A 60,948-nucleotide genomic window follows, 5' to 3' on the forward strand; every position below is an offset into this window, starting at 1 on the left:
GTTTATAGATGGGGATTATTAGGAGGCCAAGATTGGTAAGGGCCAATGGGAAATTTGGCCAGGACACTGGGGTTACACCCCTACTCTTTTCAAGACACACCCTGGTATTTTTAATGACCACAGAGAGTCAGGACCTCAGTTTTACATCTCATCCGAAGGACAGCGCCTGTTTACAGTATAGTGTCCCCGTCCCTATACTGGGGCATTAGGACCCACATAGACCGCAGGGTGAGCGCTCCCTGCTGGCCCCACTAACACCTCTTCCAGCAGCAACCTTAGTTTTTCCCAGGAGGTTTCCCATCCAGGTACTGACCAGGCTCACACCTGCTTAGCTTCAGTGGGTTGCCAGTTGTGAGTTGCAGGGTGATATGGCTGCTGGCTAATATATTTGATATTCTCTTGGAAGACGTACAGTACTGACAAAGCGTTATATGCATTTTTCCAATATGGAGATATCAATCCAAACTAAAAGCAATTGTTTTGGCATTTTTTGTAAATAAAGATTGTCCGGAACTGAATTCTTCTGGATGCCCGAAGTCCTCTGTGTTTTGCATACTATAGGTAGGACAACATTTAACAGTAACAAACATTAAAAGTTAACTACATTTAACAATCGCATGTACTTTACATTAACGCTATCATAGCATTTAAAAATGACTACTGACTAATTGACTACTGTGGGTAGCATACAGCATATACACTATAAGCAGTATATTTACTTATCATGTAATAATGCTTTCATTACGGTATTTGTAATCAGTGGGTTGCCAACCCTTCAAGATAAATTCAGTTCTAGAGTAGAGTGGCTTTATGTGCAGTTTTCATGTTCAAAGGGGTTTCACCGACGCGATATCTGTTTTGATCGGTTTTACTAAATTGTTTTTGCATATGAGCCCCACATTGACACGGTCTTGTGTCGGTCCTGTGTATAGACCTGCCTTGCTAACAACGCTTTGGAGAGGGACTTTAGATTGCCGCCATTCTTAACAGGAATATGCGAATATAGAACCAGAAAACAACACGACGCGTCTCCTGCCCGCACGCCACCTTCTGGACTGCATCCAGTATTGGCAACATCTGGAGAAAGTGTTTTGAATTTTAAATCTTTCGTTTGTACCCTATTAACAAGCTACCGACTGCTGAACGGTGAAAACCTGTGTGCCTTTTTTTCCCATATAAATTGCTTTTCGCATGCTCAACAAAAATCAAAATAGATCAACGTTCTCTCCTCCTCTTGAAAAACAGAAGGAAACGTGGCATGCTCTTTGCTTCTTTTGCATTCAAAACTAAGTTGGAATGGCCCTTCCGTTTGGAACTGTTCCGTTTGGAACTGTTCTGCTTTTGGGTAAAGTTATTATAATTAAGGATAAAAAGTAAAAAAAAAAGGCACTTAGCTCTGCCGAAGTTAATACAAGTTATATATGTATTTTATTACGCATTGCTAAAACATTGGTGTATATATAGATTATATCATTTACATCCTACATTAGTTTAACAAGTACATGAAATCAGAGCCTGTATAACTGCCACTGCATATACCGTAGCTATTTCAGTAAAAAGGGAATTGCAGTACACATTTTGCAATTTTGCATTAGTATTATTGTGCCACCTACAGGTGAAAATGATTATATCAACATTTGCGGAAATACTGGAATTGACTGCAACCAATGCATCTACTAGTAACCTGCGTTTTTTTAACAGAAAATTCAGCACTCCCAATGGAAACGAACAGAAAAGAACTTCCTCTAAAGTATGATAATAATATTTTAATTGTTTAGCAGGGCAGAATTGTAAAATTAGACCCCAAAGAGCAGATTGAATTATTGTTTCTGCAATAGAAAGGAACACTTCCTGCAACATTGAAATGATTAAATAACTGCTTTAGAATAAAAGAGTCTTGTACATTCAATGTTTGGATGACTAAACCAGACTTCCTTTAATAATATTGATATTTTTAAAAATCTAAATAGTTCATACTTCTTATGCAGACATCTCTGGAGCCCTGGGTTCAATGCCAGAACTGGAGTACTGTCTGCATGGAGTTTGTATGCTCTCCCCATGTTCATGTGGGTTTCCTCCCACAGTCCAAAGACCCACTGGTTGGTTAACTGGCTTCAGGGAACATTAGCCCTGGTGTGATATTGTGGCTGTCTCTGCGTGTATGTGTGCCCTGCGATGGACTAGCATCCAATCCAGGATGTACCCTCCCTTGCGCGCGTTGCTTGTCGGGGTAGACTCTGGCTCCCTCATGACCCTGAAACAGTTAGAAAATGAATAGATATATGCATCTCCTATATTGTACGAACGGCTTTGCTTGTTTTACACATTAAATGCTTAAACATCAGAAATGAACCCCATCCTACAGCTAAGACTACAGAAAATAAATTATATGTAGCCTGATGACAGTGATATCATCTTTTTATTGTTTCAATCTCTATAGTTATATAATACAACATGCCATTGAAACATCAATTACAGCTGAGGTATAAGATGTTCCACAAAAAGTAAATCAAAGATTGATTACGTTTTCCTGAAACAGTGCTTACATCTTAATCACAGTCTTCATATTTGAGACTGTTCTCCTTGTAATGTCAAAAATACATGTACATTTTTATTATGAAAACTGTTTTATCAATTAAACTAAAGCAGCTAGTACTTAAATAAGCTTGTTTTAGTAACTACTAACAGTAACTATGAGATGTGTCAAATGGCTGTCACGGGAGCCGGTTCTGTCTACCGTGAAATAGTTTGTTTAAAGACCTTATGTGTGACGGTATGATCCGGAAGTGTCTGGAGAAGTACATCAGGGAAGGCACTGAGAGGTAAGGTCGGGATGACAGACAGGGGGTGGTGACGGTGGTGATCAGGTGTTCAGGGAAAGGCCGAGGTGACAAATCCAATAAGGTCCAAAGGGATAGTAAGCTCAGTCCAATGTCCATTGCCGGGAGGTCCATCCGAGATGAACACAGGAACAGGGAAGTAGGAACACGGAAGGGTAAAACCATAACAGGGCAGGGTGCTCCGAGACCCAGACTCAGAGGTCAGGACGACTGGGAATAAGGCCTTCTCCTGAGCCAGGTGGATAGGCAGGCCTTCAGACGTCTGTCTTCCAAAGCTGAGCCGGAACTACGGAGACACCGGGCTTAAATATGGGAAAGGATGAGACACAGGTGAAACTACTAAACTAAGATCAATACAGAAAAGCGTAGGAGCACCCTCTAGAGGAGGGATGACGACCGTGCCAATAGCTTGCTCTTGTTTGTAATCTTTCTTATGTTCTTAAGTGTGTTTCTCTGCCGAAGATTTCAGCAGCTATTGGGACATTCCCACTTGAAGTACAACCATGGATTCACTGTGCTCTGTTAGATGACCATGGTCAAATTATTTAGTATATCTCTGTTTACAGGACAGAGACTTTCTTACTGTAAATTTCTGTGAATTTGGCTTACTGTATCTTCCTTACTAGTACTGTTCCAATCAATACATGGGGTCAACTGAACTTTGTGTGAGCAATGTGTTTAGCAGCAGCACATAGAGTATGTGAATCACAGAAATAAACTGGATGATGTGTTGATAAATTTGCAATATTTATCATGCTGTTTCTTTTGTGGTGTAATATAGAAAGAAATTAATACATACTTCATATAATATAATTCATAACGAAGCACAAAACCTTTTATGCTAACCATATGTAAAGAAATGTCCTCTGTGAAACTATTACCTGGGCCAAGAAGTATTCTTGTTTATGTTGTTTGCTTTTTTCAAGAAAGTTCAAGTTGGAAGTAAGTTTGTTACTTTGTTTTAGTTTGTTTTGTTTTTAGCCCATAAACACTGCTGTACATAAACACTCAAATAGCCATCCTACATTAATCTTAAAAATAAATCAAACTTGCAGCTATTGTGTATTTGTGAAATTAATGTTCCAGTCTATTAATAATTATTTTTATTGTATCATGGGAATGTTTCACATCATTCTCTGAATATATTGTTTACATGGCGGGATAAATATATGTACAGTATTCACAATATACAGTATTTCAAATACTAATAGAATATTACTATTTTGACGTGTATCACAGAAAAGATTATTATTTGAACGTTCCGGAATTATCTCCTTCCATTGTTGAATCTGAGTATGGGTTAAGGACATGAGGATGCACAGATAACAAGATTTTCACTGTTCATCAACTGTTCGAAAAAATGTTGGGAACAACACCAGGCTCTGTGTATGGCCTTCTTTGACTTCGCAAAATCCTTCTATTCATTGTGAAGCACTGTGGAGGATCTTTTCAAAGTACTGATGCCTTCTGAAAAGCATCATGATTCTTTGCCAGCTTGAGAATTGATTCCGTCTTCATGTGAGAAATGATCCTAAAACTTGTCTTCAAACAGCTTGTGATGGATAAGTGTGCAAGCAAAGCTGTGGCATTGTCTCTAGACATGTTTTCCATACTGTATACTTTACTGCAATGCTACTGTACATCTAGCCACCACAAAGCTCCCATCAACTTCTTTGGGCTAGCCATGTCATCCAGACATCTGACTCAAGACTTCCAAAGCAACAAACTCAGGATGAGGGCAGAGAAAAGATGTCCTCAAGGTTTACAGGTAGAGGTGCAACTGTGACAAGATTCCCTTCCGGTTACTCATGGACTCTGGGCTTTCACAGCCACAGTACCACTCCCTACACAGTGGATAACTCTGCTTCGGCAAAGGACTGGAACCTCTACACTGTCTGGATTTCAAAGGCCACTGATGTCGCCTCTGTCACCTGCTCAGCGCACCGAGTTCTGTTACAAAACATTGTCATCTTCTCACGGAAGGCTATTTGCCAAAACTCAGCCTTCCCAAGACTCAGGCGGAGAAAGAGTTTGCATTAGGGATCTCAGCATTTCATAACCCCGTGGCAACGACAGTTCAGTAGAGACAACATCATCCAAGGACAGAATGCTTTGTGAATACTTGGAATACTTGGAGAGAAAAGTTTGGCTTAACCCACTTGGATAATGGGTGGCCTTCCAGCCATTGGACGAGGAGGCTTGAACCCCATTCAGACTGAGTGAACCGAGGGGGAGCTGCAAGGTGGAGATGGGGTGAAAGAGACAAATAAAGTTTGGGTGTTTGAGTTCAATTTATGTAGCTAGTTTGGCGAGAATGGTGATTAGGAGCAGCTGTGTACAAATGACTTCTTGTTGTTATGCCTCCTGAACAGCATTTAATAATGTCCATGAAAAGTAACTGGTAGAATCAGGCTATCAGCCACCCAGGGCCAGCCTTTCTAAGATGGAGCCCATGCCTTAACTGCTACAGGGTGTGTCTGTACTGGATTAGCCTCACAAGTCACCTTCAGATCAATCAAAGAGGAGATCATGGAAAACAACCATACTGTTACGAATCCCTGATGGAGAGATATGATGATCCTGTGCAGACGCCGGTGTGGGTAGTTGACAAGGCGGGCGAACAACCCAATACGATAGGCGAGTTCGTGGTCCAAAGGAAAATGGTGTATAAGAATCCAGGAAGTATGATCAAAGCGAACAATCCAAAGCAAGAGGCAAGTTCGTGGTCAAAAGGAGTAAGGTAGGTTGGAATCCGGGGAGAACACAGGAGGCAAACAATCCGAGACGAGAGGCTGTCACGAACAGTTCTTTCAGGGCCCTATGCAGACAACACGATCCGAAGGGAAGTGAGGAATACATGAGGAAAGAGGCATGCTAGGGGCTGGAAGGAAAACGGGGGGGCATGTCCATGGTGCGCTAGTGTTCAGGGGAGGTGTGGCCAAGGCGAACAGTCCAAGGGAGTCCGATGCAAATCCAAGAATGAAGCGAAAGTCCAAAGCCAGGTAATCCATCCTGACAGACACACAGAAGAATTAAAAACCGGAACGGGATCCGGTGGAGTGTCGGGGGAATAAAGGGGGTAACAGGACCAGACGCTCCCTGATCCTGGACCCAGATGGTTGAGCCGCTCCTGGACTCACAGGTAGGCGGGCTTCCATGTTCCAAAGCGGAGCCCCGATAGGCAGGAACGTCTTGTTTATATAACACAGGGGGCTGGAATTGGAGACAGGTGCTGGAGATGAATGAAAACAAGGTATGGCTGGAGCGTCCTTAAGGGGAGGGGTTTACGATCTTGACAGAGGTGAGGTCCAAAGTCGAAAAGGCAAAAGGGGAGTCCAGAGTCCAGAGTCCAGAGTCCAGAGTCCAGAATCCAGAATATACAAGATACGGAAAAACGCCAAGTTGAGCTCTCCACGAGTAGACTCAATACCGAGCAGCAGGAAGCGGGTAAGGATGATATAAATAGTGCAGCGTGCCGCATGGTAGAGCATGTACAGGTGGGTTAACACGAGCAGCGGCGCTTGTTATGATTAATCCGCTGCTGGTGCTGATTAGCTCGCTTATGAGTTGATCTCCGCTGGCTGGCGGTCGTGACACATACTTGACTGCAAGGAATGCTGAGAGAGAATGGGAAGTTAGAGTACATTTTGAAAGGAATTAGTACCAGCAGGGCTGATCCTTTGCTTAGGTTAACTAGGTGACTGCCTAGGGCCCAGCAGCCACTGTGGGACTCTCTCAATGCGCCACACAGCATATTTTTTTAATCAGCACATTCAAATGTCAGCCAAAAATTCCCTCCAGTGGCCTTTTCTGTTGGTGCTGTGCTAATCTAGGCTGTTCAAGTGTGTGAGTTATAAATTTTAATATTATTAGTTGTGAATGGATGTGTAGTAGTTTATTTTCACTGTCAATGTAGTAAATGACTCACATTTTAGTGGAAACAATAAATTATCAGCGTGGTTTCAGTTGCTTCTACACCGAATGCTGTTCATTCAATTTCACAGAGTAGTAAATGTTGGGATGATCAATATTATTAATCTTTCATTACATCTAACATGTAATGAAACAGTACAAGTGACCTTTTCCTTGTTTTGCAAACTACTATATGTTGTAGTGGTTTAACATTAAATTCATGTAGTTGCAACTAGTAAACACACATCATCCTCCAAAAGGACAGATCTATCGGGTGCTGAGAAAAGGAAACACAGAAAAGAAGAGCAGGATAAGGAATCTCAAAACAGAGGTACACCAAATCAAATTATTGTAATAATGAATTTATATTTCACCTGGGTTTGAGTCTGTCAGATCCATGTAACGAGCAAACTGTAGACACACCACATTTTCAAGTTCAAGTTTATTGTCATTATACTCATATACAGGTATATGGTATAACGAAATGCTATTTATCTAGCTCTCAGACGATACATAGTACAAAAAAAACAACAATACAATTGTATAATAAAAGAAAGACAGAGACAACAGGCAGTGTGCAAAAAACAACAACAGGCAATGTGCAAAACAACAAAAAGGTACAGGTAATGTGCAAAAACAATGTCAGATGTGCAAAAACATGCATCAACAGAATTAAATAAAAGGATAGAAATAATGGGGAGTGAGCTTTTTGACATGTAAGGTAGAGGTAGATTTCAATGTGTAAGTTTTTGGTAATAAAGAAAGAAGGCACTGTGAGGTTCAGATCATAGGTGAGAGGTGAGGTGAGAGTGAGAGAGGCTGGGAGTTTAATAGTTTGATAGTGCGGGGGTAAAGACTGTCTCTGAGTCTGGTAGTCCAGGCCCGAATGCTCTGGCACCGTTTTCCAGATTGTAGAGGGTCATACAGTCTGTAGCTGGGATGTGTGGGGTCTTTGATGATGCTTAGAGTTTTCCTCAAGCACCGTCTGTCATAAATGTCCTGTATAGATGGGAGGGCAACCCCAGTGATGGACTGGGCAGTTTTCACCACCCGCTGTAGGGCTTTGCGGTCAGCAATACTGCAGTTGCCATCCCACACTGTGATGCAACCTGTCAGTGTGCTTTCTGTAGCACATCTGTAAAAGTTAGTGAGGATCTGGGGACATATCTTAGCCTTCTTCAACTGTCTTAGGAAGTATAGGCACTGTTGCGCTTTCTTGATCAGACAGGTGGCGTTGAGAGACCATGTGAGGTCCTCGGTGATATGGACGCCAAAGAATTTAAAGTTACTGACCCTTTCCACTTCAGTTCCATTGATGTGGATAGGGGCATGACCGTTTTGCAGTTTCCTGAAATCGACGATCAGTTCCTTGGTTTTGCTGACGTTGAGGGTGAGGTTGTTGTCTTCACACCACGTTGTAAGGAGATTGACCTCCTCTCTGTAGGCCCTCTCATCATTGTCTGTGATCAGACCTACAACTGTGGTGTCATCGGTGTCAACTGTTGTGTCATGGGGTTGGTGTTGTGTTTGGCTTTACAGTCGTGGGTGTACAGGGAGTAGAGTAATGGACTAAGCACACACCCCTGGGGGACCCCAGTTTTTCTAGCTAGGCACGACGACTACTTGAGGTGTTTTATTAAATATTAAAAGATTTGCATTTCATGTTATTACTTTCAATGTTTAAATATGTTATGTTTGTAAAATATGAGCTTCTTATTCTTATTTGTAAGTTATTTATTATGTGTTATTCTAAGCTAATAAAAGTTTTCTTGTCATGTAATCCATTTAATTCTTCTAAATAGCAAAATAAGTTTTGGGGGAAGCTGATAAATAGTAGTGTATGTGCTAATTATGATCTGGAGGGGGCCCCTTTCCAAAATCTTGCCTAGGGACCCTAAAAAGCTAGGGCCAGCCCTGAGTACCATATTCAGAAAAGTCTTGAAACAGGTTGTTTTGGCACTCAAAAGTAATGTTTTGAGTTTGTTATCAAAAGTAATGGTGAATGTAAACTACACCATCAGCTCTAGAGCTACTCATCCACTATGTCTGGTTCTCTAACATCGAACAATTCTGCAAAGGAAACCGCAGTGCAGAACCACAATTATTGTGTGGCATGTGGATTTTACAGCACAACACAACAGGCTTCTCCCTGCCTGATAAGCTTCTGGTTAACATCCGCATTGTATCTCAGCCAGTGAATGCGACTGCATCTGTGCCCTAATGTTTTCAGTACAACTACAGTACTTGAAAAATGTTGCCAATATAATGATCTCAGCATGTTCCTCATAGTTCGAGACGTGTCAATTCAACATTTATTCCAAGGGGAAAAAAATCATTGGCCTTTTTAGAAGCAGAGCAGAGTTATTCTATCCTAGCAGATGGTATTAATTAGAATTTAAGTAAAGTGCTGTGTATTATCATATAGATTAAACTTCGTAGCATCGGCAAAGATTCGCGCAGGTCGACATTATAGCATTGTGTAATATATCTGTAACATTGTTCATAAAACAAAACAAATAAATACGACTTGTTTGTAAATACCGTAATTCAAATAAATATACAAAAGACAACACACGTCACCGTTTGCTATTCCAAGAAACTATCCCTAAAATTACTGTCGCTGTACTGTCTCAGTGCAAACTAAAACAGCACCTCGGCAGTCCTGTTACAGCTGCTATTTGGGGACCTGGGTTTTCAGACGTGCCGCCGTTATTGTTCTTGTCTGTTTTTGTTTCAGATTAAATGCATGAAAACAATTTTAGTGCTCAATACGTGGTTAGATGTTCTGTTTCTTGTGCAGAAAATGTAAACGTGCAAACCTGCATGGCTTGCTCTTCCACGTTACCGTATTTGCTTGCTCTTCGGTACCTTAAATTAACATATCCTTTGTGAATGGACATGTACAGTAGCAGCTTATGTAAATGCATTAATTTCATTAGAACTAGTTCTTCCCTCAATGGACAGAAAAAATCAATTAAAAACAAAAATAATATTTCAATTTTCGGTTAAGAAAACTCACAAAGAACAGCTTACATCCTGAAGTTAGGTTTCCAAGTGTTAAAGTTCAAATTTAAATCTCTTAATATGTGCTATAAGAATTAAAACCTACTTTATTCACAGGCTCACGGGATTTACACATTGCTGTTCTAAATGATTAAATTGAAATTTAATGCAAAAACTTTAACCTTAGTTAAGCAACCATAAGCCAGCAATTTCTAGTCTAAAATTGAAAAACCACAAAACGTGTTGCGCCTTGTATAGAGATTTTATGTCTTCAACACGAGAGAGTTAAATTTAGGGGAGGTGTTTCCATACGTGGCAGCGAAGAAGTCGGTACGAATCAGAAACAGCACTGGGGAAGTCATATTGTGTGAGGTTTGTATGGCACTAACGTCTTGTAAGCTGATTTACAGAGGAAGGGAAGGTAAGCTTAAAATTTTAACCTTATCTCCTCCGATATTCCCGCGAAGCATACTTGAAGATCGTATGCTTAATCAGTCTTACTACAGGCAAAACGCTTGCAAAAAGAGAATGCAAGCGGGTAGTTTTGCAACTTAGTTTGTTAGTTTTTCAACATTTATTGCAATAATTTTGAGATATGTAATGTCTTCTCCAATTATTTGTAATGTCTCAGCGTTATAGTGAACTCGAGCTGTTACATGAACATAAGGTTATGTTCATGTTGTACTGACGCAATATTATTCAGTTAGAACTTGGGGAAAGCCAGGAAAGCTGCTAAAAGACGCCTGTGAACGAACATGCGTTACTTTGGTAGGCTACACGAATAGTTGCAAGTTATAATGTCTGTCTTCAAAACTGAGCTTGTTTTGTTTCGAAACTAACATTAAAATCGCGAGCTCTGTTTCCCTATATTCAAATAGACTCCAATTTTTTTCTAGTCGGAATGTGTCCAGTCTGTGAACATAACAGTGCTGTATTTCTAGAACCATCCCGGCTGGCGTGGACATAGCTCAGACTGAAATCATGTAACACAGTGCGAATGTACAGTACAGTATTCATCCTGGATCCCCATCAGCTGGCGAGAATGATTCAGGTCTAAGGCATGTCTCCTTCCTTCTGTCGGGGGATTTCGTGCACAGATGTTTTTATTATTGGTCAAGATGTTACAGAAGAAGACTGATTAAAGCACATGGAGGAGACAGAACTGTACACCGTCATTTTTGTACATAGTTTTTGTAACTCTATCTTCAAGTGTTACAAAATAAGCATAATTCCAATTTTCAAACATAAAATGAGAAATGCGCAGGTTCTTGCAGTGAATTAATATGTTGAAGGCAACGACTGATGAGCAAGGTGACAGCGTGTCACCAACGGCAACAGGATTGATCTGAACTACATTTACAGTGTATCTCAGCCTGGAGGTACAGTAGAAGCATATCTGAGTGAAACAAGCAACAGGTCCTGTTTTGTTTTACTATGGGCGTTTGAGGTGCAGGAATGTGAAAACTGCGAATTATTCATAAATTACGTTATATCTGGGAGTCGGGGGAGAACGGTGGAAGGGATTTCGCAGCTGTTCTTCACCGGACTTTTAATAACAGCTGCGTTGTGTTTTCTGTGACTGTGGTGGTGGGGATTACAGCGGTTTTCAACTTTTTTGGCAGAAGAAAGCCTTGTTTAGAAGCCCCTCTCGGTAATAATGTCAAATTTAAAACATAAAATCAAACCGTGCATATAATTGAATGAATCATTAATGCTATTACATGATAAAATATCAGCAGAATTGCAGGTTAAAACGTTCATTAAGCATAGTTAGAGGATACCCTATATAACAATAAATCAGACTTTATGCTTGGAGTGATATAATCCATTTGTTTCTAGAAATCCCCTGGACAGTCTCTGAGGCCCCTAGGGGTTCCCAGACGCTAATGGAGAATAGTGTGGTTCAGATTGCTCTTAGTCCTCAAAGAAAGTCACTGTGAGATTGCCGAGTGCATATCGGAAGCCAGCATCCAATGAAATGCAAGGGTGGAGTGTTTAGAACTTTGTGCAGAAACGTGTGATCGCATAAGTAAATGGGGGAAGACGAAAATACATCATCTATAAGTCCGGTCTACACTTGAATTATTGTCATTTTACATGCTGTGTGTTTTCGTCGCCATACACAAGGCAACATGTGAATATATAATTCGAGGGAACCTTCCAATAGCTTGGGATTCAGTGCTCAGTGGTGAATAATGAGTTGTACTGAATTTGCAGTACATCAAAATTGTTTTTCGCCTTCAGTACTTTGTTGTAAAAAGTATTAAAAGTATTGTATTTAAAGAGCAATTAAGTCAGTCTGCTGTTTGCACGGATTGCACGGATGTAACTTGTTTTATATTGTCAGTGATCTGTGAGGACGAGCACTTTATTTTTATTTCTGAACACATTGTTTCTGTGTACCATTGACACAACAAAGGTTTAGAGGTTAAACGCCATCAGATTTGTTTCAAGATAGTTACATGCTGTATGAAAACATCTGCACGGCTTTTAGTTTGTGTATGTATTTATAGGACAACGGTTTGAAGTCCAGAATATTCGAGAAGGAAAAGTAATAATAATAAACTTTATTTTATATAGCGCCTTTAAAGGTGACTTCTCAAAGCCCTTTACAGGATGACAATAACAATAAATAAGAAGACTACAACAATAAATAAGAAGATTTCACAAGATAGGACACAATTATAATTACAGCAATACAACAAACACAATAGAGGAGACCATGGAAGGTGGTATTAAGAAGAGCAGAGGTTGCGAGGTGGGGATTAGGGCAATAAAAGTTCAGACAGGTATTGAGGTGCCAAGCCATGTAAAGCCTTATAGGTGAGCATGAGGATTTTAAAGTCTACGCGGAATTTGACCGGAAGCCAGTGCAAGGACTCCAGGATAGGAGTAATGTGAACATTTGCACATTACTTGATGGGGTTGATGGGGGGGTACCAATAAGCATGACTTCAGTCTTGTCACAGTTAAGATGAAGGAAGTTTTGAGTCATCCAAATTTTTATGTCAGAGATGCAATTAGATAGAATAGAGACAGCCACATCAGTGTCGGGTTTGGTATGGATGTATATTTGAGTATCGTCAGCGTAAAAATGAAAGCTGAGGCCATGTGATCTTAAAAGCTGACCAAGTGGGAACATGTAAATGCTGAAGAGCAATGGGCCCAGTATTGAGCCCTGGGGGACACCAGACTTGACAAGACCAATTTCAGACCTGTACCCATTGAGAGAGACAAAGTGACAGCGATCAGTGAGGTAAGACTTAAACCATTTGAGGGCAGAGTCAGAGACTCCAAACACAGTCTCGAGACGAGAAAGTAAGGTGTTATGGTCAACAGTGTCAAAGGCAGCACTGAGATCAAGAAGGATGAGTATGGAAAGAGAACCAGAATCAGAAGCTATTAGGAGATCTTTGGTGACTTTGACTAGGGTGGTTTCTGTGCTGTGAAGTTGGCGGAAGCCAGATTGGAGGGGTTCGAAAAGGTTGTTTGTCATGAGGTCGTTATGTAACTGAAGTGTGACAGCACGTTCTAGAATTTTAGAGAGAAAGGGTAAGTTGGAGATGGGGCGAAAGTTGTTAAGATTGTCGAGAGCCATGTTAGGCTTCTTTGGCACGGGGGTAATAGCAGCAGTTTTGAGGACCGTTGGTACAATGCCGGTCCTCAAGGATTCATGTATTATATTGAGGACAATGGGACAGAGAGAAGAGAAACAGGACTGGAATAAAGTGGCGGGAATGGGATCTAAAATAGATGTGGTGGTAAAAGTACATTCTTCTGATTCATTGTAAAGAGTTACATTGAATTTACATAGGATTTTTTAAAATGAAATTTTAACTTTATCACTGTAATATTTTAATACAGAATGTGGCATGATGCGTGTCTGATCATTAAAGATTGGCGTTTAAATTGAGTGAGTGCGTTAACTGCATTTTTGGTAGACAGCTTAATTATATTTTAAGTAGGACGTAAATCCCTGCGATTTTATTTGCATCCTCTAGAAAATAAAACAAACTGTCTAGTTCAGTGGTTCTCAAACTTTTTGGACCAAGTACCACCCCTAATCCAACCAAAGCATCCAAGTACCACCTACAAGTCACCATCTCATGACCAACATGAGCGCATGTGCACACACACTCACACATACATATAATAAATATTATAATAAACTTTGTTTGATATATTAAAATGTGGCTTCTCAAAGTGTTTTACAGAAAAAAAAAACACATACAAATAAAAGAGCACCATTTCAGTGAGAGGGTTGAGCCTGTTTAGTCGAGCAAAGCAGATGTGAATTAATTTTTCGAGCCTTGATACAATTCACAACAGTCTAACAGATTTTAAATCGTCAGGCATTTTCTTGACGGCAAAGGTCTCGGGGTGGATGTTGCAATGAAACCATTAATTTCTGGAGCAACCTCTCTAATTCGTGCAACTATACCCCTGTGTCGGCTTGTCATTGCTTTCCCACCGTCTGTACAAACTCCAACACATTTTATCCAGTCGATGCCATTCTCTCCGATAAATTCATTCAGAAGCTGAAATACGTGCTCTCCTGTAGTTCCTGTTGGTAGCGGCTTACAGAACAGAAAAGTCCTCACGGGACGTACCCTCAAAATAGTATCTAACGTAAACGAGCAAATTGGCCAAATCGACTACAGACTCATCTAATTGCAGTGAAAAACATCTGCTCATCTTAACGCACGCTGTCAGCGTACTTTTGATATAATCCTTAATTTCAATAATTCTATGAATGACTGTGTCTTTCGGGGGGGGCAGCAGGTCGAGCTTTTCAGCAGCTTTTTCTCCACACATAATATTGTGGGGCTTACCTGCTTTAGCAATCCGCAAGCTTGCATTTTTCCACGTTTCCGTTTTTATTTCAGTGTTTATTTTAAGTATTTATTTCATGCGCATGGGAGAGAAACACAGAGACGCTCTGTGTATTTTTCTCAAATTAACTTAGAACAGTTCTTAAATATTTTTCTGTTATTTTTCACGCTTTCCTGTGCTCACAAGATTACCAGCGTTCATAGCACGCATTTCTATGCATTCCTGTGTTTGCAACGTTGGCATTGTTCCAAAATCACGCACATTCTCCTTTCTCCCTATTTGCTGGAGATACAGTAGCTTTTTTTAAATACAATTGGTCACTTGCGTCCGTAGCACGCATTCCTATAGAGTGGTATAGAATTACAGAGTATCTCTTGTGTCCACTGAAGTATTAGCGCGCACTGTATTGTAGTACGTAGGCTGCGTATTTGACACGTATAAAAATACAAAATATGAAAACCCATCCCGATTTTTTTCAGCGCACACAACACAGTTCCAGGGTCATTTGGTGTACCACCTGGCGGCACGCCACGTACCACTGCCGGTACACGTACCACAGTTGGAGAACCACTGGTCTAGTTGTGTGGAGAGTGATAACAGCAATTTCGTGTTTTTTACATGATTTCCATGGCATATATTCTGGCTGTTTAATTTATCCGACATTTTGTTTGCACTGGTTAGGAAATAAAAAATAATAAGTAAACTGAGAGTAGGACCAGTGGTCATTGAGGCAAAGTAGCAAATATAAGATGTACTCCTTGTTTTTATAAAACCAAATCTGTTTTACTGTTTAAAATGTATTTTCCCCCCAAAATATGTGAAATTATGAAGGGAAATCTGAATGACTGGATACAATATTAAATTTAATCTTAAAATACATCTTTCAATTTCACAACACTCACTTATAATTACTACTTATAAGTATAAAAGTATTAAGTATATTTCTTGTACACTGGTGAATTGGGTATGGCACTGCAGCTCAGAAAGTTGTTGCTGAAAAATCCATCAGTTTTGTTTCTCTGTTTTGCATTGGTTATCTACACGAAATTTACATTGGAAATGCCTTTACATTCCTGGACTAAAGAAGTTTGCTAGAAGCCATTCTTATCTAAGATATTTAGTTGGATGCCTGTTACCATTTTGTAACCTGGTCTTGTTAGTTCCCTGAAGTTAAGCAAGGCTGGGAGTGGTCAGTCCATGAATGGGGCCCTCTAAAGAAAAAACAGCTTGCTGTTCTTACTGTTGCTGGTGGACCAGTAGGTGACACTGTTCTCTCTTGATTGGAATTTTTGAACTAATTACCCATTAATGTTGACTGGAGACTCTGTACTCTAGAGATACTGATATTGTGATGACACTGTAGTGGCCATGGTCTTCACTACATGGCCATTAAAGATACTTTGGTTCAACCATGTGGGCAAACAACTGTTATCCTTATCTGCAGGGCATATGTTCCTGAAATTTCCGCAGATAAACAAAAATGCCTATACAAGGAAAAGCTCTCTGTCCTATAATATGTACTGTATATACTGTGGGTCTAACTAATACATTGTGGCCATCTAAATTAAGGTTGCCAAATACAAAAAGATTATGACAGAAAATAAATACAATACTGCAAAGTTTTCTTTTTTTTTAAATGGCACTATAAAAAAAAAATCAGAAAGCGCAAACCTTGATATTGTTATTGATATTGAGTGCAGCAGTCTTCAAGAAAATGTGAGGAAGTGGGAGAGATAGGATAAGTGGGAGGAAAATGATTGTGTTAAGATTGATTTGAACCACAATGCAGTCTGAGAGGCATCAAGTCCCTGAGAAGATTTGAGATGTTTTTATAATGCCTCTCAAGCTACACCATGGATGGAGAGACCATAGATAACCATGGGGAGCAAGGCAATTGTACTTTTTAACAGATCAGGATGTTAACCTCAATATGGTAATTGAATTCCACTTCAGGCTTATACAATGTTGCTGAGTATTCTTCCTTAATTCAGCTGGTGAAACTAATTTGCACATCGCCACACGAATGCACTGTTGTGTAGTGGCATAGCTGGAGAATTATTGTTACTGTGCATTACACGGTTTGACACTGCACATGGTGGATGTAGTCAGTGCCTTCCTATATCGTAAAGCAATTTGGCATCCTTTAAGATGAAAAATGCAAGGAATTGTCTGTATACACACTGCTTCTTTCAAAGCCAATTTTTGCCTTTTAATCTGGTGACGCAAAAAAAAACCTGTGGTTGTGGAATGATTGTGCAGAGCTCAGGAAATCATACCTTCATTTGTGAATGGGTTGTTCATTATTCAGTCCCACTCTGAGCAGGAAGAATTTACACATTCCTTAGTAGTGGTGGTTGCTGCCAACGAGAGCATAATAATATCTTTGTTTAAGACCAGAGTTCCACCTTTATTGATGTTTGTTTCTGCCTTTTAATTTTTTAAAATTATATTTCCCTTTGGAAATGTTATCTTTTTTTCAGCCAGTTCTTTTTATTTCTATTAGCAAACACAGAGAACGCTTTCTCTCTGGCATGTTTTGTCTTGCTGGAATCCACGTTGTGTTTCTTAGCCAACGTGCGAACAAGCCAGGGACCTAGGGGTTTGAATGATATTTATGAGCAGTTTGGAGGCCAAACATTTACCTTCTTAAATTATTTCTGTTTATTGCACACACCCTCAACAAATAACAAAATGAAGTAAGTGTAATCATAGCAGGATAGTGTAGCTCCTAGTGTAGAAGTAGTGTGTAGCTCCTATTCTATTTATTGTTTCTCAGCTGTTGATTCAAAATCACAAAATGTCCCAGCTGAATCAATAATGTTTTGCTGGGATCAAATTAAATCAAACTGTAATGTGAACTAAAGAGCTATTTAAATAATTGAGATAGTTCATGATGTTTATGTTTTACCTTTCTCAGTACAATAAACTGAGATTTTAATCGGGTCTTTTCATAATTCAATTTGTCTGTTATGTTTTTGTGTTATTGAATGTACAGTGTGTATATAAGCTTGTTTGAAGTAGTTTGGTGCTGTTCTTTTTTTCCCTGTCCTAAAAAATAAAACACAATGATAACTGCTACTTTTTGAGTGCTATTAATGTTGATGTCATTGAGGTGAAGCCTTCCTTCTCTATTTAAGGAGATTTTTTTTCATTTGCAGCTTTCACATAAACCACTGTCTTGAATTCCTTTGATTATTATTTAGAAACAAGTGGTTAGAGGAAGTCCATACCTACTATGTATGCACTGTAATATTGTTACTGTTGTGTTAGTAAGAGAAAAAAATGCTAATTTAGCTTGTGTTCGGTAATTATGAGCTGAACTAACTTTTAATTTAATGCAAGGAAAACAGTCCTTTTTAAAAATGGAGGGGAGGTTGGCTTAATCTTCCCCAGAGTTACATATAATTAGAACTTTACTGTACACATTATTTGTTCCAACAGGAAATTCTGTTAGTAACGAATTCAAATAAAACTGTAGATTATGAATCTCAAGTAGATCCATATGGTGTATCTCTCCTATCTGATCCTCTGATTAAGCATTTTTGGTTGATGCCATTTCATCCATAATAGACTATAGGATTAGCATATCATTTGCCAGCAACAATATCGCCCTCCAGCTGACAACTCACAATCCACTGAAGTAAGCAGGTGTGAACCTGGTCAGTACCTGGATGGGAAACCTCCTGGGAAAAACTAAGGTTGCTACTAGAAGTGGTGTTAGTAGGGACAGTAGGGAGCGCTCACCCTGTGGTCTGTGTAGGTCCTAATGCCCCAGTAGAGTGACAGGGACACTATTCTGTAAATAGGTGCTGTCCTTAGGATGACATGTAAAACCGAGGTCCTGACTCTGTGGTCATTAAGAATCCCAGGATGTTTCTCTGAAAACAGTAGGGATGTTACCCTGGCATCCTGGCCAAATTGCCCATTGACCTTTACCAATCATGGCCTCCTAATAATCCCTATTTATGAACTGACATCATCTGTGCTCTCCTCCCCCACTGATAACTGATGTGTGTACACTATGGCTGCCGTCACACCATCCAGGTGGGCCTGCACATTGGTGGTGGTGTAGGGGAGTCCCCATTACCTGTAAAGTGCTTTGAGTGGAGTCTAGAAAAGCGCTATATAAGTGTAAGGAATTATTATTGTTATTGAGTTGCTGTTCACAGCTTTCCGTGTTACATTTAATCAAACAATCTGGGAGCAGCTTTCTAGATTTCATCCATTAATGCCAACATTTTTTTTCTAATGTAATATTTTGTCATCTTTTGTAGTCTTTATACCTGCTATTGTAGCTCCTGATCTGTGGCTTATGTTTTCCAGAAAGGAAAGCTGATTTGATTTCTGCTGCAGTTCTTTTCTTTCGGGTTTAACCTAGAACAAGCACTCTGAAGCTGGCTTGGCAGAATATGGCTGATGACATCAGCAACAGTGTTTTTTCATTAGGTATCCAACACGAATTTCCATGGAGACAGAGGTTATAGAGCCAAAACCTAGATGTAGTTCATATGGCAGGCAGATTATGACTTTCCAGGCTGCCATATACGTGAATAGCAGGAAATTATGAGCAGGCAGCAGTTGTTTAAAGGCCAGCTCTTTGAGGAGTTCAGATCTAAGCCATGAAAAATAAGTTTATGATTCACTGTGGCAGATGCTAACTTAAGCAAATCCAGAATATTCACATATATTTACTCTGGGGGAAACGAGCCTTTACTATTCATGCATAAAACCTCCATAATGAGATTTTGGGTATTTGGCATTGGGATTTTGGAAGCCTTTTTTTCCCCTATCCTAGGACCTGTTCACATAGAAGGTCAAGGTAAAAAAAGGTATTTCAAAATGAAAGAGACAATCAGAAAAATGTAATTATGCATTGAATCTAGCTAGCAAAATAAATATTGGGTTGAAGAAAGGAACTGAGTTTGTTTGATTATTGCAGTATGAACGCAAGAGTGTAAACAGTTTGCACATTGAGGAAAAAAAAACAACTTAAAGTTTCACTTGAATACTGTATGATTTTTTTCCTCCTGTTAAGGTATGGTGTATACAAAGCAATGATATGTGATTCCAAGATGCAGTACCCAAAAGAATTTCACTTGAAAATAAGAGGACATTTATTTTGGGAGGAGCTGAGTGCACGTCATGATTTTCCTGCTCCTAACTTTGATATTAGGCAAGAAAAAGGAAATGCTTTTTAAGCCTGTTTATACTTTCCCTCCTTTTGTACCTTATTTATTTAAGCAGAGACCTATGAAAACCATCAATGGAAACCAATTTTCCTTAAATTAAAATACTATTACTTGACTATTGTTTGCAATGGTCTTCATAAATACAATCGATGTATACCACTTATTCATGCAAATGCTCTGATATAATTTTTGCTTGTACGGGGCTTACTTTTTCACACAAGACTCATTGTGGCAAAGTTAAATTTGTTTGTCACGTTACGTTAGATTTATTTACTGTTAGCACTTGGTGAGGACAAGGTGAAGTCCAGATACATCTTAATATGTAAAACCATAGAATCTTAAGACTGTACTTTCTTTTTCACATCACTATTAAGATTAACATTAAGAGTAATTTGAGTTTATTCAAATTCAGCGTTTTTCCCCCCCATTTTTTTTCTTGATACGTTATGTATAGAGCACTCTAAGTGCTCTGCATTTCAGAATGTAAAATAATGTAATTAATGGAGTATTTGGGCTTTCCTTAGGTTCTGCTACCAGAGAGAAAATGAAACGCTGGATGTTGTGTCTCACTGTATTTTGCTGCTACAGCTGGTGGGCTGAGGCCGAGATATTCACTTCAATTGGTAAGTGTTCACTTTATCACAATTTCTTTAAAATGTTACAGGGAGCTAAACATCATATTTAAGAAAATGGGTTCTCCTCTTTCATGTACGATTTCAAATATAAGACAATGAGTTGTTTTTTGGAAGAATGTGTGCTCTAAATATCAATTAATTAAGAATTTATGCTTCTGTAAGCATTTAGACAGTATGTTAAGCAGGCCACTCTGTTTTAATAACTACTGTATTTTACTGAAAATGTTTTTGGCTTAAAATAGGATTTCTGATTCAACTTCAGTTCAAACAAAAACACTTTTTTTCTTTAAAATGTCAGAGGTGAGTAGTACTCTATAAAAAGAAAAGAGACTAGAAAAATGATTTACTGAGAGTCTGGGAATGCTAAGCACTCTGAAATTTTACCATACAACAGATAATATTTATACGTCGGTAAGAAACTTACAAAATGCACACCAATGAAAGATCATTTTGCTCTATAAATAGCATTTGGCCAAGCTGTCACCTTAATTCCTTTATTTCAGTCCTATAACTTTTGTGATGTTGAGGACAAGTAAGCACAAAACAGTCAACCATAATTGCAAGGTTCTCAAATAAAAAACAAATAAAATGCTAAAATTAAGAAGTAGCACCAGCCCTAAAAATCAAAGGAGACATCTTATTTTCACTCTGGTTTCCATTTTGTCTTCCATCTCTATAATTTATTAGTTGAAGGCTGACGTGAAAGCAGATGTTCCTTTTTTGGATAAAAATATTTCTAAACTTTGGAGGATAAAGCATTGGAACAGTATAGTCTTTCTACAAGTTGTTCTTTTTCTTTCTCATATTCATGTTCACAGATGTCATATATTGTCTGAACAAGCTGAATTCTGGCTCCTATCATTTGTTTTCTTTGGATTCATGCAGAGCTGGATTAAAAGTGAACAAAACAGTTTGGTGAGATTAGCATAACATTAAATAGAAGTACCAGTTGGGAGAGATTTCTTAGTTAAAATCTTTTGCCAAATGCACTCATGTTTTGTTAGATGGAGATGATACACAGCCCTTTTATCTCCAAGCCTCATAACTTTTCTAAAAATAATCAAAGTTCATCTGTCCATAATGTTCGTACTTTTAAAAATCACTGAAGAACTCACAGGCCCTAGGTGTGGTATTAAAAATCCTACATCAAAATGCAGGATGTCTCAGTGTTTCAGAGATTTACTTTTGCTGTTGCTCTGAAAGATGCTGAATTTTCCTTTGTGGTTAATTTCAAGGATACCGCATGTTTATGAGCAATAATGTTTTATGTTTTTTTTATCTTACTTTTAGGTCAAATGACAGACTTGATTTTCACAGAACAGCAACTTGTCCAGTCTCTCAAAGAGTATATTCAAGCAGAGGAGTCCAAGTTAGCTGCAATTAAAAGGTATTGTCAGTAATTTGCAGAAACGCCAAGTGTATCAAGATTTTGGGAACGTGATTTGAGTTCCATCTCAACCTTCTTAAATATAGTCCACTGTCTTTCTCAGAAATCTTAGCATTTTCTTAAAATGTAATGCTTTCTTTCATTACTCTATCACCAACAACACATTTTCAGTGTTGTTTATTTTAACAGAGTATGAGTGACCAAGCAATTTTTCATGGAAGAATAAAGACTGAAGGAACTGAACTTTTTTTAATCAAACTTTTAAATGAAGAAGGCTGCACGGGGACCTTATATAAGTATTCAAAATCCTCAAATGTACTGGCAAATCCAACCCAGCTGATTTCTTTAGAATGGATAGTGAAACAAGAACTATATGGATGGAATGAGGCACTGCTTTACCCAAAGGGTTGTGGGAGTGTGGTGCAAGTAATTTTGATGAAGGTGATAGCCTGCCTTCTTTCAGGAAACAGCTGGATGAGACTCTTGGATCAATTAACGGCTGTGAAAGGGCTAGGTTATCCAAATGGCCTCCTCATTTGTACATATTTTGATATAAACTTTTTAGAATTTTATTTTTTGCTAGTGCTAAACTAAAACCCTTCGGGGTATTGTGTGAGTGATTAAGGGTGGTGTGATTTGTAAGTGTGAAGCTGGTTGGTGAATACTATCAAATGGAAGGAAGGTGCTGATTACCAAAAAGCTCTTTGGCATCACAGTTTTCTTTTTTTGTTGTAGCTGGGCCAACAGATTAGACGCACTGACCCGTACCTCCACTGCAGACCCAGAGGGGTACCTGGCCCACCCGGTCAATGCTTACAAGTTAATGAAGAGGCTGAACACTGAGTGGTCAGAACTGGAGAACATGGTGTTACAGGATCCAGCCGATGGTAGGGGGAGGAAAATGCAGGCTCAGCTGCAGTGGTCAAGAAGTTTGTTTGGATGTGTTTGAGATTGCTAGCACTGTTGTCATAAGATCACAGAAGGATTTGGTGGTCATAGCCCAGGCCGACATCTTTGACTAAAACCAAAGATTTTTCATTGGTGCCCGGAGCTTTGTATGCAATCCGCCTGACCTGAATTTGCTGATTTGCTGTGGGAACTTAAGGATTTCCTTTGCTCTCCCCTCTGGCCCTCAAAATGTCTGGTAGTCTGTGCCCTGAAGAGTTTTCATATGCTGCACCCTTGGGGTATCCTGGGGTATACTCACAAATTAATTCAATTAATTTCTCTTTCATACCTGTACATGGCTATGTGTTCGATGCGTGTCCTGGCAAGCAAATCTCTAAAAAAATTAAAATTCCTCAGCAAATGCATGGAGGGAGATGTCCTCTTGCTGAAAGAATAATAGTAGTCATAATAATTCCTTACATTTATATAGTGTAATAAGAAGATCTAGAATTTAATGTTTCTTGGCAAAGAAAATGTTATTTTTCTCTCCTCACGTACCCAGCTTATTGTGATTGGGTTTAAAAAAATCAAAATTCAGCTTTAATTTGATGTATGTTTAACCTCAGTTCTCGCATTATGACGTGGAAGCAAGCTGTGAATTTGTGATATTGCTGAGAATGGGAGATGAAAGGCACCCCATCTGGTTGTGGGCTGTTTTCTAGGGCCAGTTGCCTAAATCCAATCCAAAGTCTTTTCATCTGCCACAGCTGTTCTCCTCACACTGCAAATGTCGCACTTCTCTTGGTCTATTGTGTAGCACAGCCTCTTGGCTGTGAGGTGTTACAAACCTCACCTTCATCCTTATCGGGGAGAAATGTCTGAATGCCGCCCATCTAATAAGACGGTTTCATTTGTCATTAAGAGCCAAACTGGATAGCTAGAGCGAGAAATATTATTTTTGGATGCAAAAAGCTTTTGCGAGTTTGCCCTTAAAGCGAATCTGTGTTCGTTTTTTGTTTTTCATAAAAATGATGTACAGCTGATTAGAAGAAATAAATAAGTGTGTGTTCAGGAAAGAAGGATGTACAAGTATAAACGTATGCCTGGATTAAAGGCGAGGCTTAAAGCATGCTGATCAGCTTTTCTCTTTTAGTTTTACTTCAGGAAAGGAACATAGCTGGCAGGTGAAGTCATGTGGCATGCTGGGTCATATGGATATTTTGTTAGGGCAGGTTTCATTTTTTTTAATCTAACTTCATTTGAGAGCTAATGTGTTTAAAAAGTATGTCAATGTGATTTAGCAAGTGAGTAGTTTATCAAAGAAATCATGTTGTAAAGATTAAAGGAAGTATTAAGGCAGAAGGGGCTGGAAAATTTAAACCTGATTATATACATACATGAGTAACTTATTATTTTTTTTGCAATGTAAAAGAGCTGTTTCAGAGCTTATTTTCTTGTATTTCCTGATTTATGAAGGTTTCATATCCAATATCTCGGTTCATCGGCAGTACTTCCCAGATGAGGAGGATGAGAAAGGAGCAGCCAAAGCACTGATGCGGCTGCAGGACACTTATAAACTGGACCCGGAGAGTATCTCCAAAGGAAGACTTCCAGGTACCCAGCAGGGAATGCTGCGAGCTGAACCAGCCCACTTTGATCATGTGACTGTGAAGTAGGAGAGACTCAGGGGTTTCTTGGACATTTAGGATTTAAGCAAGTTTGAGGTTAATAATAATAATTACTTTATATTACGCTTTTCTGGACACTCAACTCAAAGCACTTTACAGGTAATGGGGACTCCCCTCCACCACCACCAATGTGCAGCATCCACCTGGATGATGCGACGGCAGCCATAGTGCGCCAGAACGCTCACCACACATCAGCTATCAGTGGGGAGGAGAGCAGAGTAATGAAGCCAATTCATAGATGGGGATTATTAGGAGGCCATGATTGGTAAGGGCCAATGGGAAATTTGGCCAGGATGCCGGGGTTAAACCCCTACTCTTTAAGAGAAACGCCCTGGGATTTTTAATGACCACAGAGAGTCAGGACCTTGGTTTTACGTCCCATCCGAAGGACGGCGCCTGTTTACAGTATAGTACATTATACTGGGGAATTAGGACCCACGTGGACCGCAGGGTGAGCGCCCCCTGCTGGTCCCACTAACACCTCTTCCAGCAGCAACCTTAGATTTTCCCAGGAGGTCTCCCATCCAGGTACTGACCAGGCTCACACCTGCTTATCTTCAGTGGGTTGCCAGTTGTGAGTTGCAGGGTGATATGGCTGCTAAGGTTAAGGATTAAGATCATCTTTTGTCCATCAACTAAGTTTTTGCCATACGTTTCAATTTTAATCTTGTAAGCCTTGTAATCTGTGTTTAAGGAAAGTGGTTTATATGCTGGAAAATAACACGTCTGTCTCATTTATTTCCAGTCACTTTGTTTTGCAACCATGGTGATGCAGCGAACAAGTCCAAACAAATTAGTGAATTGGCAAATGCATAGCTTTCTTAGTATAGCTGGGTTTTATCTTCTGAACTGGTCTTATTTATAAAGTGTTGATCCACTGCAGTCTTCCCGACAGGTTATTTATGTGCCCCCTTCTTAAACTGGGTTGATGGGTGCCTTCAGCATTTCTGTCCTGAGAGATTTGTCTCTCAGGCTGCCAAGTTGTCTCTCTAAGAAGAAGTTGAATTAGAATCATCATACTGTATTTGGTTAGGTGAAATCTGAAAGCCTATGACTTAACAAACAAAATATGTTTGGACACAGTTGATAACTTTGTGCAACTTTTTGCTAAAATAATTATGGTTGCTATTCTGCAAGCCATAGAGATTCAGAAAGTCAGATGTAGAAAGGAAACGGAAATATACAAACCTATTTAGTAGAAGCTTTGTGTTTTGTATTTAAAAAAAAAACCTATTAGTGTTGGTATGACCCTTAGAAAAGACATGCATGAAGCTAATGAGTGTGTGCATCGCTAGGTGTGAAGTTCAATGCAGTCCTGACTGTGGATGACTGTTATGACATGGGGAAGACAGCCTACAATGAAGGAGATTACTACCACACAGTGCTGTGGATGCAGCAGGCTCTTAAGCAGCTGGACGAGGGGGAAGAGGCTGTCGTTACAAAGTCGGATGTTCTTGACTACCTCAGCTATTCCGTATATCAGATGGGAGACATTCCTCGGGCCATAGAGCTGACCAGACGTCTGGTTGTTGCAGGTGAGTCGCTGTCCACTGTCATTCTCCCAGCTCACTCTGTGTCTGGACTGATGTCTTTCAGCGTTCTTAAGTGGTAAACTGAATTTGAATGCTGGTCATAAATCATAAGTTCAGAATTTCCCACCTGCAATAAAATCGGCTGTACAAAGAATCTTTTCTCTAAAGATTAAATCGTTGGCATCCTCTTTAATAGTTACGTATGATATGGCGTATAATGACCTTATCAGAACTAATAATTTTAAAAATAACTCCACTTAGTATCGCCCAAAATAATAAAAACAGATAAAGATGCAACAAAACAAAATGTATTATTTCATTATATTGTATTTATTAGTATTTTAGTAGTAATGCCTTTGTAATAATGTCTTATTTTAGTTATAATTTCTAAATTCAGGACAAGGTGAGATTTTCTTTGCTGACAATATACATTTTACAGTGACAGTTAATTTTCACATCATATGATGTTACGTCTTCTTTGTATTCATCCTATTGATTATCTGCTGCCCCACCCATCCCTGAAATATTGAAATCCTGAAATATTGTCTGCAGAGCATTAACACTTAACATGTTACCTAATGTAGATGTAATGAACTTACTTATTTTAGCATTGAAATAATCCTACCCAAATATAAATATTATATGGTCGGCTGAATACAAAAAAGCTTTTTGGATAACGGCAAGAAGACATTTCCAGTCTAGTTATTTAATGTTTTTTAAGGTTCAAGGCACAAGGCTGTAAAATACTGCACAACAAAGACATGTAGTAAACACAAGAGGGCAGTATAGCATAAAATAAACAATTCTCTGCTGTGCACAGTGGAGATTCTTGAAAGCTTCTCAGCTATATTATAGAGCCTGTTCTCTTTCTAAATTAGTCTGTTTTGATATGCCATAGTTCTTAAGTATAAACATTTAAAAACAGATTTTTTGAAGTGGTATTTAGCTTATTTTGTGATTAGGTCCATGCCAAAATATTTAGAATATGTCGGCTCGTAAACCTCTTTTGGAAAGCCAACGAAGCTTTTGTTTTCTGGAATTAGCAGGGTTTTCATTTTCAGTAATTTCAAGAAATTCTGCTTGCTCCGTGTGTCATGGCAACAGATCCAAACCATCAGCGAGCAGGAGGGAATCTGCGGTACTTTGAGAAGCTGTATGCCAAAGAAATGCGAGAGCGCGAGAAGACCGAGCAGCCTCCAGCCACAGAAACACCCATTGAACTGGGGACCTATGACAGGCCCCCCGACTACCTGCCGGAGAGAGAAACATATGAGGCCTTGTGCCGAGGAGAGGGAGTGAAAATGGTAAGAGCTAAGGAGATTTAGTCTCGAGGGCCACTCCTGGAAATGACCGTAGTTACCTTATTTATAAATCAATTAACAACAAGGGGATTTGTTCTCAAAGCTCTCTGTTTTACAAAGTAAAAGTGTGATTCATTCAGGCAACAAACAGTGCAAACACAATAGTCTACAGATACATGTAGCATTCTGGATCCATTAGGATCAAGATAAAAAAGTTTTTTTTTTTCAATTGGGAAATAGATTTCCAACATTCTTTCTGGGCTTCTTTTATCAATGTTTTTAGTGGTTCTTTTTTTCTGTGTTGTTCTGAGCAGAACCTATCCAAAGCATTTTGCTAAATACCTAAGCAGCTGATGAGATTATCAAATACAATACAATGAAAACATCGCTGACCTACTCTAATTCTGTTGAAAATATTAGTGCTTGGGGCTACAGGACCTTTTGTTTTTAAGATATTTTTCATATCTCCATCTAAATGCTTAATTGGAAATTTTTTGCATTTTGGTTTTAAAAAGATAGTTTATAAAATACATTAGATTCCAGGAAGACTCTGGAGCTTGATAATAATATACTATATTTGGTTAGACTACGTTCAGCTATGGTAGGGGGACTAAAGAAACTGGCAGGCAGAAACACCTCACTCCTCCTAGGATTTGATTTCATGAGTGATTGTAGATGATTTTGAAGTGGTGGTACAGGTCAGTGGAAGTATGTACTAGCCAGTGCGACCCCATGGAAGCATGGGGTGTCTTAACCCTGCTTACAATGTAATTGAGCTTTTGTCAGACCAATAGAGCAATTTTGACCGTGTAGTTTCATTATTTGTCCGAAGAAGACAAACGTGCCCATCCAATATATTATTACAGACAATTCAGAGACAGAGCAGGCTCTTCTGTCGCTACCAAGATGGCAACAGAAGCCCCAGGCTGCTGCTTGCCCCGGTGAAGGAGGAAGATGAGTGGGACAGTCCTCACATTGTCCGCTACCTTGATGTCCTGTCAGATGTAGAGATTGAGAAAATAAAAGAGCTTGCCAAGCCAAGGGTAAGTCTTGTTACGATCTTTTAAATTTAATGTACTAGTCCAAGTATGATTTTCCTTCTTTCTACCTACTGTACCTACTTTCATTATAAAATACATAATACAGAAAATGTGAATGGTTGACTCCACATCAGCATTTCATTTTGTTTTATAAAGCTGGCAAGAGCCACTGTCAGGGACCCAAAGTCTGGAGTTTTGACTGTGGCCAATTACCGAGTATCAAAAAGGTGAGTATATCAGATACTGAACAGGTCTAGCTTTCTGAGTTTCAGTTTTCAGCTTGGTATTTGTGCTTTGTTTGCTTATATCCAAGTTAATGTACTTTAAAGCTGTCTGCAAGAAATAATTTTCCAAAAGTACTTCAGTACTGTTCTTTGTGTGCCGAGAATGAGCTTGCTCCATGTGGTTTTTTTAGAATTACCAGCAGTTAAAGAAATATCCTTGATTTCTGCTGCAGAGTGCCTAAAACTTTCTTTGGTTGCCCATCTGTTTTGGGGAACCAGAATATTTATTTGCTTACATAGGGATTAACCATAAGCATAGTACATATACTTTAAAACATAAAAAGAAGGAAAAAACAAAGCTTCAGTATTTCAAAATATGATTTTAACATGTATAATATCAAAGCATATTCCACACTTTTTTTAGTGTCAAACAGTGAGGTGGAGAATGTCAGCCACAGTAGAGGTTTCTGGGTAGTTCATATTGCCTCTTGTCTTTTCAGTGCCTGGCTAGAGGGGGAGGATGACCCTGTTATTGCCCGTGTCAACCAGAGGATAGAGGACATTACTGGACTGACTGTAGAGACAGCAGAACTACTGCAGGTGCTTTCTTTTTGTCTCCATATAAAGTCCTTCAAATATGCACACACCCACAGGCACTTCATTTTTGTGGCATTGCGAGATGTGATGTATTTCGGAAGAATTAGTAAAGCCACCTGGTGTAGTGGTACTCTGATTTCTAAAAGAGCTGCCTTGTGTGGTTTATTTCTAAAGCTGCTCTATGTATTTGGTGTCACACAAAGGCATTATTCTCCTCACAGTCACATTTAGAATAAAGCAAGAGAAGAGAGGATATTCATGGTGTAGGGGTTTTGTGCATTTACTGGGACAGTTATTAATTGTAGCAGTAAGTCACAAAATGACTCTTTGATGGCTATTAGAAAACCGACCTTGCGGGATAACTTGGCACGCACACACACGGATACTAATACGTGAAAATACATTTATTAATACATAAAATGTGCATAAACATAACAGATCTTAAGAGTGAGGGTTAGCAGAATACAAAAGGTATATATTCAATAAAGAAGAGTTAAAAATACCAAGAGGGACATGCATTCAGTATACCATTCATTTTTACTGTTTGGTAAATGAACTTTGATTACAACTTCTACACTAGATACTCGAAGCGAGTACGTCCCTCATAGGAATTAAATTTACATCAACTGGGGTTGAGGTAACAATTGCATTCTCGAGCTATAATGCAGAATGTTGAATACTCAACCAATCTGTGTGGATTCAGATCTCCCACAGACACAAGGGAACAGCGACAGGCTGTTGCTGCGTCCAATCGGCGTCCTCTGGCCTGTTGCCAGGCAGTCCTGGTTCGGCGTGAGGTGTGGGAGAAGGAGGGAGAGATTCCTGCTGCGATGCACTGGCAGTGGGCTCTCTGAAGACCGGCTAGTTAGTCCTGGCTGAACTAGCGAGAGTTTGTGCACATGGAAAGTGACTGCGGGTCCAAGCAAGTCACACTCTTTAGATGGGAAGAAGACCAGTTCGTTCCCAATGTAGCGCTAATCCTGAATACTGATATTCAGCTGTTGACAGTTCCGACCGTAGTTCACTTGTTGATCAGGCAAGCGTTCGCGGTGGGTACTGGTGGTTCACGAGGCTTGCTGCTGGGCTAACCTCAGGTGGATCCTTTGGTTACGCGCGGGTGACCTCCGTTCTCGACTCTTAGAACATAGTAAAGTCCTGGCACTCGAACACACTGGCCGTTACGTGATTGTCCGAGATGAGTCTGAATGTTATGTTTCTGTAGATACATAGTAGTTTCCTAACCTAGCATTTTCAGTAGTAATTATCTGTGGACACTTAATTACCATTGATTAGAACTTTGATTGGTAGTTAACTGACAGTTCTATGTAAAGTCTGATGCAGTTTATTTTTATACTGTTATTTTTTATGTTTTGAAACAGGTTGCGAACTATGGGGTTGGAGGGCAGTATGAGCCTCATTATGACTTCTCAAGGGTAAGATTAATCAATTGGCTTATATTTTCTAACAAGCTGCCAGTCAAGAAAGCTTTTTTTTTTACAAACGTGCTAAACAGCACATCCACAATACAATTGGATTTTTTGCACTTTGTCTGACCAAGAATCTAAGACTGATATTGCTGTAACACACACAGGCATCTTTGGTCTAAATTGTGTATTTAAATGGAAATGTATGCCTATAACTGTTATATGAGAACTACAATTTATTGATTCAAAATACATTAAATACATTTTAAATTCCAAATGATAGTTGAGATGGTCTTTCTGTGACCAGAATACCTTCTTTTTTTAGTATCTTATTTGAAACTTCTTTATGTTTTCTAAAAAACTCATACAGTACAGTACCTTCCAAAAGTATTGGGACAAAAACCCTTTCATTTCCCTGTTGTATACACAAGAAAATTATATTCACATAAATCAAATTATTCTGAGTCAGAGTTCAGAAGGTCACCTTTTATTTTGACGATATATTTTGCAAACACAACTAATCATTTTCAGCAAGCATATGTTCTGTTAAGTCCCCCCAAATCTAGGTGACCAGAAGTATTGGAACACTTAAAGCAAATTAAAGAAGTGGAAAAAGTCATTATTTCATTGCAAAACCCTTGCTTGCAATAACTGCATCAAGCCTCTGTCCCATTGACATCACCAGACTTTGTTTCTTCACTTGAGATGCTTTGCCAGGCTTTAACTGCAGTCTGTTTACAGTAAGTTGTTGCTTGTTGGTTGGGGTTCTGCCTTCAGTCTCCTTTTGAACGAATGAAATGCATGCTCAATTGGATTCAGATCTGGTGATTGACTTGGCCAATTCTGTTCTACTTCAGTTAAGTCATCAGTAAAGACCATTGATCCTGTTCTGGAAGCAGCCATACATGCCCAAGCGATGATATCCCATCATGCTTTATTTGGTATGCTCATGATCATTGGCGTTTCCTGTTTTTCTCCACGCTTTAGCCTTTCCATCACTGTCCATAAAACTCCCGTGGCTCATCTCGATATTTTTTTGCAAATTCTAATTGAGTCCTTCTGATCTTGCTGCTGATGAGGGGCTTACCCCTTGCACTAAAGCCTCTGAATTTTTCTTGGTGAAGTCTTCTGCAGACTGTGATACTCGAGATTTCCACTCCCACACTCTGGAGATTACTTTTGATTTCACTGACAGTAATTTGGGGGGTTTTCTTTACACTTTGAAATATTTTTCTGTCAACCACTGCATTTTTCTTTTTGGAATGCCCTGTTTTTGACTCCTCCAGTTGTTCCAAAGAAAAAGTAAACATTGATTTTGCAATGCCAAGAGTCTTACCAATTTCTCTAATGGTCATTTTCTTTCCTCTCATTTTGAAAATGGCCTTCTTTTCTGTTATAGTGAGTTCTTTGGTCTTCGTGTGTGTTTTTGCTGACTGATTCAAATGAAAGACTTTAGAAGCAATTTCAAAAGACCTCAACCATGCCTAGACCTTCACAGCTCTTTTATGTGTGTGAAACGTATGTAACGTGTAACATCTGTGCAATTAGAAACACCTGTAAACCCATTTGTTCCAATACTTATGCTCATCTAAAATGTGGGGGTTGATAAAAAAAAAGTAGTTGTTTTATAACGGTAAAACATTTATGCATAAATATTTCCGTGCTTAAAAGGGGATATTCTCTGCTTTTGTCTTGTATTAATCTGGTGATTTGAAATCCAAATTTCCTGAGCATTTAACTATAATAGGCTGATTTTAACTCTTGTTCCAGTTCTTTTGGAGGGCACTGTAACTAGTTGACTGTAATACCAAGTATTTAAGTGGGGGAGTCAAGTTTTCTGTGTGAACACCATAGTAGGGTACAAAATGAATTATCAAGTAAATTGTCTACAAATATGTTTCAGTCTGTAGAGTCACACATCTCTGAACTGTCTAAAACAGCTTTTCTGTTTTGCTTTCCCTGCTCGGTTTCAGTAGTCGGTTGTTTTAATGAAACTTCACTTGACTTGGATGTTTAAATCTTTATAGTTAATACTTTTATTTAATTTTTTGTCCTCACTTCACAACATAATTAATTAAAACTATATTATTGTCCACTGGAGTATACAGTAACTGTTTAGTACTTTGTAAATACTGGACACAAAATCTGGCACTCCAGAGTTAGGAAAAAGAAGTTTTCAAATGAGAGGAAGCTCATCCAGTTTGTTTGGTTTTTAGTTTCTCATCAGATCTTATCCAGGTATATCTTGTCATTGAATCCCATCCCATTTGCTTGGTAATTTATTCCAAGATTCCAACAACCCTTTGTGTAAAGGGTTAGGCATCAGTGTTATATTTATTAATCTTGTTGGCCACTTCTAAAGGAAAGCTAATAGACTTTGCATCTGCTACACTAATTAGATGATTGATAGTCAGACAACATAGTAGTTAATTGGCCCATCTGTCACAAAATGTTAGTTCCCAGAAAGTCTTTAACATGCATTAAAATTGAGATAAAGTGTTGGTATTTTGATACAAATTTCATTAGCAAGATCACCATCTTGGTTTTTTTTTTAAATAACTAGTCAAGATGTTTTATTAGTATATGCAGAATTAGAATGTTATATATACAGTATGACACAGGAAGGTCCCCTGGTTTTAATGCTGCTGTCGTCATTTTCTGTTGAATCATGAAATTTTCAAATCTGATTAATCTTAAACTGAACAGACTTTATTTTCCTGTTTTTCAAGAAATGTGTACTGTAATCTTATCAATTAGAGGAAACCTTTTAACTTTTTACCGCATCCCTTTTACATTAGTAATTAAAGTAAACCCCTTTGCATGCAGATCACAATTGCAAATTTAATAAAATCTGAGTAATGAAAATTATAACTGACAGCCATACAGTTACATTTTCTTGTTAAAACATTTTGATCGTTTTTTGTTCAGGCAATTAGGCACTGGAAGAGATTTTTATATGTATATATTACACCAAGCATGCATAGATACTGGATAGATGGATTGCTGTTATCCCTTTCCATCTCTGTATCTTCAAAATTAAGTTTGTATTTTTTATGTTTATACACTTGCATTCAAATATTTCATCTTGCATGAGTATCACCCTCTTCGTTATTTGATTTTGATTTTAACGATACAAGCTTGACATTTACCTTTATTTAGCTTTTAATGAAGGTTGCAATTAACTGAAAATGATAAATTGCAGACTCAGCAGCTGAAGGCGTTTGTCCTTGAAGAAGAAAAGATCTGAACTTTTGGTTTTTTCCCCAGGCCACAGTGTAGTCAGACAGGGTTGAAAGAAGCTGGCGGAGATTGATACTGCTGACACTTTTGCACAGGGATGTCTATCCCCTTTATTCATTTTCTAACCAAACTTTCCGAGCCGTGTCTTGCTGTGCAAACTATTTAGATCTGGCTTAATGTTGTGAACATCTGTTGCAGCGACCTTTTGACAGCAATCTCAAGAAAGATGGCAATAGACTTGCAACCTATCTGAATTATGTAAGTACCTGTGTGTGCTCCCTGGCACTTCCCTAGCTTTCTGTGAATTTACTCTGAAATTTTATCTTTGTAGAAAGATGAACCTGATGCTTTCAAATCATTAGGCACTGGAAATCGTGTGGCTACTTTTTTAAATTATGTAAGTATGGTATATCTGGTGTGAATTTAGTTTACGGAAGTTTACCCTTAGTTTTAGATGGTGTAGTTGCTCAGCCCTGCAATCTAGACGTCTCCATTCAATATTGCACCTGAACTGACTGAACATTGCCACCGTTTGAGAAAATACAATACTATTTCCCATCATGCCACAAAAATGGTAGCATTGGCTTGTGCAGTTGAACAAATCTAATTTAAAACTGCTTGGTGAAAGACCTATTCGGAGTATTTGTGTCAGTCAATTTTGGTACACTTTTGAAGAGATTCCATTGTAGTCTAATATCCTGCTTGTAATATAACCAACTGCAAAACTATGATAGTTTTAAAAACAGGAAACAAATTCCAGTTCTCCATGAACAGTTTTGAATTGAGACAAGATCAACTTCTAATCTGTATTCGCATAAGCAAATGTGACTTCAAAAATTTCACACCAGATTCTTAAGATGCTGAAAAATTTAAAGCTGACTTTTTAGTATATCGCAGTGTTCGGTACACAAACATTAGTGAATATCTTTATTCTTAAAGAGAACTGAAATTAATTTTATGGCTTTCGTCCACTGAATTTACTGTTTTTAAACTGCTGCTGATTACTCATGCAAGCTTATTGCAGTCATGTTATGCTTTTACGTTTTTTGCTTTGCTTCATGCTCTGTGTGTTGACTGTGCTTTATGAAAAGCAGATATTTTGCTTTCTGTCTCAATTTTTATGTATAATTTTAAAGAGTCCACAATGAACAGTCCACAGAAAAGTCTTATTTAAAAGCACTGTGTGTAAAGTTCTAATGACAAAAATGATGAACAGGGATTTTGTGCCTTTAAACATAAGTGGGAAAGGGGAAGGACTTAACTCATCTTATATTTGCCTTTTTATTCTTTTTGTAAAGAATGGCAAATGTTGTTACATGCAAAATTAATTTTTGCATTAGCATTCAAGATGAACCTTATCTCCTTAACTCAGTGGAACAACTCTCCCCTGCTACCTCTGAACTGTTTGTACAATGTGATTTAAAATAAATGTTTTACACTTTTATAAACTTTACAGTTTTCACTTGTCTGTTTGTGTGATTGCGAGCAGAGAAGTGTTCATGTTATGGCTCTTTACCTGTAACAGATGAGTGATGTAGAAGCTGGGGGAGCTACAGTATTTCCAGATTTTGGTGCAGCAATCTGGCCCAGAAAGGTGAGTGTCAGTGCTGATACACTGTCCTTTTAAAAATAACATTAACTTAACCATTCCAGGATACAAATCATATTTTCTGTCTTCTATATTCATAACTGGAATTTACTGTAGATTTCAGTGATTCATGCACAGCTTCAGAGGAAGGTTTACAAAATTCACTCATCTAAAACTGTGCCACATTGATAATTTCTAAACTTTGCAAGAGTAATTTTCAACAAGCCATGACTATTATGCAAGGTTTTCCTGAAGCGTTCCATTAACCTATGAAATCTAGACCACAAATTCTGTTGGTAAACATAAGATTTTATGATGTGATTAAGAAATATTTCAAGAGGGATGGGATCTGGGGGTAAATGAAGGTGTGCACAGCCTTGTCATATTTTCATGTTCTCCTCAGGGCACTGCGGTGTTCTGGTATAACCTTTTCAGAAGTGGAGAGGGAGACTACAGGACAAGACATGCAGCCTGTCCGGTATTAGTAGGAAGTAAATGGGGTATGTGGCAAGAAGAATTTGCTTTTTTTTGGTACAGTGCAACTTTTTTCTATATGATTTTGTACTCTAGGTCAATGGCTTCCTTCATTGGTCAATTGTGGATCCTTTTTTTCTAGTTGAGTTCTTAATAACTCAATAATTAATAATAATAGCTCTTAATAACTTAATAATTAGTCTGTTTGACTTTAATTACCTGCTCTGACATGTTGTTTCTGAGTTAACTTCTTATGGACAATTTTGGGGGATAGCAAGCTTATTTTTGGAGGACAGTAAGCTGACTTTTTTTGGTTGAGTGTAAAGTAGGAGCATGAAGGGTTTAATTTAAAAAAAATGCAAAGTGTGTCATTGGTGACAAGGTTAAGTTTCTGTAAACTCCTGTTGTTTTATGTTTACAGTATCAAACAAATGGATCCATGAGAGAGGCCAAGAGTTCCGAAGACCTTGTGGGCTAACAGAAGTCGACTAAATTCTCCAGATTTTCTTTTTGAACTCTTAGGTACTTATTCAACTTTGGTTGTGGTCACAGCACCAAGGATCCCATCTGTACACATCGAAAAGGACAGCAGTGTTAAATTGCCAAAACCTGATGGAATTAAGAGATCTCATGTGTGATGTGTCTGGTATCGCATTCTTTCACTAAAGAAACCAAAAACGCCCATTTTGTAAATGTACAGTACTCTTCTTCACAGGTGCCTTTATCTGTTTTTTTAGACTGTTATTTAAAAGAAAAATACCTTTTTATGTTTTTAACATTAAATGATTGATTGCAACTCATGACTGATGTCCTTTGGTTCCACAATAAAGTGGATTTTTTGGTCTTTTGTGTTTTTAATGATGTAATTGGATATTGGAGGTTTCTGTGTCAATGAAGACTGTGCTAGACTGAACCTCTTTACAAATATATTTTTATTTGATTGGGATACTTTTCTCACAGTAAATACCTACTTTATTTTCTTTATAACTACAAAGTCCTGCCATTGTCAGCTTCTGTTCAGAGCTTTTACGCTGGGATTGTCACTGGAAGAGAAACAAACCTGCCTACTGTATATATAAACAAGTGGAATCTTTTTAGATGTGTGAATTATTTTACAATGTTAAGGAATGGTGGAATGGCATAGACATAGGTGTAAACTCTGGGCTCTGTTAGCTGATGGGTTTTGGGTTCAGGTCTTGTGATGGACCAGAATACTATTCAGGGAGAGAGTCAAGTGCCCTCATTCTTTGTAACACTGTGGTAACGAGTGAGAGCTCTGGCTAGGCTCTGGTCTGGACTTTCACTTTCCCTTTAGTAAAGGAGCTTTGCTTTTCAAGAGCAATTAATGAGCAGTGTGTAAAGGCCTGTGGAGGCTCATTTTGCTATAGGTTGTTGAGCTGTTTAAAAACTGAAAACAATGTAATTTACGTTGAAATGAGCAATCCTCTTTTTCTTCTAGGCTGAAAAGAGAAGAAAATAAACAACGTTTCAGCTGTGGAGCCTTCTTTAGGTGTCTTTCACTCAAACAAGACTCCACAGCCAAAACGTTTCTTCTCTTTTCAGCATGGAATAAACCTTTACTTATTCCTTTGCAGCCTATGCATGCCGACGCAGCTACAGTACCTACTTGAACTCTTTTTCTTCTGTTTCATTTGCGGTTTCTTTATAAATAATGCTGCAAACCAGGAAGTGAAGATTCATGTTTTAAGGAACAACATTTACGTCAGTATTTAGGATCACTTTCAGCAGGGTCTTTTCCCAAGATTGGTCAACATGTGGTACAGTATAAAGATTCTGATAACATCATACCTTTTGAGGCAGGGGTGTTTAAATATATACCACAAGGGGAAGCATAGTGCCTTATCACTGTAAACTCGGACCCTTCTAAACTCAGTTAATAAGAGTTTTGTCAGGAACACCTTCTGCAATTGCTTTTTTTATATCTGTTATTCAGGTTGCAAATCCTGTTGAGCTAGACGAAGATAAGTATTAAGAAACTTACACAAGTTGAATGGAGGTTAACCTTACAAAGAAGTAACCTTTGTGATAACTTTTTTTATCTGATAAGTCTTTATATAGTCTGCTTAATATATACTGATGGAAAAAAGAAACGCAGCACCTCCTCCTACACACTCTCACCCTCCCGTCTGCATTAAACAGGCTGAAGAGTGACTCATCTGTGAAGCGGACCTCGTGCCGCTGCTGATGTCTGGCCCAAGTCAGTCGGGTGTGACGTCTAGGAGGTGTGAGCAGAGGGCCTCTGACAGGTCGCCTTGCTCTAAGGCCAGCAGCATAGAGTCTCACTGTCCTGTCACTGATGCGAGCATTTTGCCCACCGGTAGTTTCAGCAGCAGTACAGGTGGCAGATCTGAAATGATCTCTCAGATGGACCAGTCTGTGTTGGTCCTGCTCTGGTGTGGTCACTTGAGGGCGAACAGATCTTGGACAGTCATTTGTCCTGCTGGTCTGCTGCTCTGCTGAAACCTATGCAGTTGGGACACAGTAGAGCGGCCTACTCTGTAGTGTCTGGAAACGCAGGCACATGACATGCCTGCCTGCAGCATGCCAATGGTCCTCTCCCTTGCTTCTGGTGACATTTGAAGCATTATGGAATGCACAGAAAACTGATTAAGTGTGGACTTTTTCTTCCAGTGACCTAAGCTTTGAATTAAGGCCTTTTTAAAGGTGACCTGATCAGGCATTGTTCCACCTGGACCTCGTTGGGTAAAAATGCACCTAACAAGCTTTTGTGTGATTGGCAAGTTGCAATGCCTGGCTGCACAAGTTGTATTGCTGGTCAGAGGGCTTAAAACAAATTGACAACTTTTTGTGAAAATACATAAGGTATAACAATAGTATTCTCATTCCAGAAAATGTTGCGTTTCTTTTTTCCATCAGTATATTTTCAGAGGCTACAAAACCTTTCATAACTCTTTATGAGAATTCTTCCAGAAAACCGAATAGTTTTATTTGTGTAATAATCCTAAACTGAAACATAGTTCTAGCCCTAATGTGCAGTTTGCTAGCTGTTACAAACACTCATGTAATTGTTGCATCTAGGAGCAATATTCATAAATTATGAGTGTTAGAATACTTTCTTGTGTAGCTTCTAAGAAGGTATCATACAGGGTACATAAACCTTAAGCCAGAGGAAGTGTTAACATTTTATTTTTTTCTTTAAGATATGTTTCAGAGAAACAGTGTTGTCCTCCCTAATGATGTGTTTTTGCGAACTATAGATTTGATTTCTACTGACTACTGTCATCTGGATATTACTGTATATGTTCTGTAATACCTGTTAGTGAACTAAAATCAATTTTAATATGGATGATTAAGCAAATACTGTAAACCTTTGTTAACATTTCGGTTTGGGTAGTCCTATAAAAAAAATCTGTGCATGGCATTCATGTGGTAAATATTGATTACCAATAAAGACAGTAAAAAAAAGGTTGGAAAGGAAAGCAAATACTTTTCCATTTTTAAGAAAGCACAAACAATTTTTTTTAAATTCAAAATCATAATAGTAAATAAGCTTCATAAATATTTGCTGCTACTTTTCTATTATGTGGTTTTGGAAATTGCAGCACATGCAAAACATTACTGAAAAGGACCTGTCTAATGACTAGATTCTAGCCTCAAATGACTGACCCTAAAGACAATATTGTATTCACAGACTCATTGAAAATAAACACATAAATCTGGATTTGGAAACTTGCCCAAACTTACCACTTTTGCTTAACAAACGAAACCTCAAAATTAAAGAATATACAGTAACACCTATGTGAAAATGAATGTTGTCTCCACAGTGATTGTAAATGTATGTGGTTTAAATGACCATTTACTCTTACCTAATCATTTAAGTAGTGTACAATACTATGACTGGGTACTCTAATTCTGGGTTGTGCACAAATGAAACACCTTGCTCTTGATTGCCCAAGACACAATGTTGTGCAAAGTGTTGTGTTAGCCAGAGATGTGCCAGCATTTTTTTCTTTTACTGTTTTGATCACAGCATTTGGTCCTTTACAAACCCAACAGTCGCAGACAATGATTTTTGGTGTCACCCGTGGTCTGAAATAAATTCCATTACACATTGTTAATCAGAAGAGAGAGAGAGAGAAAAACATTTTTAAAAAGTATGTTAAAGCTACACTTTAAGTTCTGTGTGCAGTCACTGATATTTATCCAAATTGCAAGAGATCAATATTGGTATTTATCTTTTCAATATTGAGGAAATTAGAAAGAATATTCTGATTGTGTGGTATAGATGAACCTTCAGTGTTTCAGCTCATGTGCCACCTTCCTGCACAAACAGATATTGAACAGCAAATTCTTTTGATGCTCTAACTGCAATTCAATTAAGCCTATTGACACAGCAGCCAACGGCGACAAACTGCACTCTTTTCTGCTTTTTTTCTGTAGTGCTATGCTTGAAGATTTATCAGATCAATTAAATGGATTTAAAACCCCTTGTTTTTTCCTCTGTATCTTAGAATTCCAGTTATTCTAAGGTTTTATGCAAGGTCAGGTGTATATATTTACTTAGTATCTTGCAAATTGACAGAAAATTCCAGGGAGGCTAAGAATTACCATATCAAAGCCCTGTGAGTAATTGTTTTCAAAGTAATCTCAAACCTATGTATTACTGTACATCACCAAAATCCAGTCAACTAATGAAGACACTCCTACATGTTGTCTACTGGAGAGCTTAAACCTCATAACCTGTTGCTGCATATGCCTTGCTTTTAAAAGTGATTCTCCAGAAGGCTTAGGCTGACTATTGTACTGTGAAGGCTGCTTAATGTTTGTAACTGTTTCATGCCACTCATGTATAAAATGTTTCCATTCAAAACATTTGTACAGGCTAATTATGCATCCATTTTCTAACTGCTTCATCCAATGCAGGGTCACTGGCTAACAACAGGCACAAGGCAGGACACAATGTGGACAGGACACCAATAAATTGCAGGGCACACACACACAAACACACACACCAGGACCAGTTATCCCAGAAGCTGATTAACCTACTGTACATCAGTATCAGTATTGCTTTTGGATTGTGGGAGAAAACCCACAGACAGACGAAGAGAACATTCAAACCTCACCCAGGTAGCACTCCAAGAGTTAAACCAGGGTCCCAGCACTGCGAGGCATATAAAACTGAAATTAATAGATTGAGATTTATTTTTTTGGTTTTAATCCCCGATTGCTGCAGGATCACACACCTTCTCCTTGTTTGCAGGTAAAAGCCACAGAATTTTGGAGTCCAGCTGGATGACGTAAACATGCAAACAATTTTCACATCACCTCAGATGGTAAACTGGATTGGAAATAAATCTATCAAATATTTTATAAGGTTTTTGAGGTTCACAATCCTGATTAACTTTAATGATTACAATATTAAGTTATGTATCCAGTCACCTGCAGAGAAAGTAATGAGAAGTGATGGTAGTTTGTGCAGTACATGCAGCTGGATGAATCATATTCATTTTCTAAGAATCAAATGATCTGGTTTAAGATGAGTCATATCAGTTTCTCTAGTTCATCTGTACTAGTACTTTGCATATTAAAGTTTGCTTGTCATTGCTATTGTTCATACATCATCTTCGATTTCCGGTGAAATTTTTATTTTACTGGAGCTCTTGCTGTTCAACAAACAGCCTTGTCAATATCACTCAAAATTTGTCTCACTTTAACTAATGAAACATGGTTCTAAACAGAGTAGAACCTGTATTTGACTAACACATTGTATTAAAATTAGAATTGCAACATTTAATTCTGTAGGTTGCTTAGTATCAGTAGGTTTCCGTACCCTTTTCCAATTGTATGTTACATTATTTGAATTTACATTTATATCCTCCAGCCTCATATTCCTCCTACTCTAGTTCACTGTCATAAGCAGCTAGATTCATCAGATTATGTGGTTTCACTACACCTAGTCTGAAATGTCAACTGTAAAACCAGTGATGTGTTCTGGTTTATGATTCAGGTCATTGTACAAGTTGCTGCATGAGAATGAACATTCCTGTCTAATCAAATCCTTGAACGAGTAGTCAAGGTTGGATTAAAACATACTGTACTTGCCCAACAGTGCCAGCTTCATTCGAGCTGTTAACAGCAGGTATGTTTTCATTGAGAGAGATCTGTGCTTCGACAGGAGTTTTTTTAATCATTAACACAATGTTCAGAATGTTCTCTGGAATCTATTTTGTATTTTTAAAATTGCATACAGGCACCTTTTTGACAGCCATTACTGCTGGATTTTTTCCCAGGATCAAGACATCGACTTTGAAAGATGAAGTTCCAGTGGTTGCTTTCTTCACTCTTTACTGGTATAATCCTCTGCCATGTGCAGGATGAGTTTTATTCCTCCATAGGTAATATTCTGAGGTGATTTCCACCATTTCTGTTACCATATTCATAGGTTTTACCTATTTTTTTTTGCACGTATTACCCAATTTTTATAACTGTTTCAATTAGTCAGCTGTTTTTTGTTTCACCTCGAAAAAAAAGATAATTTGATAAAGCTTTAAAACTATGAGCAAGAGATTAATGTTAAGAACAACAGAGGCCAAATCAGTATTGTATGACTAAACTAATTTCTACCTCATACTTTAGTAAACATACTCTTTTATTTCAAAATTAAGATAATAAGATACATAAAATGCAAAATATGATATTTTGAAACAGTTTTTTAAATGTGTTTGTTAGATTACCTAAATAAATACTAAGGTGTATATCCACCTTACACTATACACCAACAACAGGCCTGAATAAGAAGTCAACTACTTATTTCAGATTATTGTTGTTGTTGTTTTCTTATAGAAAATTATGCTAAAATTGCAAAGAACATAAAAGCCAAAGCTTCCAAATGTTAGAATATTATTTTATGGTGATGTTTTATGAGTTTGTTAGATTTGAAATAATCCTTGTACTTTCTATATTGGCATGTACGATAAGAAAAAAGCACCTTAATAAACCTTAAAAAGGAGGTGTCTGAGTTAAACATCTTGTAGATGCTCTTCACAATAAACTCCAAGTACATTGCTACTTACACAAATCTACTATACTAGATATACTTGTTTATACAGAATTCTTCACAGATGTTGAAGCTTTAAGCTGTTTGGTAATTGTGCTAATTCACTGACACCTGATGTTGAAAGATGGTGCTATGATTGATATTTATATTGTGTCTTGTGAATATAACTTTCTTAACTGTGAACCTGAAAATCTAAATAATATACAAAAGTTCATTTTTTATTGTTTTGTTTTTGAATAAGTTGTATGTTGTGTTATTTTCTGTAATTTCTCTAGACCAAGTGGCAGAGCTGATTTCCATGGAAAGAGACTTCATTCAGTCTTTAAAGGAATATATAAAAGAAGAAGAGACCCACTTAGAACAACTGAAAAGGTAAAATTAGCTTTGATGATTAAAAGGAGTGTCTATCTGAAATTTGAGAGAAAAGAGTTCCTGTGGGTTGGCAGTACAGAGGAGTGGTGGTTAGCTTTGCTGCTTCTGGGGTACTGGGTTTAATTCTGGACCTGATGTACTATCTGTGTGGAGTTTATATGTTCTCCTCATGTTTGTGTGGGCTTCTTCCAAGTGCTCCTGTTTCCTCCCATAGTCCAAAATTTACTTGTAGGTTAATTGGGTTCTGGGAAAATTACCTTGGGGTGAGTGTATGTGTGTCTGTGTTCGTGTCTGTCTGGACTAGTCTTCCGTCCAGAATACATCCTATCTTGTGCCTGTTGCTGGTCAGGATGGGCATGTATGTATTTACAGTAAATAACAGAATATTTTAAATCATCAGCCTTTTCATTTAAATCCTTGTTGATAATTAGGATCTATTTTTGTCCATGTTACTCGCTGCAGATTCATCGTGCAGTTCACTGACGTTTTGCTCCTTAGATGGTTACATACAGTAGATGAATAACTACTGAAAATCAATGACATTGCAGTGGCTCAGACCATGTTTGATTGCAAACTAGGCTGCTAATGAGACACAGCAACTATGATCACAACAGAAAATACAGTTTGTGAAACACTGTAGCCATAAAGGAACTACAGTTAAATATGTGAAGGTATACTGGAACTACCCCTTGAAGCATTGTAATTAGAAAGTCTTGTGATTTGTTTTTCTTCTTACCCCACTGTTGTTGAACCATATGCTTACAAGCTGTCATGTTCATATTTTCTTGTTTAAGTAGCCTTTAAAACAGTTGTGTGTTTTAATTTTAAAGGACGGTTGATGTAATGGATGAAATCTCAGGCACGTTTTCAGAAATGCCTGAAACACGTGTAAGCAATCCCTTAAATGCTTACAAGCTAATGAAGAGAATGTACACTGACTGGAGAGCTGTGGAAAAACTGATAAAGATGGATCCGTCACATGGTAGGATTTGAAAGAGGAGGTGTCAAAAATTATTTTGTTTTTCAACTGTCTTTTTAATTTCCAGTAAACACTGAAGCCGCAGCACTAACTATCCACATTTTTGTGTTATGAAACAACTCATGTGGTAATCATCAAGATAATTCATCATACTAAATAAACACATAGATAAAATTTTATGTTTCCCACAGGTATATGCATGCCACTTGAATTTGGCACTGAGATTTTAAGATAAAGAAATGCTACATACCACTTTTACTCTAGCTGCTAGAGAGACACTTCATCATGGTGAAAGTGCTTCCATTCATTATTCATTTTTTGTTTAGATTTTTTGGCTTCACTTTCTTTGAAGTGCCAGCATTTTCCCAGCAAGGATGATGTAGACGGTGCAGCACTGGGTCTAGTTAGACTACAAGAAACATACAGACTGGATCCACAGAGCATCATGGATGGAAAAATCTCAGGTAACAATTACAGACTATTAGAACCATCTGAATATGGTTGGAAAAACTCTTAGTCTACAAGGCAACTCCAGAGGCTATTGCTGCAGCAGTAATACAGTACATTGGTAAATTTGATGAGATTTTAGATAAGGGGCTGAAAATTCTATTTAGAAATTCTATGTAACCTGTAACATACTGTATAATCAAATTATTAACAGAGCATCAATATCAATCAGTAACATCAATAACATGATCAATATACTGTTTAAATCGGAGTGTTAATAGATTTTTTGTAATGCTTTACAAAGTGTTTTTCGCAACCCTTAAAAAAAAAGTATTGGTTTACATTTTTGGGGGGCTAGGGTTTCCAACTCATGATTAGACTGATATTCTGATTTTTTTTATCCATTGTGGTGTAGGTTTAAAAACCCAACCGGAACAATTACATAACCAGTATGAGAAATCCATCTGCAGACATTTAGTGTAGACTAAAATTAATTTTTAGTTTGAGGACTTGTAACTACAACATATTTTAATTAAAAATAATTTGATCAAATTTAATTCCAATTTTTTTATATAATAGTTTTTCCAGAAAAAATAATTTGATTTAAAGAGAGAACAGTCTTAGACAAACCTTTATTCATCCTAATTGTGGCAATTCCAATGCTTAAACAGTAATAAAATGGAAATGCAAACAAATCATATGTATATCCTGCATTACTTTGCATAATTTACTTTGCAAATGACATACTTTGCATATGACATGGTTTGCAAATTTGTTTTGTTTTTTTTACAGGAATGGGACACACTGAATTACTGACACCAGATGAAAGCTATTATCTGGCTACTATTGCCCATGAAAAACAAAAATATTTGTACTCTTTTCTATGGATGCAACATGCTTTGAAAGAACTTGATGAGGGCAAGCCAGCAGTAATTACAAAAAAAGAGATTCTCTACTTTCTCATTCCCTTTGTGTTTCAAGTAGGAGATTTGCCTTTGGCGGTTGAAATGACCAGACAATTGATTGCTCTGGGTAGGTATCAAATGAAGTCTTTTTAAAAAGAAATATGTGATTACCATGTCCTTCCTACACCCAGTGGGTTGTATGTTCTGATATTTGTCTTCTTCTTTTCAGATCCCAGTGATCAAAATGCTTTAAATTATTTTAAATATTATGAAACTGTGAAGGAAAGTTTACGACGATGGAATGAGACTCAAAGTGCCACTGCTAACTTAGACTTTTTTGAAGGGCCAAACTTCTTGCAAGGCAAAGAATACTATGAAGCACTCTGCCGGGGAGAAGGCATAAAAATGGCGAGTTGGTGTTCCTGTGTTTCCATGCTTATTCTATGAATTCACTTTGTTTTGCTAGGGTTTTTCAAACTTTTCTCTATCTTCTTGTATAAATGTACCTACAGTATACTGGCTTTATCATCATTATACTTTGGTTTACTCCTTTCAGTCCAATTTACCACAGTAGAACAGAGGAAACCCCTTCATATGAGGCACAACATTTCATACCCATTGTCTGTTTTAATGGTAGACTCCGAGGAGACAGAGCACACTGTTCTGCAGGTACAACAATGGGAAGAGAAACCCCAGGCTAATATATGCACCTATAAAGGAGGAGGATGAATGGGACCATCCACCAATCGTCAGATATCATAACTTCTTGTCAGAAAAGGAAATGGAAACAATAAAGCGATTATCCCGGCCTAAGGTAACCCAGAAAAAGCAGTTGTCACGAAACGATGAAGAAATGCTAATATTTTTTTTTTTCATTTTCATTCTGCTGCAAAATTAATTGATGCCAGTTGTTGAACACCTTTTAGGTGAACCTATTTAATAAATACATTTAAATATAATATTTAATGAAGTGATTTAATTAAACATTGTAATAGTGACAAAACCAAGATAACATGAGGCACTAATAAGACTCACACTTCATGTTTAATTTTATTTTTATTAAAATCATTTACCCTTCAGCCCTGCCTGTCTTTTACCTCAAACACAGCTTAAAAGAGCTGGAGTTGCAGACAGGAAAACTGGAGGCTGGTTCATAGCTGAATACAGAGTTTCTAAAAGGTGAGTAGATTTGAGAAATAATTCTAAACAGTTTCCTTTTGATCTTTTTCAAGAAAGCTGTTAATAAATAATGCAAATGAAGATGTATCCAGTACAGCTCCAGCTATGTATGTTAAGACTATGATCTTTTGTTTTATGATGTAAAGATCTGCGATAGGCGCAACATATGATGATTTGTACAGTAGGTATACAAATTTCCATGCATCTCTCTCCTTAAAAGAACTGTTAAAAAGTTAAAATATTCATAATGTGACAGTATGGAGTCTAGGGTTATGCTTACATGTTTACTTACATGTACTGTATACACCATCCTGGAATATGTTTTGGCTTTGTGTATGTAATTGGCTATATTCAGAGACTTTTTACCACTCCAAATGTATCATTCATTTTCTGAAAAAGCAAAAAAAAAACTCCCAATAACTCAAACATTACAAATTCAAATGGGAAATTCATGAGTGTCTGCAGCAGAACTACAAGACTTCCAGTCTTCTCTATTGCAGTGCTTTACTGTTACCAGCACCTCAATTGTTTTAATGATCATGCTGATCAAATTGCAGATGGCTAAATTATTAATTAGAACACTAATGCAAGTTATAGCTTCATTTTATTATTTATCAAGTGTAAACAAAATTAGATAAAAATGTGTGGTTGTGGTTAATGCTTAAAGAAAAAAAAAACAGCAGCCTCTTTTACTTCCTGTGTTGCATTTTCCTCTCTTCTTTAATGTCCTCCAGCGCATGGTTGATGGAAGAAGATGACCCCGTTGTCTCTCGAGTCAATCAAAGAATCGCTGATATTACAGGCTTAGACATGCAAACAGCAGAACATCTCCAGGTACTGCCTGAGACAGCTCTCTCTGTCAGAGTGTTTCACTGGTATCTGTCGAATAGGCAGAAGTAGCCTAGATGCCCACCACATCTGGAAGTATTATTCAATTAGCAAGTGTGCACTCCTTGTGCTCTGCACTGTATTAACAATTTGATTATATTCAAAACTACCTTGTTAGTGACTTTTAAGGCTATAAGTAATCTGGCTCCATCACACATCTCTGAGCTCCTCCATGTTTACATTCCCTTCCGTAGGCTCAGTTCAGTTGAGGCTGGTCATTTACTTACTGTACCTAGGACTAAATCGCAGGCTTTTTCTTTTCTGTCACTGCCTTTCTTCAAACACATCAAGAGACAGATTCTTTGACTCTTCTCAAATTTAAACTCAAAAGTCACCTGCCTTACAATTTATGTAACATTAATTAACAATTTTCTTGTTGTTTTTTTTTTACTATTTATTGTATCTTTTCTCTCTTTTTCTTCTTTATCACTGTGTACAGCAACCTTGGATTTGGAAAGGCACTTTGTAAATAAAAAGTTTTTATTTGAAACAGGTAGCTTTACAAGTATTGAAAATGAATAGATGAATTAGTGTATTTTTATGTTCCTGCTCATATATTTTTTTTGAGCAAAATAGGGTAGCGATGCAAATAAAGAGAATGAAGGCTGTCAATAAATGTCAGTGTTGACCAGAGAATAAAATCAATTTATTTCAAGATCCATTCCAACTTTTCTCAATACAGGTTGCCAACTACGGTATTGGTGGTCACTATGAGCCACACTATGACTTTCCCAGGGTAAGAGAGAAAAATAAGTGTAATTTAAAATTAAAATTTTTTTTTGTGTAACAATGTGAGTAGTCAATGCAAAAGTATAATATTTGCATAATTCATCACATTTTCATATCATTTCTGTTTCTTCTAAACTAATTTAGTTTTGAATAAATTTAATCTTGTGTCAAGGTAAATGTTAAATGTTATTCTGAAAATGCTACATTTTTCAGATGCACGTCAATGACTCCAACTACAAGACAAATGGGAACAGGATTGCTACTTTCTTAAATTATGTAAGCATAATTGTCTCTGGACATTTATCCATTCAATGGACATTCCATTTACAGTATATACGATAAATGGAAAACAAAATAATAACGAAGTAACTATATTTAATTCACACCTGACACCTGAAGAAGGCTCCACGGCCGAAACGTTGTGTTCTCTTTCTTCTTTTTTTCAGCTTGGAATAAACCTATTACTTGTTCCTTTGAAGCCTACGCATGCTGACGCAGCTACCCACCATATTTAATTCACTATTAGTTCTCTTTGAACAGATAGAACACTCCTCTTTTAGCTGTAGTACAGACATTCATGAGACAGCTGATTAACTGGAAAAACTGTCAGTGAAAAAATATGGTTACTTTCTTTCACTACTTACAGTTGTAAAAAATGACTTATTCTAATGTTTTTTTTCTGTAGATATTTATCTTCTAGGAATTTCTAGAAAGTATAAATATGCATTCTAAGTTTAATACTGTGCTTTATTTCTTAAACTGCTTTACCTATTGTTATTATCGCTCAGCCACAGTCCCAGGTTGCATGATTTCAGATTTACCCACAATAATGAGCTTTATCAGTCAGTTCCTGATAAAGCAGCACACTACAGATTGCGTAACCGAGGGATGAAACAGATAAAGAACCGTTTTTCGGCTTTTGACCACACATCTTTGCACAACAAAACAAAGCGAAAATCTAATATACTGTACAGTTGTTTAAATGAAACAAAATTTTCAGAACGCTAAATGCGCCATACAGTTTCTACAGCAGTATACCATTTTTCCTATTGTGTCAATACAGCTGTTTTTCAATTGTGGCTTCTCTTTCAGATGAGTGATGTGGAATTTGGGGGAGCTACAGTATTTCCAGATGTTGGAGCTGCTGTTCAGCCCATAAAGGTAAATATCATGTTTTGCATGTTGAGGTTGTCACTAGGCTGTGATTCAAAGGTTTAATATAGCAATCCTTACATTTCCATATATTCAAAACTCATTTGAGTTCATAGAGATGTAATATATATATATAGTAGTTCAGGTGGGTAGCTGTGTCAGCATGCGTAGGATGCAAAGGAACAAGTAATAGGTTTATTCCATGCTGAAAAAAAGAAGAAAGAGAACACAATGTTTCGGCCGTGGAGCACACCTGAAGAAGGCTCCACGGCCAAAATGTTGTGTTCTGTTTCTTCTTTTTTTCAGCATGGAATAAACCTATTACTTGTTCCATATATATATGTTATACCTGTATATGTTGGCTATGTGTTGACATACTGTAGTTGCCCAAGAACAAGTTTTTTTTTGTCTTACAGTATGTGACATTTTCTAGTTTTAGTTGGTTGGTAAGATGACATAATTTATAAATTGTACATATACATTAGGTGCTACTATTTGTAAACTCAGAGCATAACAAAATATATGCTTCCTTTTGTGTCTTACATTTTGTATTTTAAACATGCCATTTTTTTCATTGAGGGTTCAGCTGTGTTCTGGTACAATCTTTTACAAAATGGGGAAGATGATTACAGAACTCTGCATGCTGCTTGCCCAGTTTTAACAGGAAACAAATGGGGTGAGTTGGGAATGTTCTTGCAAGCATTAGTAAGGAGGGTTAATGACATAACATTTCATAACTGACAAGCCAAGAGTGAAGGTGTCACAAAGAAATATGAAGAGTACAAATAAAGTAAAAATAGTACTTTCAATTATACCATTTTTACTGTGTCCTAAAAAAAGGTTTGGAATAATAATACAATTTTTAGGATAGCATTAGCTACAGTACTTGTTTATTTTCTTCTTCCTTCCATTTTCTTTCTTTTAAGCTGTACAACTGTGAAAGAAAGGTCCAATTTATGCAATTCTGAATTCTGATTACAGTTTCAAACAAGTGGATCAGAGAACGGGGCCAGGAGTTCAGACGAAGGTGTGGTTTATCTGAAGTTGACTGAGTATGTCTTCTCCTGTCACTACTGCTCCCTGTGCTTTTGGGCATTTCATGGTGTTACTGCCTAACAAAATATTAAAATATCAGAATCTCAAATTACATTTCTTCAGACTGTAGATCTGACGTCTGATTGGTATCCTTTAAGGAAACATTATTACTCTCTGAACGTACTTGAAGTTTATCATTTCAGTACATAAAAGTCTCTAAAGAATTGTTAAACCTCCCATTTCAAATGATTTGATAAATACAGTAAACCTGTTTTTTACCACTCTGCATTCAATTCGTGTCACGGTCGTCATACCTCCTCTAGAGAACGCTCCTACCCTTTTGTATTAATTTTAGTTTGAGTACCCTCAGCTGTGTTTCCTCCTTTTTTTGTTATATAAGCCCGGCATTTCTCTGTAGTTCTGGGCTCAGCTCTGGAAGATGGACACCCGAAGGCCCACCTACTACCAGGCTTCAGGGGAAGCCTGAGGGCATAGGCCTTCACCCTGATTCAGCCCGGGGCTCAGAGCACCTAGTCCCATCATTTTTTTATCTTCCGTGTTCCTGGTCCTAGTTCCCCATTCCCTGGTTTTAATCGTCTTCATCTTGGATGGATCTCCTGGCCTTGGGATAACAGACTGTGCCCTGACTACCCCCTTTTGGACTTCCCTGGATTCGGTTGCCTTGGTGTTTCCCCCATGCACCGGATCACTACAGTCACCTCCCCCCTGTCTGTGAACCTGTCCTAACCCTACTGTTGCTTCCCCAGATGTCCTTCTCCAGACTCTTCAGGATTATACCTTCACATGAGTTCTTTATTCTCTAGTGCAGCTCTGGTGAAAGAGTAACTAGAGGCAAATTACAACTGACAGATATTGTTTAAGAATATCAAAATAACACAAACTAAATAACCCACAATGTTACATACAACATTATACAAAACACTATTTAACAAACAAGGTATTTCAGAGATCTAACCTTTACTGTCCCAGAAACCTCAGATTGTAATCTGAAATCCTACATAATACCTAAACAGGCCAACAAAAGAAATCCCCTGTGTCCTGAATTAACAGAATACGACTCAGTCCTAAATCTTCCTTTCTAAAACACAGATGTCCAAAATGTTAATGAGAATCTGTCTGTCATGGATGTCGGAAGGGACGAACAGTGGAATGGCAGGAGAGTGGAAAAAGACCCAATGTGTAGCGGTGGGACGGGGGTTAGCCCGGGCTCAGCAGTTCAGGAGTCATATAGAAACCTACAGTATGCCCACAGACAGCGGACGTGGGGCGGCCTGGTGCTAGGCAGGTCTCAGGACATCCGAACCTCAATGCTGAGCGTATAGGAATGAGTGACCCGGAAATATATAGCCCCAGAGAGAGAGACACAGGAAGGACAGCAAAGCACAGGAAACTAGGGAACGGACAGAGTGGGAGCGCCCTCTGGCTGCAGAGAGTGTGACACTGTCTGCCTATCCTAAACCTGCATCATTAACTAGGAGAGGCCTGAGGATTCCTCAAATAAAGACAATGGAATAATGTCAAGCTATCTTAAATACTTAGTTAGAATCTGGTTTCCAGGACTGGTCCAGGGGACCAAAGTCCTCTCTCCTGGTACACTATTTCTGTCTGTTTCCCTTCCAAAGTATTTCCCCAGAAAATCCTATTTTTATTCTCCCCAGAAGATCCTAATTTTATGACGCTGTAAGTGTCACAGAGCAAAACAAAATAAATGTGGGGGCAACCGCACTGCAACTGCCATAGTCAAGTGTTACTGGTGACAGTAAAGACTAATACAGTATTTTGTTGTGCAGAATAACCACCAAAAATAGAGTACCCTGTGAGAAAATGCCACCTTATTAAGTAAAAATAAGATAAAATAGGCATTTCTCAATGTTTATTTGTACAAGACTGTACACATCTACAGTTTCTTCAGTTTGACATGATGTATGAATTCACATTTGAAAAATGTGAAGGGCAACACAGATTACATAAATGAGCAATGGATATTTGCTGTACTATGTAGACTTTGATTCGATTAAACTGTTTAAATTTTTACCATAGTATACTGTTATATGGGAATATAGTAAAAATTGCAAATGTTTTACTTGTGTCTCATTCCTATTTAATAAAGGCAAAATAGAGAAATTATAACTTAGTGTGATAAACTCATCTGTAGTAGCTCCAGGGAATATCATGAAGGTCATAAGGTTAAAAAAACAATGGTTCCCCAATGGTTTCTCAATCTCAGTAATTTTTAAGAATAGCTCAACTTGAAACTTAATGCATCATTGTAGAAGACGATATCTAATATTGCATCCTGTAACAGTGGAAGATGCATCTTAAGTGATAATGATAATGTTCATTTCTTCCGCTAGACCTTAGAAAGACAATTCCAAGAATGTCATACCTTATGACACTTTAATGCTTTAATCTTGGGATTTTTCATTCTGGAATTTACCATGATTTGTTCCTTTTATTATCAGCATGTTGACCTACGGTAGCAGTCATCAGCAATCTATGATTGAATACATGTATGATGCAACACACTGAAGGTCTGCTTTGCACTTCTGAGGTCAATGTACAGTATATTACTTTTAAACATGTCCTAATTCTATAATGTTCTATAATTTTCTATGGATTCAAGTTTTAGAATTAATTAATACATTGTCAGATATAAATGTATGGGAGCAGCCATGATCCCCTGGCCAGACATGAGACTGACCCTGACACTCTGGATCTGGAGATTGGGAGAATTGTATCTTAATGGCCAACTGTAAGGAAGGGCTACACATACAGATAATGGGTGTCTTATCTTGGACATGAATAATTGGACAAAGAAGTGGGAACAAAATGATTCCACCTATCCATTATGTGTTAAGATACTTCCATAGCTTTAGAAAAACTTTCTGATATTTTTATATATATATTGCCCATTTGACTGGTACTTGCATGGCTGAAGTATCAAAAGCCTGGTCAAGGGGTTGACCTTAATAACCCCCCACCCTCCTTGGGGGGAATAAGTTTAGTAGCTGCTAATCCTAATGACGGGAGGAGGGAAGGGAGCAAAACAAAGAATGCTGGGATAGGTGAACACAAAACCTGTATTTATATGTAATTAGGTGAGGTCAAGTTGTTCTCTTAACAGAAACTGCCTTTTAGAGGGTAATTTGAACTTAAAGGCATTCAATCACAATCTTATTTAATTTCTCAATATGTGTGTTTGCAATTCAAATGGATGAAGCAAGTTGCCAAACATTTTAAAGATTTTACACTGTGAGTGAAAAGACTGAGAAATTGTTTGGAGTCTGAGTGTTTAGAGAAATGTTAAGTGATAAGCATGGCAAATTATTCTTTAGTTTTGGAACCAAATTGTAAACTGGTGTATACTGATGAATATTACTGTGGCATTATTTTTTATATAAAATTTCAAGTGGCACAATGCAAAGTGAAGACCTAAAACAATGATTTTGTATGTAAATAAAGTGATTCAGACAAATGATGAAGTACCAAAATACCGAATAGTTTAAATAGTATAAATAAATACAATTAAAGATGTTAAAATTAATCAGTATTCTACAACAGAGACCTTTATCTCATTACAGGGAAATGCTAGATCATATTACATACAACAATCGGAATTAGAAGTTTCTTTGGACAGAATCACTCCTGTCAGTGTTGTGAAATCCACGAAATAAATCAAAGGGTTTTCTTAGATAAAGAAAATGAAGTTCAAGTGTCATACTCAAGATATACATTAATAAAAATCAAAAAGATTTTCCATTTTAACCTCATGTATAACATAAAATTCTATTTTAGTCATTCTTTACAGTGTAATTCAACATCTTCTAAAAACATTTTATAACAAAGGTCTGGAATTAAAATGTAAAAGTTAGACAATGCTTTCTTAGTGAGTTCAGATTGAATATTATTATTATTATTATTATTATTATTATTATTATTATTATTATTACCCCATACTCACAAACCAATATATAATGAATAAATAATGAAGAATATATTATATTATATTGATGAATATGATTAAAATATTGTGTGCAAATGCCATCTATAAAAATAAGCATAAGTAGAACAGTATTTTATTATTCAAAATCAATATGCCCTATGAGAAAATCTTGGATTTTGTCATTGTAAAAAAAATATTTTTTTTAAACTAAAAAAAAGATTTCCTATTCAATTGCATATTACGACAAGTAGCTTCCTCAAGGTTTTTCAGGTACAGCTTCAGGGAATTTATGGAGAGCCAGAAAGCACGTTACCATACTTGCAACCACTTGTTCGTAGCGCAGATTGAGTGGTATGCTTGTCAACTGTGAGCCACATGATTTGGCCACTAATACTGGTAAATCACAAGAGGTCATATTTGTTTCTGATCTAGCCAGTTTTGGTCCTGGAAGGCTCATGTGTCTGGAGGTTTTCTATATTGGCAGCTGGGATTAAATACAGTCTCTCAAGGACCAGGACTGGATATTTTTCATATGGAAAAATAAAGGGAAAGAGAATACATTACACCCCATTTTTGTATTTTTCAATGAAGAATTAAACTCTTATATTTCCTTTGCAGCTCATGTTAGTGCAGCTCCGCCATCTAACCCCTTCAGAATATTTGTCCATTGTGTTTTAAATGGCTAAAGAGTTTCAAGAGTGAGAAACCGATAAAAGAGTTACCAGATGGAAGTAGAGTAGATAACTAACTCATGTAAAGGTGTTGAAGTAGTACCCGTGCTTCATTATATTACATTTATAATCTTGGGTAGGAAGAGGAAAAAGCTCATGTTTAGATGGGGTAATGTCCCTGTGTAAAAGCACAGCTCAATAGAGCTAAACGTTGGTTTATTTCATTCTAAAGTATATTGGTTGGTCTGTTGTCTGAAATGAATTGACAGGAAGTGTCCTTTTTATTGTCTTTGACATGGTGCTCACAGTTCTGTAGTTGAGGCAGTAATAACATAGAGCTAAGCATGTTTTTCTCTTTATCCACCTCTTTCAGGGTTTTCTGTTATTCTCTGTACTACTTGGTGAAGGCATGTAAGGAGAAAAACAATGCAAATGGAAGAAAGCAAAGCAACATACAGGTATAATCCTGTATGTAAGATCACCTCTGGTATCTTCTCATCTGAAATAAAATTCAAAGAATTCTTTAAATTCAAAGAAGCTTTTGTTGTGTTTACAGCCTCCACTGTTGTCAACACTTTAAAATTATGTACGTTTTTCCTTAAAAAGTCCAGTTGTAACAAGACAGGGACAGAGGAACTTAAAAGTCCTTTAATTGCTGGTTCAAACAAAACCTTCAGGCACTGTGCTCCTCACCTGTACAATTCTCTCCTAGTCATCATCAGGAATAATAGCATCCTAATTTAATTTTAAATCCTAATTTAGCATCCTAAGAAACTCAGAGTCAGTTGCCTGAATGACTACCTCCCTGTTGCACTCACATCAGTGATCATGAAGTGCTTCAAGCAGTTGGTCAAAGCATACATCACCTCCTCACTGCCTGACACCCTAGACACACTGCAATTTGAGTATCACCAGAACAGGTCAACAGAGGATGCTATTGCCACTGCCCTCCATACTGCCCTCTCACTCCTGGATAAGAAAGGAACATGTGTGAGAATGCTGTTTGTTGATTACGGCTCAGCATTCAATACCATAGCTTGTCATCAAGCTCCAGGACCTGGGACTGAACACCTCCCTTTGTAATTGGATCCTGGACTTTTTGATGGAATGTTCACAGGTGGTGAGGGTGGGCACCCACATATCCTCTTCCCTGACTCTAATCACTGGAGCCTCCCAAAAGGCTATGTGCTTAGCTCTGTCCTCTACTCCTTATTTACCCATGATTGTGTCGCCAGGCATAACTCAAATTCAATCATTAAGTTTGCGGACGATACAACAGTCATTGGCCTGATCACAGATGGTGAAGAGTCTGCGTACAGGGAAGAGGTTGAAACCCTGGCAGCATGGTGCCAGGAGAACAGCCTCTCTCTGAACATCAGTAAGACTAAGGAGATGATTGTGGACTATCGGAAACACCAGGGAGGAGATCACATACCTATCTATATCAATGGGACTGTAGTGGAGAGGGTCATCAGTTTTACGTTCCTGGGTGTTAACATCACAGAGGACTTAACCTGGACCCACCACACCAACATCTTGGTCAAAACAGCACGGCAGCGCCTATTCTTTCGGCATGCCATCACATATCCAGGCCAACTTCTACAGGTGCACTATTGAGAGTATCCTGACTGGTTGTATCCCTGCCTGGTATGGGAACTGCTCCGCCCGGGATTGCAAAGTACTGCAGAGAGTGGTGATGTCAGCGCAGCTCATTACCGGCTGTGAGCTACCAAACATCCAGGATATCTACTCAGCTAGCTGTTTTAAGAAGTACAGGTCCATTTTCAAGGACCCCAGTCATCCCAGTTACAAACTGTTTTCTCTCCTACCGTCAGGAAAATGGTACCGAAGCATTTGGTCAAAGTCCAACAGATTATGGAACAGCTTCTACCTCCAGGCAATAAGACTGCTAAATAGTCAACCTGCAGCTCCTTCAGCAAATAACCGGTAATGGCTACATGGAAATACAGTTTTCAATGTATTCGGCATACTGCACTACTTGGACATAATATATCGCATACACACTGGACACATACTGTAGCAGCTCTATTTATATTGAGTTTTGTCTGTGTTTATTTTAATTCAATTTCGATTACATTATCTATTGTTATGTTACCTTATTTTGTAACCTTCATTTTGTGATTTTTATCTCTCCCCCATGAGCTCGTAGAAAAGACATGTCATTGCCAGCAAATACTGCTGCATGCTATATTGTTGTGCATTTGATAAATAAACTTTGATTGATTGATTTTCAGTGTAAACTGACAAGCTCTCCTGAACATGCTTATTAGTATATGATAGTAGTTTGAGAATTTTGTTTGCTTTAGGGTTTTACTATGTTTTAATTTAAGATAGCAGAGTGGCAAGTGAGTTATTCTGATGCCTCACAGCTCTAGGGCCCTGGGTTTGTCTCCAGACCCCTGATGTATAACTGTGCATGCTCTTCCCACTTTTGTGTGGAATTCCACCTTCAAAGACAGGGTTTGATTGGCTATTCTTAAATTGTTCAATTCCCCACTTTGTCTGCAAAGGTCTGGGGTCCTGCCCAGGGGAAGAGGAGTCATGTGATCACACCCCTGCTTTGTGCCCTTCTGGGACAGGCTCTGCTTTGCTCCAACTCTCATCAGGGTAATCATTTTCAGATCAAGGATTACTTTTACTGCCTTTTAAGGAAAACCTCTAGAGACTGTAAATTCTGTATATTAATCTTATCTTAAGTGAATGAGCAATATATTAATCTGTAGATAAAGAAATGGAAAAGGAAATAAAGTCATACTGTACATGTCACAAATCTAGATTAACATAAAAACTTCTTGAAGATTATCTTTGACAGAGGTATTTCCTTTTCTTTTTGCATCAGAATTACGTTGCATCCTATATGAGCTGTGTTTCTACATTTGCTGAGCAAGTTGCTCTATTTCCATTGTTAAAGTATGTATAAAAGACAGATGATGACAGCTGTGAGTACAGGCAACTTTTCCAAGCACTTTGCAATGGAGAATCAAAGAAACATGTCCGTGTGTTTGGTGTTGTTGATCTTGGGTGTACATTACTCGGGTGTTCGTACACAGCACTACCACTTCATCAGTGAAATCATAAGCCACATAGAGAATGCAAAACAGGTATATTTTTATTTGTGTTATAATTTAATTATTTTTCTAGTCAAAATCTTTAATTTATGAGGGAATGAATGTGGAAAAGTTTGTTCAAACAAACATGTAATATGATGTAAAATGTTTTATTCTATTTTTTAAATCCAGGACGTAGTACACACAATCCTTTTGACACCACAGAATGTATTGGTAAGTGTTTGAACTTTCTTTACCTTTTTCTTTTTCACCACTGTAATATAAAATGAATTTTAGTTGATGTTAATGTGTTAGCACCTTTTTTAGTATTCTATGGTCATGTCTTGATCTCATCTGTTTAAATTAAGAATACATATTCTGTTTTACATCTACATTTTGAATTTAATTATTTTTTCCATAGTGAAAAGTTCAATACCCTTTTTTAAATGGTATAATTAACATAATTAACATTACTTATGCTATTAACAATATTCTTAAATTCTTGGTTTTGATATATGAATTAAGGGTGGAACAGAACATTTAATAATTGCTTCTTTTTGTTCTTGTAAATGACATATTCTCTAATAACAATTAATAATTATTTATTCCCTGCAGAATGCCAATTGTACTGCTTCATACTCAAAGATCTTTCTTAAAGGAATAAAACATCTGTCTGTGCATTCAGAACATGGCTCACAAGAAGAATTAAAACTTATTATACACAATATGGAAAGAATGGATGTTATTTGCCCAAATCTAAAGGTAAATTTTTATTATAGATTTTTGTGTTACAGTTCAAAAATAATTTTCTTCAGAACTTTTTAACTGAATGAAATGTTTTTAGAATTAATGTTCTATCAACAACTATTTATTGTCAAGTAGTGAATAAGTGAATTGCACAGTGTAATATCATTCAAACTGTTTTTGCATTTATATAAATATACAATAGGTCACAATCACATTTTGGGAGGTAGAAATTTTAGAAAAATCCCCAAAGGAAAAAAAAACAGGGGTCATAATTGTACTCTACACCTAAGCAATTTTAAAAAAGGACAATGTTTGGTTATAGAAATTACAAAATTCAAGTCAAGGTTTATACTGAAAGTGTACATTAATCAGAATACATCTGCTATACTGGATTGCAAATAATTGCTGGTTTTCTCTTTGCTAAACATGATCACAAAATCATGCTAGAGAAAATCCAGAGAAGAGCAAAAAAGATTGATTCAAACGATTGACAGAGGACTTTTGAGTTAAATTTAGTTAAAGGGAATCAAGACTGTTTTAAGTTAAGTTGAGTTGAGCGGATTTAAATAAATAAAACTTGCTGAAATTCAGCTTTGCATCAGTACTGCACTGATGGACTACGTAGACAATTTAAAAAAGTTTTTAAGCACTTTTCTTTATTCAGTGTACTGTATGTAACTGCCATCCAATTTTGTTTTCTGTTGACAAAATCTCCTTTTGAGGCAGACCTCTTTACCCCAAAGCACAGTTGATAGACAAGATAGAGACCAATTCTAATCTAATGTGTATATAATGCCAAAGCCTGCAATGTTATGCTATTTTTTTTCTTGGTTGATTTTTTGTATGCAGCACCAGGTACCAGACTGTGAAGTACAGGATATGTCCACTTTGCAATTCTTGAGACAATTTACGAAGTTTCTTCAAAAAATAAAAAGGTCCGACTGTTTCAGACTAAGAAGTGAATATCCATTTTCTGCCTGAAGATTTTCTTTTAGTACGAGAAGAATCATCTCACTACACTTGTTATTCACCAGAAACAGTATTTTAGTATAATTGTTTGTTCTAAGTTGCAGTATGTATTTAAAGTTTCACAATTTTTAGGGTTATTTATTTTATTTATTAAAATCGTTAGCTTTGTTGTTGTATCTGTATTTACAGAAAATACTAATTTATATTTAAAAAATAATGTTAAATTATACAGGAATTATCACATTTACTGTGGCATACATCAGTATTCTTGTTTTTCAAAACCAAAATGCTTTTCAATATGTTTAATATTTTTTGGCTTGATACACAAAAGGCATAATTATTTGATTGTCTGTATCAAAGAAAAGCTCAGTTATGTGATACCTGAAGTTAAGAGTAGGAACAAAATGTGAATGTTAGGTTTTTAATACTCAATATTTATGTAATAACATATAAGTTGTCCAAACAAGAAAGATTAATGACTCTTATGTAATTATGGGAAATGTAAGGTCATGTACTACAGTATGTAAGTCTCTTGTAACTTCTCAAACAGGAAGAGAAAATAAATAAAAAATCAAATGTTTTATTAAAAAACATTCATAATTTGTTTTATTTATTCATTTCTATTTCAGTGATGTATTACATATAACACCATTATGTATAATGGTCTTACTGAAAGATCTTAACAAGATCACAAGTCAGCCAGTGATATTAGATTATACATTTTCACCTGATATTGTGTAGCTGGCTTTTAACAAGGAGTGTGAGATTTTGAGAATGCCACAAAAAGAACTATGTATCTTAAAAACAGTTCACAAATTAGCAATTGATACGTGTCTCTGCAAATACATACAGACAAATCTTCAAATGTAAGTCGTACTAGCATTCAGCCATGCCATACAATAATATTAAAGATGGGTGTATTTCTTGGACACATGACATAACCAGTTTAAAAATAAAACAAAATGTACCAGAAATTGAAATGTAATGGAGTGACAGCAACACAAATGTC

General features: G+C 37.4%; 2 protein-coding genes and 1 long non-coding RNA gene across 7 annotated transcripts; all 3 read left to right on the plus strand.

Moving 5' to 3' along the window:
- The first annotated feature begins 10,045 nt into the window (after positions 1-10,045).
- Positions 10,046-36,595, plus strand: p4ha2 (procollagen-proline, 2-oxoglutarate 4-dioxygenase (proline 4-hydroxylase), alpha polypeptide 2). Of its 3 annotated transcripts, XM_088603957.1 has the most exons (16): positions 10,046-10,176; positions 20,302-20,400; positions 21,703-21,799; positions 22,535-22,686; positions 24,164-24,301; positions 25,671-25,910; positions 27,012-27,211; positions 28,075-28,251; positions 28,405-28,475; positions 28,973-29,072; positions 30,449-30,502; positions 33,932-33,991; positions 34,065-34,130; positions 35,259-35,327; positions 35,725-35,821; positions 36,217-36,595. In XM_088603957.1, the coding sequence occupies exons 1-16, from the start codon at positions 10,134-10,136 to the stop codon at positions 36,285-36,287; spliced, it is 1,734 nt and encodes a 577-aa protein (XP_088460083.1). In that variant the 5' UTR covers positions 10,046-10,133; the 3' UTR covers positions 36,288-36,595. The 3 variants fall into 3 exon arrangements, with proteins under 3 accessions (XP_088460083.1, XP_088460085.1, XP_088460084.1); XM_088603959.1 differs by lacking the exon at positions 34,065-34,130; XM_088603958.1 differs by lacking the exon at positions 33,932-33,991.
- Positions 36,596-41,802: 5,207 nt separating this feature from the next.
- Positions 41,803-57,416, plus strand: LOC148650298 (prolyl 4-hydroxylase subunit alpha-2-like). 3 transcript variants are annotated; one of them, XM_088603960.1, is made up of 16 exons: positions 41,803-41,916; positions 42,068-42,172; positions 43,110-43,206; positions 44,037-44,188; positions 44,512-44,649; positions 45,425-45,664; positions 45,767-45,945; positions 46,175-46,351; positions 46,646-46,716; positions 47,451-47,550; positions 48,287-48,340; positions 48,547-48,609; positions 49,426-49,494; positions 50,065-50,161; positions 50,467-50,537; positions 55,529-57,416. In XM_088603960.1, the coding sequence occupies exons 2-15, from the start codon at positions 42,091-42,093 to the stop codon at positions 50,535-50,537; spliced, it is 1,590 nt and encodes a 529-aa protein (XP_088460086.1). In that variant the 5' UTR covers positions 41,803-41,916; positions 42,068-42,090; the 3' UTR covers positions 55,529-57,416. The 3 variants fall into 3 exon arrangements, 2 of the variants coding, with proteins under 2 accessions (XP_088460086.1, XP_088460087.1); XR_015926076.1 differs by lacking the exon at positions 41,803-41,916 and having other exon boundaries at positions 41,927-42,172; positions 50,072-50,161; XM_088603961.1 differs by lacking the exons at positions 41,803-41,916; positions 55,529-57,416 and having other exon boundaries at positions 41,927-42,172; positions 50,072-50,161; positions 50,467-50,801.
- A 377-nt stretch (positions 57,417-57,793) lies between these two features.
- LOC148650299 (uncharacterized) lies at positions 57,794-60,532 on the plus strand. Its single transcript, XR_015926077.1, has 4 exons — positions 57,794-58,277; positions 58,416-58,457; positions 58,839-58,985; positions 59,820-60,532. It is a non-coding gene; the product is annotated as an uncharacterized LOC148650299 (long non-coding RNA).
- Positions 60,533-60,948: the final 416 nt, after the last annotated feature.

This window comes from Lepisosteus platostomus, chromosome 13, assembly GCF_059453375.1.
Source record: "Lepisosteus platostomus isolate fLepPlt1 chromosome 13, fLepPlt1.hap1, whole genome shotgun sequence".
Taxonomy (NCBI): Eukaryota; Metazoa; Chordata; class Actinopteri; order Semionotiformes; family Lepisosteidae; genus Lepisosteus; species Lepisosteus platostomus.

Bases quoted from the DNA above. Each gene is read 5' to 3' on its own strand.
- p4ha2 (XM_088603957.1), top strand. From the start codon at position 10,134: ATGGCACTAACGTCTTGTAAGCTGATTTACAGAGGAAGGGAAG. The intron at 27,212-28,074 runs GTAAGAGCTAAG...ATATTATTACAG, and splicing joins GAGGAGAGGGAGTGAAAATG to ACAATTCAGAGACAGAGCAG. The intron at 35,328-35,724 runs GTGAGTGTCAGT...TGTTCTCCTCAG, and splicing joins CAGCAATCTGGCCCAGAAAG to GGCACTGCGGTGTTCTGGTA.
- LOC148650298 (XM_088603960.1), top strand. From the start codon at position 42,091: ATGAAGTTCCAGTGGTTGCTTTCTTCACTCTTTACTGGTATAATCCTC. The intron at 45,665-45,766 runs GTAGGTATCAAA...TCTTCTTTTCAG, and splicing joins CAGACAATTGATTGCTCTGG to ATCCCAGTGATCAAAATGCT. The intron at 48,610-49,425 runs GTAAGCATAATT...CTTCTCTTTCAG, and splicing joins TTGCTACTTTCTTAAATTAT to ATGAGTGATGTGGAATTTGG.